This window comes from Arabidopsis lyrata (genome assembly GCF_000004255.2).
Source record: "Arabidopsis lyrata subsp. lyrata unplaced genomic scaffold ARALYscaffold_1, whole genome shotgun sequence".
NCBI lineage: Eukaryota > Viridiplantae > Streptophyta > Magnoliopsida > Brassicales > Brassicaceae > Arabidopsis > Arabidopsis lyrata.
The window spans coordinates 13,614,466-13,671,080 of record NW_003302555.1 but is presented as its reverse complement, the minus strand read 5'-3'; the positions used below and the strand labels follow the sequence as shown (position 1 = coordinate 13,671,080).

Genomic DNA, 56,615 nt, shown 5'->3' with positions numbered 1-56,615 from the left:
ATGCAGACCACAAAAACAACCAATGCCTTGGACAACAAGGGATAATCTCCCACTTCCAGCAAGAAAGTGTTCATATATCGTCAAGAAGACACTTCATTACTGTTCTAAATGTATAATCCCTTCACCTTCCAACATATTCGTGTAAAGAAACAGAGGAAGCTGCCAAAATCCCCAGAAATGAAACCTCAAACAACCCCTAATAGCTAAATCCATCAATAAGAAACGTGTCCAGGATTCAAACAAACAGCGAAAGCTCTCATCTCAATGAAGTGCCTTATCCTCACATATATTTCACACACGATCGTTTAAAGAAAAGGTGAGGGAGAAGAGAAACTCACGGCAGACGCCGTTGACAATCCCGCCATTCGCCAGAACATCTTTGCAGCTCAAAGAAAAAAACGTCGAATTGCCTCCGTCCACAGATTCGGATCTTCGAAACCCTAAGGGAAATTTCGTCCCAGAGATAAAAGAAGAAAACTGGATTGGAAAGAAGCTATCGAAACCCTAGAATCTGTAATCTCTATGGGAAGAAAAAATTCGCAGGAATTGGAATCTGAGATCGAAAGAGATGGGATGTGAGCGACGAAGAGAACCTTCAATTGCGGGAGGGGTAGTGCTTCTTTAGAGATAGAAGGAAGACACAAAAACAAAAATTAAAGAAATATACTCCCTCCGTTTCATAAAGAATGTCGTTTTAAGGTTTTATTTTTGTTTCACGTCGTTTTAGGTTTTCAATGCAAAATTTAATGATTTTTTTTATGTTTTATGACTATTAGTATTCTGCATATTGTTTTACTATTGGGCAGATTATGTTTAGGTATATAGTTAATGATGTTTTTGTTTAGAAAAAACAAAAAATTTAATGTTTTCTTAATATGTGTGCAAAACTCTAAAATGACACTCTTTGTGAAATAGAGGGAGTATAAAATAAATAATAAAAATAAAGATTTTCTTTTAAAAAAAGCCCCAAATTAATTTATTTTTGCGATTTCCGTACCAAGTAGTGGTCGATATTCAACGTGTTAGTTGTGAGAGAAAATATTTATTATACATCCAAATTTGTATTATAAACAGACCACATTACTATCTTGACAAAATAGAAAAAAAGATACCATATTTATTGGCATTTTTATTTTACAACCATTACTAGTTTTACAATATTTTTGTTGATTAAATTGTTGGTGGAATGTTGAATACGAGACATTAAACTAAGAGAGTTAAGTAAATCACAAGTGGTTTGGAGCTTATTTGACAAATGCCGTATTAGTTTGGTACAGGTTGTTAAATACAATTTTTGGGAAAAGGGTATTTTCTTACCTTTATAATCCGCAAAAGTGTTTTTTTTTTTACATGAATAAATACATAGGGTTAATTATACCTAAACTTCAAAAAAATTTAAATTTTATATCTGAATTTTAGTATCTAATTTAGAGTCGTAATTAACGGGTATTAGTCAACCATTACGGCTTGATGTTAAATGATACGTGTTTGATGTTATGGCTTTAAACTAGGCCTGGGCAAAATATCCGGAACCGAATACCCGAACCAAAAAATCCGAACAATACCCGAACCGAACCCGAACCCGATTTTTAAAAATACCCGAATGGGTCCTAACCTCTTACCCGAAAAAAATCCGAACCGAACCCGAACCGAATCCAATACCCGAATGTACCCGAATACAAATATACACCTATAAATATTAGTTATATTTATATTTATAATACCCGAAATACCTAAAATTACAATCATAAATCCGAATATATTAGGTATTTTAGATATTTTTGGTTATATTTGGGTAAAGAGTAACCATTGTATTTTCGATAAATCGAGTATTCGGTTAGATTTGGGTATATATGAGTTAAAATCCCGAACCCGACCCGAACCCGAAAATATTTCGGATATTTTTGGTTATTTTCGGGTATTTTGCTTTTTTTTATTAAAATACCCGAACCGACCCGAACCCGAACCGAACCCGAACCAAATTTTTAGAATACCCGAATGGGTCTTGACCCCCTACCCGAATAGACCCGATACCCGAAAAAAAAGAACCGAACCCGAACGGGTACCCGAATGCCCAGGCCTACTTTAAACGATGTCATTTTAAGCGTTAGAGTTAAAAATTTAAATTTATTTTACAAAAATGGGGTCGCGAACCCACGACGTTCCATTCATTTACGCATCCCATTACCATTTGATCGACAACTATCGTGAAACGTCGTGGGTCTGAGACCTGATTATAACTAAATTTTGATAAAAACTTCAACTCCAACGTTTAAAATGAGGTCGTTTTAAACCACATCATTAAATATGTGTCATTTAATTCAGCAAATGTAACGGTTTACTAACATCTGTTAATTATGATTTCGAATTAGGCAATAAATATAAAGTTTAGGTATGAAATTTTATTTTTTTTAGGGTTTGGATATGAATTAATCCTACATATTTGTTCATGTCGGAAAACACTATGCAGATTGTACGGGTATAAAAATATCTTTTTCCCACAACACTCATGTATCATACATAGGAGTGTCAAAATGGGTAAAGATTCATGAGTCAACTCAACTCAACCCATGAACCCTAATGAGTTGAAACTTATCAATTTTTGTTAAATTAAATCAAACAAACTCAAATCTCTAAACCAAAACCAAAATCTCTAAACCGATTAAATATAATCAATCTCCCGAATATGGCTTCATTGAATTTCTAGAGTTTAATATAATCATGATGCTATCATCATCATAAACCCATGATTTTTACGCCATAAAATGTGAATCCTTAATTTTCTCGCCAAAAATGTGAATACATAATTTTTCCGCCAAAAACTTAAATTCATAATTTTTTCGTCAAAAACATAAATTCGCAATTTTTTCGCTAAAAAAGATTCCCAATTTTTAACCAAAAACGAGAATGTGCAATTTTCCCGCCAAAAACATAGATTCACAATTTTTAACCAAAAAACAACAAATCTGCAATTTTTTCGCCAAAAAATGTAAATCCATAATTTTTCCGCTAAAACGTAAATTCGCAATTTTCCCGCTAAATAATAGTGATGATGATGATTATTATTATTATTATTAATATTAATATTATAATTACTATTTTATGTTAATTATTTATTATATTAATAGGTAAACTTATTTAACCATTTAACCCATCAAATTAAATGAGTTCATGAATTGATTCAATGAGTTGCTAAATGAATCAATTCATGAATTCATTTAACTCTAAATTTATTGGATAATGAGTTGAGTTGAGTTGAGTTAACCATTTTGTCACCCTTTAATCGTATATGCATTTGTGATATGTGATATTTGGTCGTCGATGTCATCTTAAAAAATTTCCGGATCATTATTTCTCCACTTTTGAGATAGTCCATTAGTGAACTCTTTTATAGTCGAGAGTTGAGAGTTGAGACATAGGATAATTACACTGTAGTTGATCTAAACTCATAAATCTTTTGTGTTATCTATACTCATAAAATTTAAACACGTCTTAGTACTAATATAATTTTTATACTGTGATATATTAACTAAAACGTGTTTAAAAACTAGACATTAACCAGACGGACAAGAAGATTTTAAAAGAATAGCGTGAGTGCGTGCGTGACATAAGATTAGGAACCTTGCTCTCTATTTTTTTTTATCTTAATCACAAATGTCATGGTACAAACAACAAAATAAAATTATCTAATAATAGCATATTGCATATTAGTCAATAACTATGATTATGAATACCAAAAAATATTTTAATAGTCTCAATTAAGTATACTAAACTAATGTAATAGTTTTTTTTTTTTTTTGGTGAGAATGTAATAGTTTTAACACAAATAGTGAAATGATATAGTTAAAAAATTGTTTTCAGTAACATATATAATGAAAAAAAAAATTGACCAAAAAAAATAATGAAGAAAATTTAATGACAAATGATCACATTTCTATTATTTGTCTAATTGTACAAATTGGTTAGAAATCAAATTTAAATCAACACTAAAAAGTTTTTAGGTAATGAACTAATTATTAAACTGCAAAATATTATCGTCTTAAAATTATTTTTTAAAAACTAATCAAATAAAATAGGTAAGCTATGATAGCTTAATTAGAAAAAAAACTAATCAAATAATATAGGTAAGCTATAATAGCTTTATTAGAAAAAAAAAACTAATCAAATAACATAGCTTAGCTATGATAGCTTTATTAGAAAAAAAGATCAAATAATATTGCTTTGTTTAGAACATTTGATTGTATATATGCAATCGACCTCTTAAAGGTATATACCGCCATAAAATGATAAGATAAAACACATAGTTTGCACATCATATATATGTTCCCATAGACCTTATGGTCTTCGTTCCATCTTTTCAAGTTTTAATGAAATGTTGGCAAAATAATTTTTTAGCATACAACCTCAAAACTCAACGAAACAAATAAGATTATAACCTATTTTAACAAAGTTATAACTGTTTGATTATGCATTCTCGTTATTTAAATTGAAAAGCAATGGAATCAAATTACAAATGGAGGTATGTTTCATTTGCACATAATTTGTCTGAATTGGATTTGATTGTGATTGTTTCAATATTATCTGCTAGCAAAAGATCTGAGAAATATGACTTGATAGTTATGGACAGTCTAGCCACTAGAGGTATCAAATTTTCAGTATCGAAAATAGAGTTACTAGAAGATTTTCTGAGGTCTTATGTCAACAATGCGAACTTCGAAGGCAATTTGGTTCTTCCGTTCGATCTCTATTAAGAGCTTAAGACTATCCAAAAAATAAAGACCATCGATTTCAGAAGTTCTTTCCACCAATACACTATTGGTACTATGTGACCAGACTTCGATTGAGAAACAATCGCTCGAATAGAGATATACATAATCAGCCCCTTGCAAAATGGAGGTATAAATCCATTAAAAAGTTGATTAGAGGCAATGAGTTGATAAGGCACAAAGAGATTCTCGAACTAGAAACTCCTCAAGGAGTTAATATGGGATGGAAGCAAGAGGTATACTAATAAGAGCCAATATATGGGAGAGAGTTTGTTGGTCAAAAATAAAATAAAAATAATGATATCTACTACTATCATTTTATTCGGAAAATTTCAGCACATATCATTCCTTTTTACATGCACATACTGTTTTCTGGATGCCTGCAACAACAAAAAGAATGTTGGTAGTGTTGGAAAACAAAAAAAAGTAGACAAATAAGTACTAAAATGAAACAATCATTCTGTCTTAATCTATGTGCAAAATTCAGAAAATCAATCTTTGGAAAACAAAGGGAGTATTTATTTTTCACCAAAAAAATTCAACTATTGACATTTAAAAAAAAAAATTAAGTCCCTAAAGTCTTTAAGACCATATTTACCAATTGGTCTCATAATCAAAAAATTTATCAGTAATGAATCCGAAGGATAGCTGCTATAGACGATAAATGAAGAATCAGAATAGAATTTTGAATTTAAAGACCGTTGCGAAGATTCCATAACTTATCATGAAGTCAAGAAGATGATCCATATTTTTTACACAAAAAATGAAAAAAGTATTTGTTTTGTTGGATAAGTGAAGACTATGAAAGAATCAACTTTCAAGTAAGTTGATCAATAACTTGTTTATGCAAAGGGTTTATTTATATTGGTCTTACGCAGTTCATATGACTCGAGAATGTTAATAGTTTAGAGAACAATAAAACAATTTTCTATTAAAAAGAAATTTATGTGATAAGTTATTGGTCATGTGACTTGTAATTTGTAAAATAATTTGATCATAAACATAAGAAAATTTGATCTCTCCAACTGTACTTGTGTATACGAGACGATATGACTTTGGTTAAACACAAATACTAGACAAACAAATAAAAGATCGGGAAAAAACTCGAAAAAACCGCCATCTATTTTTTTTGGCCGTTTAATACGTGTAGTTTTAAATTTGGAATAAAAATACCTAATTTAATTTCGGTTGTCTTTTAAAACCTTCGTTTTTAAAAAATTGGTAAAATCGTACGCCCGAGTTAACGGCGGGTAACGTTGGTAACGGAATGGCTAACTGTAGTTAAAGCTTAACCCATGATGTTAACGTATTTATATACGATGTTAACATATCAACAAAAAAAACTCTCTTTTAATATAAAGAAGAAAATAATTAAATGACATAGTTAAAAAAGTGATTCCAGTTACAAAATGAAAAAAATATGAATCCCCAAATAAAATGACAAATAATTTATTCTTATTATGTGTATAATTGGTTGAAATCAGCTTTTAAATCAATATTTAAAAGTTTTAGAATAATTAACTAATTACTAAATTGCAAAATATTGTTGTTTTTAAAAACAAAATTTGGAAAAAACTAATCAAACGACGTAGTTTTAATTATTTTCTAGAAAAGACAAAACAAAACATACCATTTTGTTTATGGAATTGTTTTAAAAAGTTCATAGTATATAACATAGGAGCCATATATATATATCTTCAGAACGTTGGAACATCATATATCCAATTTTTATCTAATTAGCCGCTTAAAATACAGTATATCACATAATGATACGATAATTTGTAGTACAAAGCTTGAAACACCATATATATGGATGCATCAAATCTTATTCAAGAACAATAGTAATAGAATTTTTTTTCTTTGCTTTTCCTTTTGTTTGTTTAGTGGAGAAAAAATGTTGTCGTATTAGAATGTTAAAATGCAGTTTTAGTACAAGTGACTTGGAGATTTTTTTTTTTTTTTTGCAGAATCCTTTATTGTTAACATATAAGAAATGATAAAAGAACAAATAAAAAAAAAAGGTAAAAGAACAAATCATTTAGAGATCAAAGGTTTACAGAATTGAAATCATTTTTGCTCCATAAAGTCTGTCGCGTGATGTTCAACCCTTTTACATTTTCTAATACAATTTAGAAAGAAAATACATAAGAAAAATTATGCTCAAAGGAATTGTTGACGATGAAGAGTGTAGGCGCCGATACGGACTTGCAGAGGAATGTTGCTTCCACATCTCACCGACAACGTTGGAAGTATTGCCTCTTTATGTTGTGTTTTTCTGTATACCTTGAAGGATCTTAGTATAAGAGTTTGACAAAATCTGGTTTGTTATCTTAGGATCATGTATAGTTTTTAGTGTTGCTCATATTTTGAGTGTTTTTGTTTTCTTGTCTAAATTTTTTGAAAGTAAAGAAATTTTAAAAGTAAAAGAATAACAGTCTAATCAATATTGATTTGTCCACTTGATGTGTTAGTGTATGGTAGTATATGCACTAGATTTCATTGGATGTAATATGATGCAGATAATCGAAAAGCTTTTGGATCCCGTTTGCTAAGTAGATTAGTCGAGTGTTTTTGGCAAGCAATTTATTGATTCTGTGTGCTTCTGGAAAACTAATCCTCAACTACCATTGTCTTAACAAACACTTAGGTATAGTTCTAAAAGACAATGGAAGAGAACGATTAGGTGAAGGTGGTCATGCATATTATATACATTATGCTAATCAAATCCAACAAATTGATTGGCATTTTAAGTTTGGAGATTCCCTTTCGCAGCTTCTTCCAGAGTTATCCTGATATTGAAAAGAGAAATATATTCTCTGGCTGAAACTGATCCTTGAAAATTTATTATATCACCACATCCTATACTATTATTCGGGAGTACATAATAGAAATAAGTCAATAACCTTACTTTTTGTAAGTTATTACATTAGAATGCCATTAGAAATAAAATTTTAAAGAGTAAATTAATTCATCTCATTATGGATAAAGAAGTCAAATACTAATTCGAATGATTTAATTAATTTAATTAAAATAAAAAGGAAAATACATTTTTTTTTAAAATGACCAATCAAAATGAACATATAAGATTTGATATCTAAATTACCATATTAATTTGTTAGCAATCATTATACTTCACCTCTCATCTTTATATGATTCTATTTTTGTGAAACAAATAAATCATCATATCATCCATACAATATTAAAAAGTAGATTTTTTTCCGCATATACCACGATTTGAATTTTTAAAAACGAATATAAATTGTTCAATCTATGAAACGAGTCAAAAATTCAGATTAGAGTAATATATTTCTTTTATAAAAAAATAAATTCAACAAAAATTCTGACTGAGTAACGGGTCAGAATTTGAATATTTATATTCGATTTTATACATTTATTATTTTGAAATAACATTCTATATACTACAATAAAAATTTTAATATTTTAATTTGGAGCATTTAAAATAGTTTTACTTGATATTTTTAAATAATATCATCAATACTTGAATATTTATAATTTGATATAGTACAATAAAATTTTAAATATTTAATTTGGAACATTTTAAAATATTTAATTGTTTTTAATAATATCATAAATATTTAATAGATTAAAAAGATAAAAATTACAAATACTATAATTTGATATTTTAAAACGGATGTATTAAAATATTTATAGCAGACGCCGGTTAAATATAATGTGTTATATTATATTATAGAAAGAGTTATGATCCTTATAAGAAACGACATATTAAGATTATATGATGAGATATCTTAAAAAAGGTTTGACACCTCTAAATATTTGAAAATTTGATTTCTGCAAGTAATTTTAAAAATAACGAATCATGGATTGTGCACGCAATATTTTCATTGGAATTCTAAAATGAAAATATAGACTCCATCGACGGGTTGAATTTGTTCATATTCAATTATGCAAATAATTGTTAAATTCTGTAATTAACTCAAACAAATCTCTATTTCAACAACCAAAGAATTACAAAATGAAAAAGAAAATTCCTAAATTATTTCAAAATAATAGCTAACTTCCTTAACTAATTCAAAATAATCTATGTTTTAGATGCGATTCATTTATGATATTTTAATTTTTCATCTAACTGAATTATATGCAAGCTCATTTTGTGGTGGTTGTTAACATATATTAACTCATTGTTCAAATAATATTAATTTAAAATAAAAGTTTTCTGTTTTATATCTTAAAAAGTTATTCATAATTGAATATTATATAAAAAAAGGAAAATATATTCATTATAATACTCCCTCTGTTCCAAATTAGAGGATGTTTAAGCCTTTTTTTCTTGTTCCACAATATAAGATTTTTTCAGATTTTTATGCATAATTTATGTTTATTTAGTTTATTTATGACCTTTTGAATTCTGCTGTCATTTTTTCTATTGGTTAAATTTTTATAAATAAATAAACATTTATTACTTCTTAATCTTTGTGTTTTTAACAAAAGCATCTTATAATTTGGAACAGAGGGAGTATTATATATATGGACTGAATTTTTTTTAATATTTTTCCACTTATTATTATAATATATCAAAACTTTATTCTAAAATATATATAACTAGTGGTATACCCGGTGCATGCACCGGGAAAACATTTTTTTTCTAGCTTCATTTAATTGTATTTATTAAAGTTGAATCAATCTTTATTAATTTATTAAAATTCAGTTGATGATATAAATTCACTATATTAAAAATGAACACAATTTTACGTACGAAAATAATGTGATAAGTTTTGTTGTGATAAGTTTAGGCACTCAAATAGTTTGGGCCGGCCCTGACCAATATTAACAACATTTAGAAGTAACCAAAATTTATCTGCTATCATTAAATGGAAAATTTGAGTTTCTAGTTGTATTCATATCTGAGTGGAGTAATTTGCAAGAATTATTGTGTGTAACCACTTACTTACATTGCGCATGTGTTTATGTCTATCGCTTTCTTAACACCGGCTCTTTACAATGTCAATGTTGTGCGTTTTATAGCCTCTTCTTATAGAAATATAGAGTGTAAGAACCTTTTTTTATTGATGATCATAAAGTAGGTAAAACTTCTTAAACTTTGAATAAACTACAAGTCTACAATGTAAAATCTAATAATATTTATAAAAAGACATTGTTAAGCAAAACCAAAATCTCTATAATCCTTTCGCACATAGAAATGATAACTTGCTTTTGCACATATTTCATTAACTCAACATTTTCTCCTCATCACGTAACTTATTCTTAATTATCACTCGATTATCTCTCCCTCGGTTGTAGAAACTCTTCTTGAAGCTTGAAGAGAGAAGTAGTAACTATTATTAACTGAAAGAAACTCTTCTTCCTCTCTTCAAAGATAAGTATTCGTTGTTCTTAATCTTCAAGTTTCATCTTTGTCACGATCCAAGCATAGAATGATAATATTACAATATTTCTCTTTGAAGAGCGATCACATTATATCATGGTAGAATAATTTATCTGCACCTTCTTATTGATTGTTGCTTTGTTGAACCTCCACTATAACAAAAAGAGATGCAAAGGGGGACATTTAATAGAGGATAAGTTAAGATAGTGAAATACAAAAGACATAAATTGATCCGAAGAGCAATAGATATAGTACCATTGAAAGATCTTTGTCTTCACCATGTCAACCTTTAATGATTTCGCTGGAACCACCTACCCATTGTGCGCCATATCTAACCATAATCCATATGCCTTGTGGCTCCTGATGAAATTAATCCATTAGAAAAGGTTGAGAATGAAAAAAATCACTCAAATGAATAGAACCGAATCCCACCTTTTTACTTGGAGATTCATGAGAATTGACTGAGAAATAAAAGCCCTAAAGGATTTGGAAATCCATATATCTGTTTTGATCATATTTAAGAACTATAGGATTGTTGTGTATCTCTCGAGAGTTCTATAGTTGAGAAAATAACGTGTTTTTGAGATAGAGGAGAAGTGGGGATCGTGGATTGAAGAGAAAAACTGTTTTTTTTAAAAAAAATTGTGTAAATGGGAATCGTGGATTCTTCAAAAGTTTTTTTTTTTTTTTTAATATAAAACAAAATCTATGTGGCAAAATTTTATTGGTCAAGTGACTTGTGATTTATAATATAAAAGATGTATAATTTTTTTACTAAATGAAATTCACTACGTATTGTAGTACGGGTTATGATTTAGTTTACGATTAAGAGAATATGTGTTTCCCAAAGCACAAATCCATGAAACGCACATTAATAATTACTATAGAAACATGAACTTTATACGTAGGTAGGGAAAACAATACACCAGGTTCTAATTAACAAGAATATCAGCTCATCTTTGTAATGTACATTTCTAATTGCTAATAACAATTAAGATCGCAAGTATCTCTTCAAACCAAGAATGTTCACACGAGAATCGAAACCAAATAATTCCAGCTTGGATTCCTTCTGATGGCCATCGAACTCCATCTTCTGGTCTTCTCCCTTAGCGGCCACCTCTCTTGGTGCCACTACTTTTATAAGTTTTACGGTCTTGTCAAAAACCTACAAATGTGAGACACTCATGATGAAAACTTGAAAAGGTACAAAAGACTGAAACATTCAATAATCTTTGCCACGGTAAAGTTTGGAATATTCTTGCGCCCATGATTCTTTAAACTAGATGTTGATTCTCTTACGGGCGGTAAGAAAGCAACAAAAAAGTAAATGATCTTGTAGACGCAGGCAATCCATTCACCAATGTGACCAAGTTCAGCCACAACTGGTGATTGAAGCAAATGTAAATGAAAAAAAAGAAGGAAAAAAAAAAAAAGATTAGGAGAACTTGATAGAAAAAGCCTGAGCTCTAACACCAAATGTAACACCCGTCCCACAATATCTATCTTTATATCTTTATAATGCCAATCTAATTGACAAACCTATTACATTTTAAGCATGCAGATTCTTCTTCGAGGCTTCTTTCCAAGGTTATTCTGATATTGAGAAGGGAATATATTCTCTGGCTGAAACTGATCCTTGAACTCTCTGGCTCACTGAAGATAGTCCAAGCTACATTTTAAGTAAAGAGAAGGAGAATCTAGGAACCTTGGGCATGATTATGATATGTGGGTGTTTGGTTTCGGGTGCATCACGCAAGAAAATAACTAATTGTTAAAGCTCGATGTCAGCAATCTGCATTCCGAGGAAAGGGATTTTGTTTTCACATGTATGTTTTGTTGCAAGAATCACCCCTATCACCAAAAAATTCCGGGGAAAGAACTCCTATCTACGCCCTGAAGAAGATATGAATTGAGCCGAGCAAAAACACAAGACTTCTCAATCTCTATACTAGTAAAAGAGAAGTACAAATGAAAATGGGTCGGGTAAAAAAAAAAAATTGATCTGAAATTATGAAATCGGATCTTTTAAGATTTCTTAGAAAAATAACCTAAATCTACATATACATTTTTACAGGGGATTTTTGCAAAAAGTCTTTTGGATCCGGGTTTTATCCGGGATTAACTCTATCCGGATCTTGGATAAGGAATTTTAGGAATGTTGTCTTAAAACCACATTAATTCTTAATTAACACCTAAATTGGAAATATATATAATATATCTAAACTAACCATATTTGTTATTTACCTTAACTACTTCTAACCATAATTATTTAACTATTTATTTCTATATAGAAAGAATATGTGATTAAAATAAATATTTTGTAAAATATTTATTTGGGAAAAAATTGTTCATACGAAAATAATTTATTTTGTTATAAAAATTAATATTTGTTATTTGTAATTAAATTACATAAATAATAATAATAATTTGTCTACACCATCAAATGAAAATAGTTAGTTATTTAATTTTTTATTTAATATTACGTAATTTTTAAATAATAAATTTTTAAATAATGTCAATGGGTTTAATTCTAAAGATTTGAAAATATTAAAAAAGATACTAACCAAAAATTATATATCTTAATTTGTTTCTAACAATTTGGACACAAATCTTTCAAATCTTTCGAAAATTTAATGTGATCACATTTTTTACTAAAATCTCGATTATATTCCTAAAAATCTCGAGAAGATCTTCATTTAAATCTGTTATAATTTATGAATTAAATAAACTAACAATACGAATATTCCTAATATATTCGAGTACCATAACAAAATTAATTCTTTAATTATACATATATATTCGAAATTATCTTAAATGCTTATCATTCCAAAAATTAAATTGATTTCGAATATTTTCACAATCTAAATTAATTACTATAACATACTTTATCTCAACTATTGTTCCTAAAATATTGCTTAAATCTCGATTTTAAAGAAACTAATTACTCTATATATATTTCGAAATAATTAAATTTGGATCCTTTCTTTATTTGAACGGTTTATCAAAATTATATTCCTATAATAGATTGTAAAACATTAATGCACTATTACGAGAATATGAATTTAAAGGAAAATCTTTGATATTAATACTCCTAATAAATAGCCTATTTTAATTGCAAAAATCTTTCATATTAATGCTCTGAATAAATATGCAGATTTTAACCGTATATAATAATTGCAATTCACATTTCTTGCCTAAATAAAATGAACTATATTAATTCCGTATTCAATCCACCTAAAAGATTTAGGAAATTTTCTCATGATAAACGATATTTAAAGATATTATCCTAAAATGGTTAGGAATATATGTAGCATATTCTAGATTTGTGATAATTTAAAGATTTTCGAATATATCAACGCCTTGCTAATCAAGATTTTGGATATTCTCTAACACAAAACCCTACTAACCTATCATAACTCTATAAATACTTGATTGTTTCTACTACTTCTGAACACACAAAACATCAGTTGCATTCTTTAACTTTCCAATTTCTAATCTTAATGTGTTGTTTGATTTAATTTCTTGAAATTGGATTCGATTAAACTTTGAATTTTTGTTTATAGGTTTAGAAATAAATCTATTTTGAATTTTCTACGTCAATCATTTTATGAAATTTGAGGAAAAAGATACAATTCTTTTTTTATATTCATCAATTCTTTTGTTCATATACATCGCTAGAGTCTTTGGATATTATTAACTTTTTTTTTGTTCGTGTGCAGATTCTTTGTGGTCGATCATGTTGGTGATGAGTTACGACTACTCTCAATGCTAGATGCTTTGGTAACAAGTTAATTTCTATATAATATGGATTTTCCACTTACAGATTTGGAATGTCAGATTTTGTGAGTTGAAAAACTATTTATGTTTCAAAGTGTATATCTAAGCTATACAAAAGAAGTATATTTGACATCTTTTTCTCTTTTTATATTTGTGACTGTAGCCATTAAGAGTATAAAATATCTGCAAAAGATGAAGACCAACATAGAGACACCAATTTGTATCAAAAACAGGCATTTACTCATTTGACTAACTCTGGTTGTGTTATACGTACGTTTATTATTCTTTCAATTTGCTAACGACCTTATATGTGACTATTTAGTAGAGCTGCTGATTTGTATAGGCAGATTCTTCAGCTAAAGCCGTTGCTGGAGTACTTTATTAAAATTTCTGACTCAAAAAATTTATATGTTTTGTTTTATATACGTTTATTATATTTTCACTTTCACTTTGGCTAATGATCTTATGTTTGACTATTTAGTAGAGCTTAGCCTAAGGTGCATTAAGTGAATGCACCATTTTACTAAAAGCAATAGACACAGTGAACAAGGTATCATCCATCTGTTTTCATATATTATACTTGATTTGACAAAATTCATGTTTGCTTTTTTATTGTATTCAAACCAATAATAATCATATTGAGCTTACATTTCTTGGGTGTGAAAGTAGCTTGATTACATAAAAACTCCAAAATCAGAAACGTATAAGAACGGTTGAAGAAGACGAGAAGGTTCTCAAAAGAGATTTTTATTTTATTTTATAATGCAACATTTTATGTTTTTTCATAGATATTTCAATTAAAAGTCCAAAGGGTAAAATACAGAAAAGACAAGTGAAGCCTAATTAAGGCCCAATACATAATTACACGTCTTTAACATAAATTAGTTTTCTTTTTACGAGTTTTTTTTTTTTTTTTTTTTTCTGTTTTCTTAGGTAAAGCATGAGACATTATTTGACTATTTTTTATACAATTAGAGTAATTTAATTTGTCTTTCGAAATTTTGTCTTTTTGGTTTATTTTAACACATTTATAACACACATATATAACACTATATAGCATTATCAAACAATTATATAATAAAGAAAACTTTATTATATTCAGATTAAATAATAAATTATATAAGTAATGAGTATAAATTTTATCCCACTAATAAAACTTACTTAGTTTTAAACTTTGGGATAGTAATTTAATAACATGTATCTTATTCGTATAAATATTTAGTCATATAAAAGCCAAATAATACTTTAGGAAATGTTTTAATAAAATTATTATTAAAAAGAAAATTACAAAATGATGTTTAATTTCACGGGATGAGATTATATGGTGGGAGGGATTTGGATCAATATTAATACGGGATTGTATACTACGGATAAAATCCTAGAATTAATAATCAAACTATAATTATACAATCTTAAACACTAAACAAAACAAATATAACTTAAAATTTTGATTTTTAGTTATAAAATATCGTTATGCGGTATACTATATATCTATAGATTATCTTAAAAATTTTAATTTTTTTATTTAGTAAAAATATAGGCCCGCGGTGTACCGCGGGTTAACATCTAGTCTACTAAACATTTTTGAAGTACATTTTTGCTCTTCTAATCGGGTCGGGTTTTTTTTTTCTGATTTAGACCCAAAAATCTTCAATCGGATCTTTCCTTAAATTGTGGCAAATTTTAAAAACAAAATTGATTAATAAAATCTAATATATATATATATATATATATATATATTATAGATATATTTTCTCAATTAATTTCTATATCTAAACTCTTTATTTATGGTATATTTTTTACAATTTTTATAGATAAGGAAATCAAATATGATGATTTAATGCTAATATAACAAATTTGAGCTAATTTACTAAAACTTCTCTACCTAATTTAAAAATAAATATATGATTCTTATTTCACTTTTATTTGATCTTATATTTATATTATTTTGAATTATTATAAAATATATATAGTTCATAAATTTTTTTTTTTCAACATATATTATAATTCAAATTTTTTAAAACAGACATATACTCCCTCCGTTTCATAAAGAGTGTCGTTTTAAAGTTTTATTTTTGTTTCACAAAAAGTGTCGTTTTAGGTTTTCAATGCAAAATTTAATGATTTTTTTTATGTTTTATGACTATTAGTATTCTGCATATTGTTTTACTATTGGGCAGATTATGTTTAGGTATATAGTTAATGATGTTTTTGTTTAGAAAAAACAAAAAAATTAATGTTTTCTTAATCTGTGTGCAAAACTCTAAAATGACACTCTTTGTGAAACATATGGAGTATTACTCAATCGATGAAGAAAAATATATGTGTGTAATCTATATTAATATTTTTGAAGAACAAATTGCGAGTTTAATCAAGTCGTTTTTTTTTATTCTGACCCGAAATTAAGTTATTCGGATCTTTTCTTAATTTATACAATTATTTAGGGTGAAATCCTAAAATTAACAAATCAAAATACAATTATTTAGTATTTTAAGATACAATAATAAATTATTTTAAAAGATTAGTCCAAAAACACACACTAATTTAAAAAAACTATATATTATAGAAACTATTTGAAAGCAAACTTTTAAATTGACTCGAACTATATGTCTTTTAAATAAAAGTGTTATTTCAAAAAATAACAAAATAATATTTAATTTTACAGTTAATGATTATATGGTAGGATGGGTTGTGATTGATATTAATATGAGACAATATGGACATTACATTAATTAACATGCAATATCGGATTCACGGATCTCTTTGTCGGTTTCCTTTTCTATACCACAAAATGGAACCAATGCTTTTTGCGACAAGCGGTAGGAGCAACTATGTAAGAAAGCCTAAACCGATTTGAGAACCGAGGCGAGGAAATTCATTTTGTTATCCATACAATATCCCACGAGAGGTTACGCATAAGTTGTTATACGGGAAGTCGGAACGGAAACCAACAAAGGACAACACAAACAGTCTATCGGCAGGAGCAGAGCGACTACGCAAACCGCTTGAGAGGCCAGTATACTTCCTTAGCCATCCTCTTATAGGTTTTGAGCACCCCTTAAAATGATTTCCTGCATTAAGAAAGAGACGTTAAGGTTTCGGTTAGAAGGAATTATTGAGAGGTGAGACCCACAGGCACATGTAATTCAGATCTGGAAGTCCAATCCTCTAGAGAAGGTTCTTTAACAATACAGTTTCAGAAAAAAACAGAGATCACTTCCAATTTATGTGAACCATAAATCCAACTTGCCACATACCAAGAAAACAAAGGACAAAACTAGATATATAATACCTAGTAAGATTGAGCAGTTTCGAGATTGCCAGGTGAGCCTTGTGATCCTGTTAGAGGAGTATCTACATTAAAGCATTGTTGTCTTGATGATTGTATATTAACAAGTAAAAAGTGTAGTGACTAGGAACATAATAAGTAGAGAAAAGGTACCTTTCGAAACAAAGAAATATGCCAAATGTTGGGAACATCATAGAGAGTGAATATATATAGTCAAGCTGAATCAAGAACCGTAAGCTGGTAAAATCAACGGGGTTTCGATAGAGTAGATAACATAACAACAAGGGACAAAAGGCAGCATCTTAGCGGGAAATGCAAGATTAAGCTAGCTTTTCCTTCACATTCTCTTCAAGTGCCAAATGAAGAAAAAGGTTGAGACTTGTGTATAAGAAGAAGAAGATCATACACCAAGAGACTGTAATTTCTAGGTGTCAACATGGAAATGCAAGCAAAAACGAACCTGTGAGCTCTGACAAGCTAAGATATCCGGTGTCAGATGATGCCTGAAAGAACATAACAAAGCAAATGAAGCTGATATATATATAGAATCAGATGATGTCACTTCATAGCTGCTTAAATTCAAGATTGCTTTATATATACCAGTTCACCAACAACATTAAGCACACAGCTTGATTTCATTATATCCGAAATTTCCACACAATTTTGTTTTCCTTCTCTTGCATTTAATTGGTATGAGGAAGTGATGCTCACCTAGACGGTAAGAGAATTGGTTAAGCGCCTGGATAAAAGGAAATTAGGAAGAAGCGAACATACGTAATCTTGTAAATTCCATAAGAAGCTAGAGGAGAATTGCAAATTTATGCATATCATATCCAAAGCTCCATACTTTGGAAATTGAATTCGCAGAAAACTGGGAGATTCAGAGAAAGAGATCCCAAACTTATTAACCAGGACGAGAAAATTCACTCGGCCCCTTGTATTATAATAAAAAAAATTAATAAGGGAAGTTCACCTCAAACTCAAACAAACGGCTTGAAGAGTCAGCCGACAAATAGGTAGGCCCGCCGATCTTTGAAGGTAATTTGAATCGAAATTGATATGTCATGAAAGATTGATTCCATAGGTGTGGATCAATTGTTTTCCTTGAAGACCCACCCCAGACCTGCAATTCTGGTATCTGCATCGGTGTTCCACATCATGTGGTACGAATTGTTGAGGATTCATTCAAGTTTTTAGGTTTCTTCTATAAAAAAAAAAAAAGGAAAGTCCTTGCATAAAGAAAAAGGAAACTCTCCTTTGTGAGTATATAGAATAAACCTAGATCCTTTCCTTTGTGCCTCTTCGCGATTCGAATTCAGAGTTTCCTCGGGAGCCGCCATGAAACGCAGGGACGATAAGAAGGGCAGGTTGTGCAGCATCTCAATCCCAAGTAAGTTAGATCCGATACCTTTTGTTCTGAAGATGGTTTTAGCGACTGCCAAGTTTCTGAACAAGACCCCCCAAAAGAAACATCTTTGCCGCGAGGAGAGAGATATTAACAAGTACGATGAGAAAGACACAAGCCCAAGTAAGGTAGATTCGATCCCTCTTGATTTGGAGGTTGAGATACTGACTAGATTGCCGGCAAAGTCTCTTATCAAGTTCCAATGTGTGTCCAAGACGTGGTCTTCCATCATCCGAAGCCAAAGATTCATCGATTCCTACTACGCTCTGTCCTCCACTATGCGATCGGATCGGTTTATAATCGCTTTCAGTAATGGTGAATCAGCCAAGAGGGAGGACAAGCGTTTGTTCATCTTCTCGTCTTCATACGAGGGACATGAATCTTCTTCTTCTTTGGTAACCAATCTCGATATGACAATACCTTCCGTGACCGTCATTTGCTTCTCCACCTGTGCTTCTGTCCATGGCTTAATCGGGTCTACTAGGAGTGGTCCGTTCCTTGTCTGTAACCCTTGCACAGGGAAAGTCACTATGTTACCCTGTAGCGGAGCACACACATCCTTCGGATACGATCCTGTTGATGGTCAATTCAAAGCATTGACCCAGGTGTCCCCTTATTCTTACCAGGAACCTGATTTTCTAGTGCACGAGGTTTTAACACTTGGAGGAGGAGAATCTTCATGGATAGTCAAAAAGGTTACCACCCCGGTTTACTATACTGCAACCAGAAAACTATGCATCAATGGTTTCGTGTATTTTGGTGCGTGGACCCCAAGAAGTAGAATTGATCCGGTGATTGTGTGTTTTGATGTTAGATATGAGAGGCTAAGTTTTATCAAAGCGCCTATGGATGTTGTTTGCTTGGAGGGTGATTCAATTTTGATAGAATACAAAGGGAAGTTTGCTTCCATTGTAAGACACCCTTATGCTGATTTCCATAGTTTTGATTTATGGATACTAGAGGATGTGAAGACACATGATTGGTCCAAGCAAACATTTCAGCTTCCCTTCTCTTTGGGGTTGGGTACAAAAATGACTTCCCCGGGAATCAACAAAGCTGGTGAAATCATTTTTGCCCCAAAAACTCTGTCGCGAGATGTTCAACCCTTCTACATTTTCTACTACAATGTAGAAAGAAAAGACATGAGAAAAGTTATGCTCAAAGGAATTGCAGACGATGAACAGTTTAGGCGTCGATATGGACTTGCTGGGAACTGTTACGTCCACATCTCACCCGAACATGTTGAAAGTATTGCCTCTTTATAATGTGTTTTATGTATGTCTTGAAGGATCCTAATGTAAGAGCTTGACCAACTTTGCTTTTTCCCTGTTCTTTTAATTAATATTTAAGCGTTGGCTTTTTAGCACTAAGCAAACTAGGTTATGTTAGGACTGATGGTTTGCATTTGCTGACGTGTGTATTTTTAGTGATACTCATATCTTCAGTGTTTTTGTTTTCTTTTCTATATTTTTAGAAAGTTAAAAAATTTCAAAAGCAAAGGAATTCCATACCATACTTTTGGCTTCCCAAAGTGATTATAGTTCAGAGAATATTTAACTGCGTACTTGCTGTGTGTTAGTAGTGTATGCATAAGATTTCATTAAACTGTATTTTGTGGATGTCGTTTGCTGCTATGTAGATTACGCGTTTGTGGAATTTTTTGGCAAACAATGGTAATGATTCTTAACAAACAATAGGTATACATTATAAAAGACAATGGAGAGAAGCGGTGAAAAGACCGATTAGGTGAAGGTGGTCTTGCATATGACATTATGCTAAACTAATCCAACAAAGTGATTGTATATTAAGCTTGCAGATTCCCCTTCACAACTTCTTTCCAAGGTTATTCTGATACTGAGAAGATATAGATCTCTGGCTGAAGCTGATCCTTGAACTTTCTAGGCATCTCGCTCTTCATCACTTCCTCTCCTCTCTAATAGGGACACACTGTACAATGCATTAACTGTTACCCTTAGACAGCTCGTCGTCCTTTCGACTATAAATTCTTGATCTTAAGGAAGAGGTTTGTCCGAAAGATCTCTGTTTCTCCATTGATTGGCTCTGTTTTCTTGTTGATGTTGTCTAACTTGTGTCTCTGCAGCTTTCAATACCTGAGTTCCAAATGGAGAACTTGTCTTACTACCATTTCTCCTATCTCTCTGGTTGAGTCAATGATGTTTGCTTACGACAACCATATATCCTTATATGAATACCCATTCGAGGACAGAGAAGTGTATCGCTTGGACGATGTTGGTGAGGTAAAATAAATAAGACTTCTTAACTCCTATGTTAATCTAAAATGACTTCAACTTTAAATCTTAAGATAAGAACTTTTGAATGATTTTCATGTTCTGACCTTCTTCTTCTTTAATTTTTTTTGTCTTTGTCACAGCATGTTACTGCTAAAGAGAGGAAAGAAGAACTTTGGGGAAGACTGTGCAGGTTATAAACAAGTTTTCCACGTTTCTCTTTCTCATTTGTGTTCTGGTGCTGGTTTCTTTCAACTCTCTTAAGCTTTTTGGTTGTAATGATTTAGGTTGTTCCTCATGTCACTATTGCAATTCAAGAGTGGATCCAGAGAGTTGCGGTTAGTCCTGTTGACGGTGAGGAGGGTCCTGCTGATATTTGCATTACCGAATTAGGGTAAACTACAGGTTACAAAAAGATAAACAAGATTGGATTATTATTTATGTTTCCGTTCTTGCTTCTCCTGTTTAAAGTTTAAACAGAGATTCTTACAATTGTAGAATTGTAGGTTATATTGAATCCGCCTCTTTTATCGATTCTCTTGGCCAGTTCTCTTTCGGTGTAGATAAGAATAATTTCCTCGTGCCTGTGCTTAATGTTGTTAGTGAGTATAAAGTTCCCTGAACGAAGCAGCCATGGTGTGACAGTATTTTGTTCTATAGGTAACAGTCTCTTGGTGTGGTATCTTCTTGTTTCGATGTAAAAGTCAGCTCTTCGTCCTCTACAAACTCTTGATTTTAATTGAGGAAGAGGTTTTTCCAAAAGATCTCTGTTTCTCTACTATGTCTCATTGTCATTCATTGTTTGGTTCTGTTTATTTGTTAATTTTGTTCTTTTTGGCCTTACTTGTGTGTTTTCTGAAGCTTTCTCGTTTTATATGTAATATTCTGATTTTGATGTTTACTTCAAATGTTGTTGTTGTTGATCCCCTGAATTCAATTATGGTTACACTAGTACATCTTTGGATCTTAGATCATCGTTTCTTATCTTTTGGGTTTTCTCAGTTCCATTGGCTCATATGAAAGAAGAAACTTAGCATCCTGAACTTGCTTCGCCTTTTGTTTTTGGGGACTGATTCCAATCCATATGGAAAAACCTCGCTGTTGCTCCATCAGAATCTGGGATCAAAGAGGTTAGTTTTCGATGTTTAATTCGTATTTGAAGGATGATTGATACGATTACTTACATACAAATAACGTTTTAACGTTATATCATCTGACTTATTCAATAGTCTTGTTACTTTAGATTAGCTCTGTCTATGGTTTGGTTTTAGTCATCGTAGAGATTTGTATAGAGTATATTTACTTTGGGATCTCGTTGACTGCAAATAATTATAAATCATAGATCCATTGTCTCTTTTATTTGTTGATGCTGAATTCCATATTGGTTTCGTGCTCATAAATTTTGTTGTTTATTTGAAATCATTGGGCATAATCAAACACAAATCATTTATGCTTTTTGTTTTCTCCTGATATCTTAATTTTTGATGATTACAATTTCATTTCTGCTTTGTCCCCAAGAGTTGATTGCCTATTCTTGTACTTTAGTGTTACTTTTTGGCTATAACGGCATCTTATTCAGATATTAGAGACCTTGTAATTCATGTAGCTATATCTTCTGATATCAATTACAATTTGATCTGTATCATTATCTAAAGAAGAATGGAATACTTCGTACGTTGTCTAGGACTTATTAGGCTTGATGTAATTGATGTATGCTTGGTTATATAGATTCGTGAACTGTGTGATTGTTTTGTTCTTATCCAAAGTCTCTCCAAATCAGTTTTCATTAATTTTTATAAAAAGTTTGTGAAGTTTGAATAACAGTGGATTTGATATGGTTTTACAAAATATTCGACACATTTGTCTATTTGAAGATTTTATTTTCTAATCTTAAGGGAAGCTGCATCCCATGCAGCATCACTGAAGCAACATAGCAAGTGAGATGGCGTAAACAGAACAGAATCTGGGTCGGGGATGATACAAATTTTTGAACAGAGGTATGAGCAGAGGAATCTCCCGGGTGATTAGCTATTGGGATGTCTGAGTGTTACATTTCGATAGGATTTGGTTGTTGGTTTTGTGCTTTTTACCAACATTTTTCTTTTGCATCACTTTTGAGACGGAATGTCTTAATCAGTCATATCAAACATTGAGATTTTTGATAAACTTTTGGTTTAGTATACACATTTATTTTTTCCATAACACTAGTAATAAAATATAGTAATTCAATCAATCATCATTATTTACTACTTTATATGGCTCCCTACTTTATACTAGATTCTTAATAAATCAATTTTTCACCAAACTAGATTTAAAATGTTTCATCATTGTTGAAGATTTAAAATTTAATCACCAAATAAAGAACTGTTTGAAATAATTGATAAAAACAAATTCAATAATAATATCTTGGATTATAGTAATTACTATAATATTAGAAAAACACTCCCTTTGTTTCATTTTATATGTTGTGTTTTTACACATAAATTAAAAATATTTAATTTTCTGTTTTTTTTTTTCTTCTATTTTAAAATATGTTTAGTTATTTATTTTTAAAAAAATCAACCAGTTAAAAAACAAAGTGGAAAATTTCGATAATAAATTTTACATTGAAAAATAATATTATATAAAAAAAAAAAAACTAATGTCTCTCTCTCGAGGCGATTCTTTTGGCGATAAACGCCTGTTCATCATTTTTTCCATTTTTCTCCGCCGGAGTCTTTTTCCGACCATCGTTGATCTCGGGTTTCGATTTGTGATCTTCAATGGCGGTTTTTGTCTGTCAAAAGTCAATGACAGTTGCTTGTCTCCCTCTTTTACGGGAAGTAACCGTCAACCAAAACCGCCATGGCTCTTCCTTTATAACCTCTTCGATCCTTCCTCCTCATTCCTAACATCTTTATCACTTCACTTTCACAATTACTTCACGAAAACCATGAGCGATTTCCTGAGAAAATCAGTCCAAGACCTTGATTTGGGCATTGATGATGTCCCAATCTCGCTTTGCCCAGAATTCGTCTCGCGTGCAGCCGCCGTGAACCGGTTCTCTCTGATTGTTACTACAGTTAATCCGAGAAAGCAAAACCTGAGAGCATTAATTGGCCAGATGCCCAGGGTATGGGGTTTTGCGGATTCATGTGTGGGTCGTATCGTTGGCCAGGGAAGGGTTCAATTCAAGTTTCAATCTGAAGAATCGATGAATCTGGTTCTTCGTCGTGGTCCGTGGTCGTTCAATGATTGGATGCTTTCCATTCATCGCTGGTACCCAAACATCAGTGAGAATGAGATGAAGATAACGGAGGTTGACTTTGATGAAAATGCAAATCAAGTGGGTTATGCGAGAGTCAAACTGGCCTGGAACTTTGATGATCCTCTCCGGTTCCTATTAGAGTATGTATATAGACCGGTTTACTAATCTTGGTTGAGTTAAATAGATTACGGTTTATTGTATATATTGGTTTACTCTTAGATGTATATAAGCTTACATTTGTAACAACTTTACACAAGAGAAATATAGAAAAGCATTCACAGATTCTCTTTGCTCATGATTTCTATCATGGTATCAGAGCATTTTTTGCGTTTTTTCCGTTGATTTCACCGATTATCTTCAGATTCTTCTTCAATTTCTTTGTCTCTTCGTCTCTATCATCTTCGATTGTTCTTCCGCGCACTTGATTTTGACGAAAATGGTAAAGAAGGGAGGAAAACTGAGAAATCAAAGTACTACACCTGACGATGGTGGTTCTGTTGTTAGATCTACTCGTAACTCAGTGATTCTTGAAGATCCGAAGCTTGCGATGCCGAAACAACAGCTCACACAACGATTTGAAGTTTTTGAGGGAAATGGATCAATGTCGAAGAACTCTGACAATCCACTCGTCCTCCATTCTTCAGATCATCCAGGTTTACAGATTGTATCTCATACTCTTGATGGAACTAATTACAACAGTTGGTCGATTGCGATGAAAATTAGCTTAGATGCGAAAAATAAGCTAGGCTTTGTTGATGGATCGTTAGTGAGGCCTTCTGAGGATGATTCTAGTTTCCGAATCTGGAGTAGATGCAATAGTATGGTGAAGTCCTGGATCCTTAATGTCGTGAACAAGGAGATCTATGATAGCATTCTTTATTATCAAGATGCGATGGAAATGTGGGATGATCTGTTTACTAGGTTCAAGGTTAGCAATCTACCGCGGAAATATCAAATTGAACAAGCTGTCATGACACTCAAGCAGGGAGATCTTGATTTATCAACATACTTCACGAAGAAGAAGACATTGTGGGAGCAGTTGTCTAACACAAGGACTCGTACTGTGAAGAAATGTGACTGTTATCAAGTCAAAGAACTGTTAGAGGAAGCAGAGACAAGCCGTGTGATTCAATTTTTGATGGGATTGAATGATAACTTCAACAACATTCGTGGTCAGATACTAAACATGAAACCAAGACCTGGATTAAATGAGATTTATAATATGCTGGATCAGGATGAGAGTCAAAGGATTGTTGGATATTCAAGACCTCTGTCTACTCCTTCAGCTTTTCAAGCTCAGGCTATTCTTCATGAACAGAACTCTATTCTGGCAACACAGGGAAACTTTCAAAAACCTAAGTGTTCTCACTGTTTTCGTGTTGGTCATACTGTGGATAAATGCTACAAAGTACATGGCTATCCACCTGGTCATCCAAGGGCTAAGAAGAACACTTATGTGGGAAGTACTAACTTGACAAGCTCAGATGCAGTTTTGTCTCAGAAAGAAAATTTGCCTGAAGGAAAAAATGAGGATATGTCTACGGATCAACTCCAAATGATGATCTCTTATCTCAGTTCTAAGCTCCAGTCCAGTACCATCTCTCCATCCCCTGATAAAGCTATAGCTTCGACTTCAACTCCTGTACCATCTATCTCACAGATAACTGGTACATTTCTTTCTCTTTATGACTTTACTTATTATGACATATTAACTTCATCTATACCTCATGAAACTGAGTTGTCTCATAGAGCTTGGGTTATAGATTCAGGGGCTAGTCATCATGTCACACATGAAAGGGAAATTTATGTAGAATACAAAGCCTTAGATAGAACCTATGTTAGATTACCTAATGGTCAAACAGTGAAAATAGAGGGCACTGGTTTTATTCAACTCACTGATGCTTTGTCTCTACATAATGTGTTATATATTCCTGAATTCAGATTTAATCTGTTGAGTGTGAGTGTTGTGACTAAAACTTTGAAATCTAAAGTCAGTTTTACTTCTGATGCATGCTTTATTCAGGCACTTACTCAGGAGTTAATGATTGGGCAAGGTAGTCAAGTTGCAAATCTATATGTTCTGAATCTTGATAAGTCTCTTAGTCATGTTTCTGATTCTTCTTTACCAGGTATGTCTGTCTGTGCTAGTGTTCATGTTGATTCTGAATTATGGCATAAAAGATTAGGACATCCTTCTTTAAGTAAAATAGAATCTCTTTCTCCTGTTCTACAGTTGTCTAAACAAAAGATTAATAAATCATCTCATCATTGTCATATCTGTCATCTTGCTAAACAGAAACATTTACCTTTCAAGTTATCTAATAATATGAGAACAAAACCTTTTGAATTAATTCATATTGACACTTGGGGACCTTTTTCTATCCCTACTGTTGATGGTTTTAGATATTTTTTGACTATTGTTGATGATTTTAGTCGTGCAACTTGGATCTATATGCTTAAACAAAAATCTGATGTTTTACATGTTTTTCCTGGTTTTATTCAACTCGTTGAAACTCAATACAATGCTAAAGTTTGCTCTGTTAGATCGGATAATGCTAATGAATTGAAATTTATTGCTTTATACATGGATAAAGGAATTAAAAGTTTTCATTCTTGTCCTGAAACTCCAGAACAAAACTCAACTGTAGAGAGAAAGCATCAGCATTTGTTGAATGTTGCTAGGGCCCTTATGTTTCAATCTGGGATTCCTTTACAGTTTTGGGGGGATTGTGTCTTAACTGCAGCTTTTCTTATCAATAGGTTACCATCTCCAGTATTAGACAACAAAACACCTTTTGAAAAATTGACAAATGAACTCCCGGATTATAACTCTCTTAAGGCTTTTGGTTGTTTGTGCTATAGTTCAACCTCTCCAAAAAACAGAACCAAATTTGATCCTAGAGCTAGAGCCTGTATTTTTCTAGGTTATCCCTCAGGTTTTAAAGGTTATAAGCTACTAGATATTGAGACATACTCAGTTTCTGTTTCTAGGCATGTCATATTTCATGAGGAAATTTTTCCTTTTGCATCATCTAATATCTCAGATGATGTAAAGACCTTCTTTCCTCATTTTTCTCTCCCTGCACCAAATCATGATGAACATTTGCCTCAAGTGCAATCATCTTCTGATGCTCCTCACAATCATGATGAGTCATCTTCCATGGTTTCTATTCCTTCTGAATCTAAACCAACTCGGCAGAGAAAACTGCCTTCCCATTTGCAGGATTTTCATTGTTATAATAATAATACTCCTACTATACCTATTAAAACTTCCCCGTATCCATTAGCAAAATATATTTCTTATTCATACTTATCTGAGCCTTTTGGTGCTTTCATTAATATCATTACAAAAGCAAAATTACCAAAAAGTTTTTCAGAAGCTAAGCATGTCAAGGAATGGTTTGATGCTATGGGAAAGGAGATTGGTGCTTTTATAAGAACTGAAACTTGGAGCATCTGTGATTTACCTTCAGGGAAGACTGTTGTAGGTTGTAAATGGGTATTCACTATCAAATTTCATGCTGATGGAAGCATTGAAAGATACAAGGCTCGGCTTGTAGCCAAAGGGTATACTCAGCAAGAGGGAATAGACTTTATTGACACATTTTCTCCTGTTGCCAAGATGGCCACAGTGAAGCTTATTCTTTCCCTCGCACCTAAGATGCAATGGTCTTTACATCAGTTAGACGTTTCTAATGCATTTCTTAATGGTGACCTTGCTGAGGAACTGTATATGAAATTACCCCTGGTTACAATGAGCTAATGGGAGTAGAAGCTTCTCCCAATGCAGTATGTCGATTACACAAATCCATTTATGGGCTTAAGCAGGCGTCTCGCCAATGGTTCTTAAAATTTTCCAGTACATTGGTGGGTTTTGGTTTTGCTAAATGTCATGGAGATCATACTTTATTTGTGAAGGAAGCTAATGGTCATTTTCTGGTGGTTATTGTGTATGTGGATGACATTTTGATTGCTAGTACTCATGATGCAGCAGTATGTGAGTTGAAAATGCAGTTGAGTTCTGCTTTCCAATTAAGAGATCTTGGTCCTCCTAAATTCTTTCTTGGCATTGAGATTGCCAGAACTGATCAAGGTATTTCTTTAAGTCAAAGGAAGTATGTTCTTGACTTGCTAGAATCTACTGGTTTTTCTGACTGCAAGCCATCCTCTATTCCTATGGAACCTCACCAGAAGCTTTCAACAGAGACTGGTACACCTTTGGCTGACACTAAGCAATATAGAAGACTTATTGGTCGTCTTCAATACTTGTGTATCACACGTCCTGATATTACCTTTGCTGTTTCAAAGCTAGCTCAATATTCATCTGCTCCCAATGATATTCATCTTCAGGCTCTTCATAAAGTTTTAAGATACTTGAAGGGTACTATTGGTCAGGGACTCTTCTATGGTGTTGATGCTAACTTTGATCTGCGAGGATACTCCGATTCTGATTGGGGTACTTGTCCTGATTCTAGACGCTGTGTTACTGGTTTTGCCATTTTTCTTGGTAATTCTTTACTTTCTTGGCGCTCTAAGAAGCAAGATGTGGTCTCTATGAGTTCTGCAGAAGCTGAATATCGTGCAATGAGTGTAGCTACAAAGGAGATTATTTGGCTTGGATACCTTCTTTCGGCTCTTAAGGTTCCATTTCACCCTCCAGCTTATCTTTACTGTGATAATGAAGCTGCTCTGCATATTGCCAGCAATTCTGTTTTCCATGAAAAGACAAAACACATTGAATTTGATTGTCACAAAGTAAGAGAATGCATGGAAGCAGGAATTCTGAAGACTATGTTTGTCAGAACTGATAATCAGTTAGCTGATATTCTGACCAAAACTTTGTATCCAGCTCTATTCAAAGCAAACAACAACAAGCTTGGCATCCTTAACATTTTTGAAGCTCAAGCTTGAGGGGGGCTATTAGAGTATGTATATAGACCGGTTTACTAATCTTGGTTGAGTTAAATAGATTACGGTTTATTGTATATATTGGTTTACTCTTAGATGTATATAAGCTTACATTTGTAACAACTTTACACAAGAGAAATATAGAAAAGCATTCACAGATTCTCTTTGCTCATGATTTCTATCAGTTCCAGAGGAATGTCCAATTTAATGCTGATGAGAACACCATCGTCAAATTCCGATTTGAGAGATTGAGGAATTTCTGTACCAAATGTGGTTCTCTCAAACATGACGCAAAAGAATGTGCTTTGGCTTTTGAAGACATTGATCCTGCCAATCCTGATGAAGGAAACAATGGAGGAAATCAGGGTAATGACCAAGAGGAACACTTGATGTCTGATGATGATTCCCTGCCCAGTTTCGATCCTGCTACTCTGATTCCCGGACTTCAGAGTCACACTGCAGGGGCACAAGACAAGGATTCAGCCTCTGATTCTATCCCATCTCACATTGCAAGTGTCTTTGACAGATTTTTCTCGAAAAATATAAGTCTGACGCCACTAAAACAATAAATCTGCCACACATTTTAATAAATCAGTCAAAATTACGAAAGTCTGTGGTGTCATCATAAAATAAGTCTGTCGTGAGAAAAAAATCTGCTACAAATTAAATATCTGTCGTAACCTATTTTAAGTAAGTCTGTAGGAGAAAAAAAATCTGTCGCAAAAAATCTATCATAGAAAAATAAGTCTGTCATGGTAAATAAACCTGTCACAATTAACCCAGCAGATTTTTCAAATAATTTTTTTTCACCACGTTTTTTAAATATATTTAAAGGTATTTTTGACTTTTTTTTTATTTCTAACAAAGAGAAAAATGGTATTATGGTCATGAAAATAACTCATTTAACTCCTAAATTTTTTGAGACATTCTAGTAATTAAAATCATAATTTGGGTTAATCTAGTAACTTTCCCGAAATAATTCCTTAAAAACAAAAGGTTGCGCAGTATAAGAAACGTATATCAGTATATGCATTGCATTCATCACACCCCTTTTAAAATTTAACCTCAACACATCGTCTTACATAAGTCCACAATTTCATCTGTTTCGATTTCTTTTGGGGTTCTTGTGTGGAACATATGATTCCAATTTTAAATCTCATATGTAGTTCCATACACAGTTTTAGGATCCAAAAACCCTCGATTTTTCACAGGTATTATTGTTTATATCTATGTTTTAAACGCGATTCTGAGGAATCATATATATGTTGAATCATGTTTTTATTCTCATTTAGAGGTATAAAATCCAATATATGAGTTCGGTATGGTAGTGGGGCAGTGGAGAAGTAATCATGGATCCAAGGAGAGGTGAAGCCAGGCAAATCATCCAGTGAGTGGTATAATTGGATATGAGTGTTAAGCTTATTCATAAGAACGATATATTGTTGATCCAAACTTCAAATGCAAAGAGAGGACGGTGAATTCATATGGATATATTTGTCTTTGGTTATGATAATATCGCTTTACTCTACCAAAACCATTTTAAAGCTATAATGTCAAACCGCCTCCTCTGTCACATCAGGTTTCTTACTTATTATCTCCAAGGCTAGCTTTGAAGGAGCATGATGAAGGGATCACAGACAACTCCAAGAAAAAAAGAGGATAGATTGGCAAGATGCGAATGAATTAAGTAAGCATCAAATATTTCAAATTTGTTATATTAATCGTCCTCTCTTTCACACATTTCAAAACAAATGTATGCCATCTTTGTTGATTTTTCGTATGAATTTACTGAAGATCATGATTCATGACCATGTCTCATTCTTTAGTTATCACTTTTCTGCACCAAATTTTATCACTCTTTGCTATTATGGTCTAATAGACGACCAAGTTTTCAAATATTTCGCATGTCTACGATTGAGATATTGATTTTTCCATCAAATTATTGTGAAGAGGCAAAGTTTTCATTTAAATTCATGTGAACCAATGTTAATGTTTCTTCAGGTTAGTAGAAAGAACATATATCGGTGGATTTATCTTTGTTTTCTGCATTTTCCATTCTGACCCCCCTACTAACACCCTACCTCTGCCACTAATATTATCAGAGGTATGGTGTAGGTACAAAAATAAAATCACTAAGTTTTCAATCTGAAGACAAGCTCAAAAACATCCTGAGGTACGTGAAACCCGAGGTTGATGAGACAAAGTATGCTTTTGGGAACTGATATGAGGTCAAATGCAAGACAAACGAACACGGGCTTGTCAAGACAATGATCAAAGAATTTCTTACATCAAACAAAATTTCAGTTATCGATTATGAAGGACGGTGAAAGATAACAGATTATGTGTACACAGATTATTATCTCTTCTCAATCTAAGCATCTAGAAGAAATTTCAATAAGCCTCTTTATGCAATCGACGAGGAGGTTTATTATACAAGATCAAGTTTTTTTTTTAATCTTATATGAAACTAAGGAATTAGCTTCTAAAACATATATATTACCTAAATAAATTAATAAATCATCCATCCGTTAAGTTTAATACGTTTACTACATATATCCCAACTAATCGACCAAACGCAACATAAAAAAACAAAATAAAACAATAATTATTCAAAAATAAATCTTTAAAAAATAAAACCTCAAAGGAAATAACAAAAAAAAAACAAATTGAAAGAGTGAAAAAAATCTAAAGTTAATTTTGGGTTGATAAAAAATAATTCTATTTATGTTTATGCATAGTAAATTCTAAAAATAAAAATAAGAAACATAAATAAATTTAAAAAATATCAATAGTTAGAGATATTTTTCGTTTAGTTTGAGTTGAAAGTCTATAATATTGGAGTTGGTTCAGTGGGAGGGAACGTGGTTTCTTTTCCTTAACCTCGTGGCGATGTTTAAACGGTTGATGTGTTTGGAAGATATAATTGAAGCTGAGATTTTTTTTTTTGAAGACTGAGAATTTAGTGAAAAAATCGAAAGGCTTTCCACAAGGGCTGATTCCTTCAGGGTTTTTTTTTTTACTATGAAGAATACAAACATCATTATATTATAATTGAACTCTTTTATCTAATAATGTAATAATATACATATACAATATTAACACCATTTTACTTTCAAAACTGCTAATTTACAATAATCATATTTCACATATACATTAACATCATTTTACTTTCACAACTCCTACTTTACAATAATCAAATTTCACATACTAAAGATGCAAATAGGACAAACAAAACAACATGTCTATAACACTCCAACTAATTATTTTATCATACAAACAAACAAACAATATACTATAATCATTTAAATTTGCTAACAATTGAAACTTTTCAAATAAACTATCACTAAATATAAAATAAAATAAAAATTTGCCCCGTGTGAAATCCTAGTTAAGAACATAAGACCAAGATAGAGTTTATCGACTGCACATAACAATTCACAGCAATTGATAGTTGCCTTTCTTTAATCTTTATTGTAAATCTATGTTTGGCTATCAGTTTTGATGATTATTACAGACAAGAAGTTCATTTCCGTTTCTTATTTGTTCCCAATAGTTTTGTATTAATCGAATGCGGAATTGCGGATATGATAGAAAAACAATAGGGCCATAGTTTGGATAGAGGCCCGTTTGGTTAGATAAAAGCCCATTTGGTTTACATGTGACCCAAAAACACTAATTAGTGATGCGGGACTAATCTGGTACGGTACGAAGTTGGAATCTTACCATAGACATTAGACACGCTGGACAGAGAGAATCTCCGGTGTTGTTGTCGCCGATCTTCATCTTCTTCTTCTTCGTCGACGAATCATACCAAAATTTCGTCGACATCGGACCAAGAGAATCACCAAACTTCCGAATAACTTCTGCAGAGATCTAAACTTCCGGTCAATCGTCAGATCATCGATTCTCGGAGGAACTTCCAAAATTTTAGGTCATTGTGTGATTTTCTAGGTGACGATTTTAAGGTTTCATTTGATTTTCAGACTTGAAAGCTTTAGATTTAGGATGAGGTTGATTGAAATCAGTATAGATTTAGGATGAGATTGATTGAAATCAGTATAGATTTAGGATGAGGTTTCATGGTGTTAGGTTATTGTGTGATTTTTAAGATTGCATTGGTTTTTACAGACTTGAACTATGGAAAGACAAGTTCCACTTCCAAGAGGAGTTCGATTCTCTGTTAAAGATATTGACCTGATCGATGATTTCCTGAGACCCCATGTAAACGAAGAGATCATTCAAGACAACGTAATTGAGTCTAAAGACATTTATGAAAAGGAACCGGGAGAGCTAGAACATCGATTTAATCAGTACTAGAAGCTTCCGCTCCATAGAGAGATCTATGGTGATCCAATCTATGACATCTACGAAGATGTCGTACAAGAAGATATTCGTGCGAATTTCGTGCAACATACAAGTGGTGCAAAATTCGGTTCAGATATGGTTCGTGCAAATTTTGGGCAGAATCAAAAGTTGGAGATAAAGACAGATATTCGAAGATCTCCATTGCTGAAAACCCTGATGAAGATTCGAGGGCGAATCTTTCTTGGCCGGCGAGACCTGATGCAGCGTATATTTGAATAATTCCAAATATCTTTATTATTTCCTAATATCTCTATTTAGTTATTTAGATAATTTCTATTTATTGTTTTATGAATATTCTAGGGTTTTTAGATTTATTATAAATAAGGCTTTTAGGCCTAGAATTGTATGCAGTTGATTGATTAATAAAATTAAAGAGCTTTTAGCTTTTCAGAAAAGAGTATTTTCTAATCTTTGTTTTCGGTAGATCTCGAGAGATCTCAACGATTATAAGAAGACGTAGGATTCGGTATTCGCGGAGAATCAACGAATTCCTAACGTTCTTTCGTTTCTGGTATTCTGAGGAATCAACAGATCCGAGAAACTCTAATTTTCCGGTATTCCGAGGAATCAACAGATCTCTAGTTCTATCCTTAGAAGCTTCCGCTCCATCAGTACTTCCCTGACAATAACTACTGGTATTATGTTACAAGGACTTTGCTGATGAGGGATAGGCCTTACAGAGCCGTCCTAGACAACAGAAATGGTGGAAGATGGAAGTATAGGGAAACCAAGAAGATAATAAGAAGAGACAGGATTCTAGGGCATAAGGAAACAGTGGATTTTGTTACAAACCAAGGAGTTACCACGGGGTGGAGACAACATGAGTACCGGTTGGCCAGCGATGATTTTCAAACTAAAGTGTTAGTACATCTCTATTATGATGTGGCCTTTGACAAGACAAGGCAGCTTCCAATCCCTCATGAACAGCAGAGACAACCAAGACGTGCAAGACAAGAGGGGATTGTGGCACCGGCGATTTGTGAGAATGTGGTGGCAGAGAGGGTAGAAATGGATGCTCGCCCTTGGTATATGAAGTGTTTCTGTTGCCTCATATGAAGGTACTAGTTAAGATTCTAGGATAGAAAGAGAAGAAAATAGATTATGATGGATATAGTTACTCACATACTAATTCTTCTTCCTTTTGTTTCAGCCTTATAACCTGAGTAGGAGAAAGCAAGTGTTGGTTCAGCTTCTGTGGTCACCTGTAAAGAAGAAGATGAATTAGATCTCTAGCATATATGATGGATATAGATACTTCCAATCTCACATACTGATTCTTCTTCCCTTTGTCTGAGTCTTATAACCTGAGGATGAGAAGTAAGTGTTGGTTATAATCGTTGTAGTAAGTGGACTATATAGCAAAGACTACTATAGCAAAACAATAGAGAAAGTAAACAGATAATAATCGTTGTAGTTACTCAGACTCTTCTTACTTTTGCTTCTGTCTTACAACTTGAGGCTGAGAAAGTAAACGTTTCTTTATGCTTTGATGTTAAAGCAAAGCGTCGTCTGGTTTTAAGTTCATTTTTAGAATTTCGAGAATTCTCCATATATTTAAAAACATTAACATGGAAAAAATTCAGATCTATTTTCGAGAATTTCCCATATATATAAACTTGTCATTAAAGAATTACAATTATCATCAAATCAGATATGAAAACACCTTTTTACGGCGTGAGTAATAGAAACTGCCCATGAGTGACACATGTCATAACTTTGACCTCTTTCTCTATTGCAAAATTGTCGATAGTTTTTCGGTAAAAAATAAACAAATGTGCAAATCAGCAGATGGTTATCCACTAAAACTGAAAATTAACTTATAACTTTTTTTTTTCTTCTCTAAATACCATTAGTAGTATATTCTGTATTTGAAGTTATCACATAATTGTAATGATGCGCCCTAAAAAAAAAAAGAAGACAGTTTACATACATGGATCAAAAATAAGTCTCTCATCGAATCTATCGATCCAAAACTTCAAAATGTTAATATTTTCGTTTTGTGTGTCAGTGTTTGATATACTAACCAGGTGTTAACATTAATCAATCCTTGAAAATATCTTAATGATCCACTTATATTTATATATCAGTGAAAGAATCCAAATTTTACTTTAACAAAAAAAAGAATCCAAATTTTAGAGACACGCACACACCCTCTCTCTCTTTATTGGAAAATGTAGCATTTTGCATGACAATCGAAAGCTATCTATTTTGCATGACACGCAGAGACTACTAGTATTTCTCTTCTTCTTTTTTCTAGGAGAGGGAATTTGAATATTCTTGCGATTACTACTAAGCCCACATCGATATACACTAATACACAAACTTCAATAACTCAATTTTTTGTGTGAAATAATATATGGCATTAATTATAATCCTTGAAACTTTGGGATAATTCCACATTCAGAGGCATAATGAATTAATGACAATGGAACGCATGAGCGACACGTAGAGACACAAATTTACCTCTCTCTCTTTTTTGGAAAATGAAGCATTTCGCATGCCTTGCATGCAGACAATAGTTACTCTCTTTTTCTCATTCGTTTTCGAAAAAGAAAGAAAGTTCAACTCTCGAATTGATCATCAACTTAAAATTACAATGTGACAGATAAATAACCATGTTCCCCATGCCATCTCTCAGTTTATCAATGAATTATTACATTATACTATATTTTTCTTTCTCTTTTATTGGGAGAAGAAATTTGAATATTCTTTCCATATATTGGCTATAATTGGGAACCGCAAAATGGCGGAATTATATTTTCATTGTGATTATACAAAAATTTTGCCAATCAAAATTTTTTTTATCATCCAATTAGAAAACACAAAAACATACGATTTACGTTTTCACCTAAAAACATAAGTAAAATCTCATTATGCAAATAAGTGTGTATATAATTGTTTATTTGGGTAATATTTTTATTATTATTTTAGCCACACAAAATATTAGTAACTAAAAATGGAAGAAAATAATTTTTTACTATGAAACTTATACTATTTTCGAATAATATTTAAAAATTTCACAATGTTTTAACAATTTTTAATTTTAACAATTTTTCTTATCAAATATTACTTAAATAAATTATTTTATTTATTAAATATAAGTAAGTATTGGTGAAATAAATTTTCTGTCATTACGCAAAATATATCCAATCAACATATTTTTTTAAGTAATTTTATTCTGCAAGTTTTAATTCTGCTAATTTTATTATGTAACTTATATTATTATGCGATGCAATGTTACCAATCGGAGCCGAAGTCAAATTCGTAAGATACTTAAGTAAAAAGTTCATGACTCATACATAAATTTCTGTTGGAATTATTGACACAAAACTTCAATATTAAATTATTAATTGATCTTTGAAACTTACTTAAGGAATATACAGAGGATTCAACCATGTTTATCAGTTTATGGGAATTGCTCGATCGGAGCCATATAGTGACTTAGTAATCTCTACAATAATTATTTGAGAAGTAGAAACGCACCATATTGAAAGTTAGGGCATTGGAGGCCTGTGGTTAAAAGTTGGAATGATTTGTCCTAAACACCCTTAATGAATTGTTCTTCTCGAAATTTCTTCTTCTTCGTAATTAGGGGTATATAAGTCTAATCGTGTGTTGATCTCTATACTAATGTCCTAAACACCCTCGATTTCGAAATTTTTTGTTCTTAATTGTTAGGGGTGTATAAGTCTAATCGTGTTTTGAGATGATTAGTCTTAATTACCCTTAATTTTTTTTTTAATATAGTGTAATCGTTGGGGATACGAATGTCATAATGTCTCGACTTTAAGGATTATGGAATCTTAGCTTAAATTTATTTGTTAATTTTTTGGATAATTCTATATCTTAGTAGTTAATATTCGTTTTTGTTAGTTTTCTGATTTAGTTTCTAATTAAAAAAGTTAAATTTAGCTTTAATGAATTTGTATATTATATTGCGAATATTTGTTTCGAGAATATTTCTATTTTTTAAAAGTAAAATTTTGTAGATAATTATGATGGTAAACCCTAGATTTTCAACTATAAATATAGAGTCTTGGTCATAACATTAGCATTCACATTCGTTACCCTAGGTTTTTAGTTTTTGTACTATATCTCACGCTTGCTAATGATTTCGTGATTAATTATTTTGTAATTTGTTTTAGGTTTACTGGGCATGGGAGTTTTGATCCTGAATCATGGGAGTTCGTGATGTGTGTGAGAAGAAATCCACCACGTATGGGTGATAGAAATACCGAAATTCAATGAATGAGGAGATAAGTTTTTTTTTCCAAGTATAATTAGTAGTCATGCTCATGTTTTGATCTCTGCTTTTTATGTTTTTATATTTTATTTTATTTTGGATTCAAAGTAATAACGTGTTTGATGAGGTGCTTCGTAGATGGGACAATCAATTGTTTAAAAATCGGCATATATTAAACTCTTCTCGGCGGACAAACATAAAGAAACCCTAATTTTTTTGTTTTATATCGATTAACTTCCTCTCTTTCAATTAGGTTTCCTTGACTCTTAGCAATCCATCGACGATGTATCGTCACTGGTGACACCAACTCCGTGTCGGTTTGTGACCTCCCATGCGATGGTTAAGGTACGCTATTTAATCAATTCTAATCTATTGTTTTTGTTCGATATTATTTTGATAAATCTTTTGCAATATCTAAATTTCAACTAAGATGCACGTGAAACAGAGTAAGTTATTCTATGCGGCTTTGATATTTGCACAACCGAACAATTCGTGTTTCAAAGTTTTTTTTTCTGTGAATTACAAGTTCTTTCTTCTTCTTTTTTTTTTGGTTTTAATTGATTTTGTTTAAGGGGGTTTGATTCGTATTTTTTTTTTGTTTTTGTAGTGCTTTGCATAATTTGATAAGCATGAAATTGTTGCGATCAGTTGTAGTTTATTGCTTGTGTTTTTCTGTTTTGTTTGATTTCTTTCTTATTTTGTTTTTCTTTCGAACCCAAGAGAGATCATAGGCAGACACTCAATTATTAGTGTTTTGTTAGAATCTTTCTTTGGCACATTGTCCCGTCGAGTTTGGACCCATGGCTTATGGGAAATTTTGACTTGAGACTGAAAACCGATCCTTTATCCACGGCTTATTATTTCGACATATGTACTTGGGATTGGTTTCAGTTTACTGGTCAAAGATCAAGTTACCCATTGCTTAAAACATCATCGGTCTTTAGACAGAGACCGAGATTCGGAAAAACCAATTCTTTAGACAAAAGATTGGATTGGGTTATGTTTGGTGGAAGGAAAATGGTACCCACGGCTTCTAACATTAGTCTTTAGACTGAGGCTGATTCGAACATTGATCCTTCATGGTACCCACGGCTTGAAAATCTCTAGACATGGATCATGTTCGTTTTGTTCTTTCAGTCTTTAGACAACGAAACAGTACCCACGGCTTAAACATCACCAGTCTTTAGACCAGAGACTGAGATTGGCTTATGTTTGGTAGAAGGAAAATGGTATCCACGGCTCAAAACATTAGTCCCCACGACTTGAAAATCTCTAGACATTGATCATGTTCGGTTTGGTTTTTCAGTTTTTAGACAAAGAAACAGTTACCCACGGCTTTAAACACCATAAGTCTTTAGACAAAGACTTGAGATTCGGAAAAAAAACAATCCTTAAGAGAAAAGATTGGATTGGCTTATGTTTTGGTGGAAGGAAAATGGTACCCACGGCTTAAAACATCATATGTCTTTAGATAGAGACTTGAGATTCAAAAAAACCAATCCTTAAGACAAAAGATCGGATTGGCTTATGTTTTGGTGGAAGGAAAATGGTACCCACGGCTTAAAACATCATATGTCTTTAGATAGAGACTTGAGATTCGAAAAAACCAATCCTTAAGACAAAAGATCGGATTGGCTTATGTTTTGGTGGAAGGAAAATGGTACCCACGGCTTAAAACATCATATGTCTTTAGATAGAGACTTGAGATTCGAAAAAACCAATCCTTAAGACAAAAGATCGGATTGGGTCATGTTTGGTTGAAGGATAATGGTACCCATGACTTTAAACGTTGTCTTTAGACTGAGAGTGATTCGAACATTGATCCTTCTTGGTACCCACGGCTTGGAAATCTCTAGACATGGATCATGTTCGATGTGTTGTTTCAGTCTTTAGACAAAAATAACCCACAAATTAAAACATTACCAGTCTTTAGACAGAGACTTGAGATTCAGAAAACCAATCATTTACTCACGGCAAAGACATTAGCAAAGAAACAGATAATTTTGGATTGGGCTTCGTATAAATAATTTTGTGGTGTACTTATTTATATGAGATATTTGATATATTATTGCTAGGTTTACATCGATCCAATATAAACATGTAGTTTCTTGTATATTAATATCTCTTATTTTATGAGTTTTTTTTTGGTTAGATGACTACAAGAAGGTAGTCTCTAATCTAATTATATATATTTGTATTTTATTAAAAATTATTTATATGCCTTCCTTTTTGGCTGTTAGAAACCCTAACATTAATTTGGTTTCTAAAACACATTGAATATCTTTTGAAGCTCGGGAAAAATAGAGTTCTCTAAAAAACGAAATCGATGTCGAGATTGCAGAGGTATGTCTATCTTGATGAAATTGTTAAATAGATATTGGGCTCTTAAACAATTCAATCACCTTAATTTTTTCTTACAATCGTGAGAGGAGACTTTAGGGTTTGATTGTTTTAGTTTTGATTGGTGAATTGAAAGATGCATCAATCTCGACATGTGGTTTCAATGGTTCTTCCTTCAATTCCGCCCACCAACATCACTACCGAATATATCCATGGCTAGAAACGACGAAGATGGAACCGAATGAATGATCATTGACTCAAGCACGATCATCATTTAGCTCGAGGAGACTGCATATAAGGTATTGAAGGAGGAGTTTACCAGTTGATGACTATGGGAAGTTCTAATGGGATGTCTATTTTCGGAAATGTTGAGCAGCAGAATTTTAATGTACTTCATGATCCTAAGAAAGAAACAGTACTGAGTATAGAGAGAGGGAGCAGGAATCCAGTGGGCAGGAAGATTCGTAGTGATCGTTTTGCTTACCGTAATGATCCTTATCGAGGAGATTCACTTCTAGGTTTTAGTTTTCTCATTTCTCTTCTTAAAGTCTCAAATTTGATAAATTCTCATCAAAAGGGTATTTCATATATACTAAGGAGTTCTTTAATTGTGGAGTAGGCTAAACTAATTTGCTTCTTTGTTGCTACATTTAATTCTCTCTTGCAGCCAAAGTAATACGTGCAGCAAGCGACCTGGTCATTTTGCTCGCAATTGTCCTAATGTCTCAATCTGGCACAATCATGGCCTTCTTGGGTAAAACTATTCATAGTATTCTTGCCTTTCTTTCCAAATAATCGTTAGGTCTACATATACGTATCGCGCATTTATTTCTCATTGGATTGTTTAGCCAAGTAATCTTTTGGTATGGGTTCTACAATGATACCTTTTACCTCTGATTCATGTGATGCTGGTTATTTTGATATTGCGTCTCTTAACCCTAACATGGGTGAGTGGTCTGTTTCGGTGAAGATTTTGAATTGTTGGTCTGTTTCGCGTGGCTCGGATAGAGAGCTCAATATGATTTTGGGTGACAAGCATGTTAGTTTTTTAATAACTTACCTTCTATACATGTTTTCGATATTAAATTGAATTGATTTTTTCTTTAACATTTAATTTGCAGTTCACCCAAATTCAAGCCGTTGTTCGTGATGAATTAATTGATAATTATTTTTCAAGATTGATAGTCGATGAGTGGGTGAGTATTAAAAATTTTGATGTATCACGGGTTAACAGCATCTTGAGACCAGTACCGCATAGATTCAAGATTGTGTTTCGTTTGGACACATTAGTGCAAAGTATTAATATGTGCTCCAGTAGAACCTATTTCAATCTAACTGAGTTTGTGAGTATATTGAGTGGTATTGTTAACCCGAATATTTGCGTTGGTAAGCCTAATTTATGTATTTATTTGTGCTTTTGGAGTTTATTTACGATTCATGTTCTGACTATATTATTCATGTGTGTGTTTCATAGATGTTGTTGGCAAAGTTGTCAACGTGAGAGAGTTGGTTTTTGTTCCTTCCGTGGAACATTCTCACGGAGGATATTTTGAGTTGTACTTTGGTTTACGTGATACTGAGTAAGTCACTATTTTTTAAAGATTTAAACCAGAATATAAAGTCTTACGACTTCTTCAAATCTTAAAATTAGGTGTATCCATCTAGAGTATAGTTTGACGGGTGACCTTGCAGTCGAGTTCTATGACTTATGGAAGCGTCGTTCACGTAACACAGTGATATGTATTATCAGGTTTGTGAAATTAGAGCTATCACAGGAACGTAGGTGGAGATGTACCAACGTTTCAGGATGTACGAGGATTATGTTGAATCCGAATCTCAGTATTACCGACGAAATGCTTTGTTGGTAAGTATTTTTTGTTTTTTCCCCGTTTACAATCAAAACTCTAAAGTTGGCGACTGAACATTTACTGTTTATGGTGTTCTAAATTGGATGTCAGGAATCCTGAAAACGACCAAGTACCTATCATCACACGCAAGAAGAATGCCATGGAGTGATGATGTTCGTTGATTTCTTATTTTCTTGCAATTTTGTTTAGAAGATGATTTATTATTATTTTCTTAGCATTTATAATTTTATTGAATTTTTTAATTTCAACATTTACCATATTTTATTACACTAAAACCTAAACAATTTACCATATTTTCTTACACTAGCACCTAAACAATCCCTTATCTCACATGATTTATTAATTTGATTAATAAAAACGCCCACACACGCGTAATTAAGTTGTAGTGACATATTATATTTTCCGTTGTGATTAATATATATTCATAATTTCTAGGCATGGAGTCGATTAATCGAACACGTGTTATCGCGGCATATGAAAACATGATATCTGATGAATTACGTGCGTTATTGAATTCACGACCTCCTAAGGATGTTTGTTGTCGTGCGAGAGCGCGCCGTGTAGCAATACTTAAATCAAGACGGATAAAAGCGAGGACAAGACCACCAGAAACCGGTACGATAGCCTTTTATATTAAGTTTTTATTCTCGAAATTGTACGTGTGATTAACAAATAAAAAAATGTTATATATAAGGGTTGGTGTTGCCGATTTACGAAGATGATTACGTGCATTTCCTCGCAACCGATTCGGATTCTGATCATGGTGATAGGGAGGACCAAACAGACGACGATAATGCAATGGATTATGATTTTGTTGAACATCTCGATAACGCCGATGAGTGTATTATGGAACAGGAAGGGTTTGGATCCATACCGATCATAAATGTGAAACCTGGATTAACAGAAAACGGTACTTACTATGGTTGTTTTTTTTATAATTTTTTAAAAAATATAATTGATATTATTATGTACATGAGTGCTTCTTGTGTCAGGTTATTTTGATGATGGAGATCCGTTTTATACCTGTCAAAATTGTGGTGCTTATATGTGGTTTGGCGAGCGTATTAACAAACGTGGAGCTAAAAATAGGCCTATATTTTCTACGTGTTGCATGAAGGGTAAAGTGGAGCTGCCTAAACTAAAAAATCCTCCACCGGTGCTTATGTCGATGTTGTATGGCAAGGATGAGACAAGCAAAAATTTCCGTGCTTTAATTAGAGCATACAATATGATGTTCTCATTCACGTCGCTTGGTGGTCAAATTGATAATTCCGTGAACCATGGGAATGCACCGTATGTGTTTTGCATGCAGGGTCAAAATTATCATCGCATCGGTGAACTTTTGCCTGGCCCTTCCAAAAGTCCTGCTTTCTCGCAGCTCTATATTCATGATACCGTAAACGAAGTCTCGAATAGGATGGGTGTTATGGGGTGAGTTGTTTATTGTAATATATTTTTTATATTATGTCCACGAATTAATTTCCATTTTTTGTTGTTTTTAATTGTTTTAGCGAGAAAGGACCGGGTAAGCAAATAAAGAAGAGTATCGTTAAGACTTTGAAGGATATGTTAGATGCTAACAACCAACACGTCATCGCGTTTAGATCAGCTAGAGATAGATTAGCACAATGTGAAGATACCAGCGGCTTTAAGTTGATTTTGAAAAATCATCGAGATAGTGACGGTAGAGTCCAAAATATACCTACGACTGACGAGGTTGCTGGGCTTATCGTGGGAGATATAAACCCTAAACCGCGTGATGTAGTGCTTCAGACTAATTCTGGAGGGTTTCAGCGTATAAGTGAGCTGCACCCATCCTACCTCCCTCTACAGTATCCTTTGCTTTTTCCTTACGGCGAGGATGGATTTAGGTTAGGTATCGACATTGGATTCATCGATAAAGGCGGTCTAAAAAGAACAAAGGTGACGATGAGAGAATTCTTTGCGTATCGCATTCAATCGAGACGAGGTGAATCTCCTACTATTGTTATGTCCAGGTGATTATATCAGGAGATTATATCAGCAGTTCCTGGTTGATGCGTATACGATGATCGAAAGCAACAGTCTCCGCTGTGAAAGCTATTCGCATATTCTTAAAGTTTCTAAGAAAGGAAATAAAAATCTTTCCAGAGAAGGTAATAAAGTTATGATACCATCTTCTTTCACCGGAGGGCCTAGGTACAAGACGCAGCATTATCTTGATGCGATGGCTACTTGCAAGTATTATGGCTTTCTTGATCTATTTATCACTATAACTTGTAATCCTGCGTGGCCCGAGATTACTAGGTATCTGGAAAAATACAACTTAAAACCCGAGGATAGGCCCGACATCTGTTGTAGGCTTTTTAAGCTGAAACTCGATAATCTCATTCATGATCTTACCCATAATAAGAAGCTGGGAACTGTCTCTTCTGGTAAGATTGACCAAACTTTTATAGCGATATTTGTGTCTCGCATAAATTATGTGTTATTATTATATATATAGAATTTTAGAATCTTAAAATTTTAACCTCTTATTCTGTAATTTCTTGTATATTTTACAGTTTTATACACGATTGAGTTCCAGAAAAGGGGTCTACCACACGCCCATATGGTCCTGTTCCTAGCTCCAGGATCAAAACTTCCAACTACTGATGATATTGATAAACATATTAGTGCAGAAATTCCTGAGCCAGAGTTAGAGCCGTTTTTGTATGAAGTTGTAGCAGATATGATGGTGCATGGTCCGTGCAGAGTTGTTAATCCCGGCTGTCCGTGTATGCAAAAAGGCAGATGCACCAAATACTACCCTAGGCCTTACAGTGATCAGACTAAGGTTGATGACGAGGGGTATCCTATTTATAGACGGCGAGCGGATGGCAAATTCATTGTGAAGCAAAAATTTAATGTCGATAATAGGTACATCGTTCCATATAACGCTTATTTATCGAAAAGGTATCGTGCTCATATTAATGTCGAGTGGTGCAATCAATTACGATCTATCAAATATCTCTTCAAGTATATCCACAAAGGACCCGATTATATCAGAGCAAAAATACAAAAGGATGGTCAAGAAGATGAAGTCCATGACGAAATAAAGCAGTATTATACATGCAGGTGCCAAATGAGACTAATTGTTTATAAAATGTTATGTTATTGTCTTAGACTAAATACTGTTGTTGGGAGTTTTGAAATTATTGCTTCATTCTCATTATTTTTTATGTCGTTTCGTTTATAGGTATATATCTGCATGCGAGGCCACTTGGAGAATATTAGCTTTTGCTACACATTATCGGTCTACACCAGTAGAAAAACTTACATTTCATCTTCCTGGTGAAGAGGTTATTGTTTTCGATCCGAATGATCCTGTTGATGAGGTTATAAGTCGTAAATCTATCGGTCGTACAAAGTTCTTGGCTTGGATGGAATGTAACAAAGAGTATCCAGAAGCCAGAGAATTGACATATGCGGATTTTCCAACTAAGTTTGTTTGGAAAAGCAGAGAGCGTGTCTGGAAACCCCGAGTAAAAGGATTCTCGATAGGAAGGATTATGTATGTCTCTCCTTCCCTTGGAGCCAAGTATTATCTAAGGCTCCTGTTAAATTCTGTGACAGGTCCTACATCTTACGATGACATCAAAACGGTAAATGGCATTATATATCCTGAGTTTGTTGATGCTTGCAATGCACTGGGGTTGCTCGCAGACGACCGAATATTTATAGATGCTATAAAAGAAGCGAGTTATTTCGTGAAAGGTTTACCCTTGCGAAAATTATTTGTGATGATGATCGTCGCCGGAGATATAGTAAATCCTTTGCGAGTTTGGGAGGAGACTTGTGATCTACTGTCGGAAGGTATCTTATTCGAACGTAGAAAAGTGTCGAGGAATCCGGGTAGGTGGATCATCTCTATTGTTTATGAAATATATATAGCTGTCTTATTAATTGAATAGTAATAATAGCATGTTTCGTGTGGTTTGCAGCTTTGACGCTTTCTGATAAACAAATAAAAAATTTCACGTTGGCGTCTATTGAACTCTTGCTGCGGGATAACGGGAAGACTCTGTCTACTATCGAAGGATTTCCGCAGCCGGATGATATATCTCTTGATACGAGTACAAATCGGCTGTTGTTGGATGAGCTTGGTTATAACCACGAAAAAGAAGCGAAAGAACACGTGAGACTCCTAGCCACGATAACAGATGAACAAAAAATAGTTTACGATGAAGTGATGCAGGCAGTTTTAGATAAAAAAGGCGGTGTCTTTTTTCTATATGGATACGGGGGCACAGGCAAACGTACGTCTGGAGTATTTTATCGGCTGCTTTAAGGTCTATGGGACTTATTGTTCTTAATGTAGCATCGAGCGGGATAGCCTCTTTGCTGATGCCTGGAGGTAGAACTGCACATTCAAGATTTTCGATACCTCTAACGGCTGATGAATTTAGTATGTGTGCGATGAAACCATCATCCCATCTCGGTGAGTTGGTAAAACAGGCTAGCTTAATTGTATGGGATGAGGCTCCTATGATGAGCAGACATTGTTTTGAGACGTTGGATCGTAGTATTCGGGATGTTATGAGATGTAATACTGATCGGCCGTTCGGCGGTAAAACAATTGTCTTTGGAGGAGATTTTAGACAAATATTGCCAGTAATCAGTGGTGCAGATAGAGAGGAAACCGTTTTGGCCACTATTAATTCGTCGTATATCTGGGAAAGTTGCAGACTGTTGAGGCTAACCAAGAACATGAGACTTTTAGATGGTAATTCGGATGATGCTGCACAGGAACTCAGAGATTTTGCAAAATGGATTCTTGACATAGGAGATGGTACAATCAACGTTACAGACGATGGCGATGCTGATGTGGAGATTCCTGATGATTTGCTGATTTCTAAATGTGGTGATCCTATCAAAGCCATCGTACATAATGTTTATGGGTCAACGTTGGTCAAGGATAAGGAACTTTCTTTTTTCCAAGAAAGGGCTATTCTTACTCCGAGAAATAATGACGTGTGCGTGATCAACGACTATGCGCTATCACACATGGAAGGTAAAAAATTAATGTTAAAACTTTTATATATTGATCTAGAGTATGTTTACTGTTGTTTATTATTTTAGTTTGATAGTGGATTTAATGTTGTTTATTATTTTAATTTTCATTCATGTTGACGCCCCGGGGTTGTTAGGTGAAGAGAGAGTCTATCTTAGTTGCGATAGTATTGAATTATCGGATGCGGACAAAAGAGATAATATGGTTTATACACCCGAGTTTTTAAACAGCATCAAAGTCTCGGGGTTGCCAAATCACAGGCTGGTATTGAAAGTCGAAGTTCCAATCATGGTTCTACGGAATATTGATCCTAAGAATGGACTTTGTAATGGTACAAGATTACAAGTGACTCAGTTAGCGAATCAGGTTATAGAAGCTAGAATTATTACTGGTACGAGAGTTGGAGACATAGTTGTGATTCCTAAAATGTACTTGAGTCCCACCGAGACGAGGTTCCCATTTAGAATGAAACGTTGTCAGTTCCCGATTGCGGTTGCTTTCGCAATGACGATTAATAAAAGTCAAGGTCAGACTTTGACTAATGTAGGTTTGTATCTACCTAAGCCTGTCTTTTCGCACGGGCAATTGTACGTTGCACTTTCGAGAGTCACATCCAGGAGAGGCCTCAAGATACTGATAACCGATGATAGGGGACAGCCTCAAAAGACTACTAAAAATGTTGTTTATCACGAAGTATTACAGAACATTCGTTAGTTTGATTCTAGGATTTTTCTCTCCTTTTACTACCTGTTTTGGGCTTTCAGCTTACGACAATTTTTTTGTTTTAATTATATTTTTTATAATACATTTTGGGTTTTAAATAAAAGGAAATTCCATCGGATATTGCCATCTTTAAATAAAAATGCTAAGAAAATAGAATGGAAAATGTCACGCAAAATGTTATTAAACAAAAAAAGGGTTGCGACGGTACGTGTCGTGACAAAGGAAGGAAAATCGAACATAAAAACAAAAGGGCTGCAACGTTTCCTTGTCTAGGTTAGTTCCCTATATATACTTAGTTGTTAAGCGTTCTTGTGGGCAGACCATTATCTTACTCCGCATAACGAATTTTCGCATAGAATCAGATATGTCTTCTCGGTTCACATCGTCTTCTATTGAACGTTACAACGATTTCTCTCGGTTGAACCCTGCAATAGTTGGATGGCATGTTCACGTTAAGGTTTTGCGTCGCTTCCACACCGATGACTATATATCAAAGGGTGGGCTAGGGTTACTTCTGGTTGATGATAAGGTATTGGTTCGAAATAAGATTTGGCTTTTCTTTAGATATGTATTAGCCTTTGTTGTTATGGATGTTTGCGGTTTCCCGACTTTTGTGATTTTGGTTTTGTGATGCAGGGTAATCAGATCGAAGCACTTATTTGTTCGCTGTTAACTTCTCATTATTCAACGTTTATTGAAGAAGATGAATTCTACACTATTATGAATTTCAGAGTTGTGGAGAATTCGGGATTCACTAAACTAACAAGGAGTGACTTTAAGATAATGTTTTATGATGGTACTATCGTTAAAGAAGCGTCTTCGTTTTCTCAAGATGACTATATTGTCGCTACACCTTTTGGTGCTATTTTCAATGGATATCATGATACTTCTTATCTCATAAGTAAGTTTTGTTTGTTATGCTTTACAGAACGTTCAGCGGTTTTAGTTATTTATTTTGCTTATGTAGAAATCTTGATATTTGCTTGTAGCTTTGATTGGGCGGGTCGTCGAGTCGAGTGATCTTACGAACGTGACCGATGAACCATCTGTCATAGGGGGATACAGATACTCATTCACCATTGAAGATCAAGAGTACGATTTCTTTCATCGTTGGTTATTTGAAATTACAATATAATATATTTATTGAAATCATGATATAATATGTTTATCGATTCACATACATTTTTATTTTGATTAATAAATAGGAATAAGACCCTCAAGTGTTGTGCATATGGAGGAGTGGCGATAGAGTGCCATGATCGGTTTAGAAATGTGATTGGTACGGATGTTACGTGTGTTCTTCGCTGGTGGAAAGTTTATCAACTCCTTGATGGATGGAGGCACGTTCGTATCTACAGCCATCCCCCCTACTCGAATATTCTGGTCCAGAGCGATGCCGATAACGTCGAGCACTCTTGATAAATTAGTATTTATCATATTTAATATGTGCTTTATTTGTTTCCTTAGATTATGCAATCTTGCGTTTGGTTTTAAATTATGACATATTACTTATTTTTTTATTATTATTAATAGAAACTATCTTATTATGAAAGATGCACTTTGTTATGTACCGATACAGTGATATATTTGGTAAATATTCACTTCTTATACTTTATGCAAAAAATCCCCCCCAAAAATAGTAAATATGTTAGATTTAGCTAAAATTGAAAAATCTGCAAAATATTTTCGAATCTCTGTTTAAGACTTATTACTTTTTTTATACTTCTGATAATTCCGAATCTAATGTTAAATAATTGGAAAATTCGGATCTATATATATATATATATATATATATATCGATTTATACTTGGCTTCGGTGTTTATAACCACCAGGATCGATGGAATCGTTTAGATGCCATGGGTGGCCTTTTGACGTTATGACCTATAACAGAAATATGTTCACTATATCATCTCTGAATCCGTTGATCCATGACTGGAGTACTTGTGTTAAGATTTTGCATGTTTGGCACGAACTCGACGATGTTAGTAATGCACTAAACCTTATTTTGATGGATAATCAGGTTGGTAATTCTTCAAAATAAACTGTAATCAGTATTTGTGTTAAGATTTTGTATTGAGATGTTTTCATGTTTTGTAATTAAATCAGGGTACGAAAATCCGAGCCGTCATTCGCGAAAGTTTGGTAACTAGGTTTTCGCCATTACTGATTGAGGGTCTCTAGATGATATTAAGAAAATTTTCGTTAATCCCTGATGTCGACTTAGTCAGAACTACTCCACATAGATTCAAGATTCAGTTCTCTCCTGATACATGTGTCGAATATCTTAATTACCTCGCATGTGATTATGATTACTTTAACTTTGCGAGATTTCGTGATATTCGTACGGGTATAAGTAACCCGTATATCTGTGTAGGTGAGATTATATTCGTTTCTCTTCTGGTTAGATTTTTCCCATAACTACTCTAATCATTACGTTGTATTGTTTTCTTTAGATTTGGTCGGGAAGGTTGATAATGTGAATGACATACAACTCGTGCAGATGGTGGGCTATTCGAAAGATATTTCTGTGGTTTATTTTGACCTAATTGATACAGAGTATTGATTCTTAGTCTTATACAGATATATAATTTTGTTTTCTCTCAACGAATTTGTCATAATAATGTCAACTGTGATATAAATTTGTAGGCATACGCGTTTGAGTATCAGACTGACCGGTGAAACCGCCGTTAGATTTCATAGACAGTGGAAAGTTAACACCGACGATGTCGTGATTTGTAACATCAGATTTGCCAAGATAGTGGCTACGTCTAATCGTATGTGGCATTGCACAAACATTGGTTGCTCTAAAATTATGGTGGATGCTCCGCTGCCTGGTGTTGTAGAACTAAAAGAATGGTGGGCTGATTACTGCGGGAGTCCGAGGACGGGGGTCAAAGAAGCTCGATTGGCCTAATTTTGTATGATTCTGTATTTTTCGTTTGGGTGGTTTATTTTCAATTTACGGATTACAGAGTCGGCATTTGTCATCGGTTTTAACATTTCGAAAGATTGTTAGACATTTCGCTTTTAGTGAGTTTTGGTAATTTAATCTAAACTTAATTTATTAATCTTATGGATAAATTCTATATCGTTTAATCAATATTCGTTTTTGTTAATTTTCTGATTTAGTTTTTAATATACGAATTTTCCATTTTGTATTTCGGACCGTTAGATCGAGCTAAAAACAACCAGATAAAAACTGCAACCATCCGATCTTAACTTTGACACTTACCTCTGCCTTCCCTATTATAATAATCAACTTTATTTACGAGCGTCAAATTAACATCTTATTAGACGCGAGTAATATTGGTCGTCCGATCAACACGTTTCTATAAAAAACATGGGCGAGTCCATTAATCTCTTTGAAATCATGGTCCATTCGTTTATATAGTCGGGCTTTGGGATCAATTAGTTCGGGCTTTGATACATTTGATCCCCGTCGCCGTCCGATTGAGATCTCCTCTCATTCTCTACCGTCTGATTTGGTTACTAACATGGTCAAACCTTATTAAAGAATGTACTACTTTCCAAAATACAAAATAAGATAATAAGTATATTTCTATATCTCTACAATAATTATTTGAGAAGTAGAAACGCACCATATTGAAAGTTAGGGCATTGGAGGCCTGTGGTTAAAAGTTAGAATGATTTGTCCTAAACACCCTTAATGAATTGTTCTTCTCGAAATTTCTTCTTCTTCGTAATTAGGGGTATATAAGTCTAATCGTGTGTTGATCTCTATAATAATGTCCTAAACACCCTCGACTTCGAAATTTTTTGTTCTTAATTGTTAGGGGTATATAAGTCTAATCGTGTTTCGTGATGATTAGTCTTAATCACCCTTAATTTTTTTTTTAATATAGTGTAATCGTTGGGGATACGAATGTCATAATGTCTCGACTTTAAGAATTATGGAATCTTAGCTTAAATTTATTTGTTAATTTTTTGGATAATTCTATATCTTAGTAGTTAATATTCGTTTTTGTTAGTTTTCTGATTTAGTTTCTAATTAAAAAAGTTAAATTTCTTAAGATAATATGGGAGGTTTGCCCTAAGTTTGAGGCTATAAATACAGAGTTTCTGCCCCACAGTTACGAACCAGATTTTTATGTTCAATAAATAGTTTTGATATTAGGGTTTTTTATATTTCTTATCGAATTTCTTATCATGCGATTATGCTTTTTGTTATATGAATTTGTTGGTTGTTCTACGAATTATTATTATTTTTTTTACTGATTTTGTATCTTTTGATTTCTGTTTTAGATATACCGATCGTGAAGCTTCGATAAAAACGAGTTTAGACAAACGAGTTGCTGAAGTAAAAAAGAAAGTATGATAAGGTATTATTAGTGTTTGTTTTAATTTCAGTGCGTTTGTATTTTTATTTTTTGGTTTGATCGATTATTGTGAATTAATCTCTATTTCCTATGTATACATTATGGTACATCCTGCATCCCTGGTTGGTCATCAAGAACAATAGATCTTTTTGCTGTAAATGATTTTCCAAAATTATACGTATAATAAACCGTAATTCGCTTTGTTTTAAGGAAGTTTTTACCTGTAAAGCTGTCAGGTGAAGGTAATGGACTATTAACAGAAGCAACAATGAAACATGCCTTTGACTTGCCATCTGTGACGAGGTACCCCAGAGAATTTCACCACTTTTATTATGTTTTATTTCCACTATTTGTATGGTTGAAGAACTTATGGGCAGCTTAGTGGTGTTGGACTTCTATGAAAAAGTTTAATAGTGGTTATAGGAAATTAGATACACTAATTTCTCCTCAAAAACTTTTTGTTTTGGTGTGTTTATACTTTTAGTAATCCATCTGGTGACTCTAACTCTGTGTCGGTTTGTGACTTCACATTTGATGGTAAAGGTACGCTATTTAATCAATTCTAATATGTTGTTTTTGGAATCGATATTATTTTTATAAATCTTTGCAATATCTAAATTTCAACTACGATGCACGTGGAACTTATGGAGTTTGATCTCATACAAGGCAATAATGATTTGCTTTTATTTTGGGAGTTGGATCATCGTTCTCTGCACTGGTAAATAACTTACTCATTTTCTTTTATTTCCATCGTTTCGTCCTTGCCCATCAAGTACCCACATATTAATTAGGTCTTTTACTTTACTCACCAAAATATCAGTTTTGTTACGTCTTGGTATTGATTTGGTAGTTTTACAAGTTGTTATAACAGTAGAATTTCATGTGTTGGTAGGTTGGTGATTATGACATAGCAAAGAAGGAAGACAACATTGGGTTGAGAACGGTACTTGTATTTACTCCTGTTTTTTTTCTTTTTCTCAAATGAAAGCTTATAACAAGTTTGGTGGATTGTATATTTGTCTGTGTTTGTAAATCTATAGATAGGAAACATCCTGGTTGTGATGAACAAAGATCAGCAGTCTCTGAATACTTCCGTGTTTATAAAGGTAGTGTTCTGAAGAGCTAATTATGGTGTATTTTGGTGGTTTCTGGCATTGCGAAATTCTCTTGAGTTTAATTATAAACATGTGACACAGGGAAATGAGAACAGTGCCAAAAATGTCGATCTGATGGGTCATTCTCATCAACCGTTTCTCGCGTACGGGTTTCTCCATCACCTCTGCCTTTCCGATTTCAAAAACACTGTCTTTGCTACTAATTTCTTCAGGGCTTTCAGGAGATCATGTGTGGACTTTTTAAAGAATTTCTTTGAGGATGAGTTACATGCAACTCAAAGTATATTCTCAAGCAAAGAAAAATATGAGAAGATACTTGGCATGATAACAGATGAAGGTATGAAAGAGTGTTGATGTATATAAGCGACGTCCTAATCTCAGTTTGGTCATTTACAATGATTTACATCTTCATGACAAATATTCAATCAGAGCTGAGAGGGGAGTGGGAGAATTCTGCGAGATCATCTCCATCATAAGAAGCCACCAGCCTTTTAAGGTGGGAGCAGCTTAAAACGCTTCAATCAAAGAACAACAAGGTGTGTGATGTTTTATACGAACTGAAAACATGTATGTTAGTGTTGTGAAAAGCCGAGACTTCTTTCACTCAGCTATTAGCTTGATGAACTTGAATCCTAGATTTGTTCATCTTCAATTCTGTATCCAATTTTGTAGGCTCTATCACTGCGGACATGCGTAGAAGAAATTGTCTTCAACTTTATATATCCTCGAATTGATTTGGAGATTAGTTCTACTCTATGCTACAATTCCTTTTCTTAAACCCACGGTGCTATTATGGTAAATATTTTTCCTGGCTATACAAGATCATGGAGACCTGACAAGTTTAGTGACAGTTAAGTTGTATGGTTCCTTCTTTTATTTCAGGTCTCCAAAAAAATGAACCATTTGCTTAAGGCACCCTTCTGTGTCCATCCAAACACAGGTCCCTTTCATTGTTTCTTGAATATATCATACCAGTTGATTAGACTCATGTTCATACTTAGTTCGATATATGTCTGTGAGGTCAAATTCTTAATATAGGTCTTCTGGCTTTCAGGTCGTGTCTGTGTTCCTATTGATCCGAATAACTGCGATGAGTTTGATCCATTATTGGAAGTTCCAACACTTTCACAGGTAATATAATAGATAATCTGATACGTATGGATTTTTCCTTATGCTACATAATTCATTTTCAAACTATTTTCAGATCATAGAAGAGATCAACTCAGCAGGCCTCAATATGGATGTGGATGATGATAGTACGTTCTCTAATCCTATCAGTGTTGAATTATTTTGGGTTAGACTTTACTAGCATAAATCATTACAGTTATTTAACACCTGCAGATTCAGATAGTAGTTTACTTGGGAAATCAATCAACTTCTCCAGATCCTCTTTCCTAAAACGGTTACTAAAATCCTGCAAGGTAAATCTCTCATTGCTCTACTTTTACCCACGGTTTTGGATTGGTGCTTGATCATATTGAAAACTATGTAAAACGGTTGTGATGTAGTTGTTGGAAGAGTGATAATATGTTAATGCAATAGTCTACATGAAGAAATTGAGAGTTCATACAAAAACAAAATTGCTAAGACTAAGGATTCATTCAGCTGGTGACTAAGGTATTGAGTGTAATGCGGTTTATAGTCTGCTTCTTTCAGTCTTAATTTTGATTTAAGTTTGGTTAAGTTTGTAATGTACGAGCTTCACTAAGCTTTACAATTGATTACGAGCATATTGTTAGAGTAAAATTCTTTTAGAGGTAATGGAGAAAGTGTTTAAGTATTTGAGAGAGAGTTTTAGAAAATAGAACTTTTATTACTTTGATTTTAACTTGAAGACAACTTCATAACCTTACAACAAATGAGAGAGGGAGGAGGTATTTATAGCCAAAATATCTAAAATATTTTAATCCTAAATCTAGATTATTCTATCATAATATCTAGATTATAATAATACAATTATCTCGATTTTTATGTTTAAGGAGGTGGAGATGGTTCTAGAGAATTTCTAGAATTTTTAAGGAGGTGAGATGATGATATTTCTAGAGAAAACTCTAGAACTTGGATTTGGCCCATCAAATGATTATTGGGTAATTGACCTAATAATCTCTACAATAATTAATTGAGAAGTAGAAACGCACCATATTCAAAGTTAGGGCATTGGAGGCCTGTGGTTAAAAGTTGGAATGATTTGTCCTAAACACCCTTAATGAATTGTTCTTCTCGAAATTTCTTCTTCTTCGTAATTAGGGGTATATAAGTCTAATCGTGTGTTGATCTCTATACTAATGTCCTAAACACCCTCGATACGAAATTTTTTGTTCTTAATTATTAGGGGTATATAAGTCTAATCGTGTTTTGAGATGATTAGTCTTAATCACCCTTAATGAATACACTATCAAATCCAGTTTTCTATTTTTTGGTGAGGGTAAAACAATAAAATCGTGTGAATTTTATTAAAATATGGAATATTTCGTTTTTTAATATTAAAATATAGAATATTTCGTTTTTAAATATTAAAATATAGAATATTTCGTTTTTTAATTTTTATAAAAATTTAAGATAGATACTAAAATATATTACGAATATTTTTATCAAGAAATTTTCCAATTTTAAAAAATAAATTTTTAGAGATAATTATGACGGTGTGCCCTAGATATTAACTTATAAATATAGAGCCGCAACCACACCATTAGAACTCAGATTCGTTAGCCTAAACATATCGTTTTGATATTATAGCTTTTTTTTTGTTGCTTTGGTTCTTTTATGGATCGATTTATTTTGCGTTATTATTTTTTACCTTTTCTTGAGGTTATATTTGTATTGTTATTATCTTGGTCTATGAATTATCAAGATTGTTATTGTTTTGCTGATTTGTATCGTGTGAATTATGTTTTAGGTAACCGCTCATGGGAGTTTCTATCAAGAGATTGAATGAACGAGTTGATGAAGACATGCCTCTTCATTAAATTCATTAACAAACTTTTTACATCAATCGTGAGTCCTCTTTAATTTTAGTTAGCGCTTCTCTTATGTCTCTTTGTAAATTACTTACAATTTTATAATTTGTGTTGGTTTAATTATTGATAGTTGTCTCTCATCGGATCTGATGTAAAATAATTTTTTACCATGCACTACATAACGAAATAATTTTTTTTTTGTCAATGTTACTCATAATTTTTGTGTTTTTGAAGGCGGAGCATTGCGCTGATGCGAAAGTGATTTACAAGTTTTTGGAGGTCAATGAGATTGATAAGACACATGCTGTCTACTACATAGCTTATGCTTTGCACATGGGAGTTTAAGAATAAGGTGAAAACTGCTAAGGAGATCTTCAATCTCGGAATCTCTAGGTAATATTTATTACGAATGAATAGACATGTAATCATATATACTTTCATGTTTCTGCTCCTTACATTATAGACCCTTATAAATTTACTGATTTTCTTTGCTTCCATCTACACAGCTTACCAGAGAGACTCATAATTTTCTCAGATTTTGTTTTGCTTCTTCTTTTTCTAATTAGCATATTTCTCTCGATCGATATTTTATGACGGAAGATGATTTGAAGCAATAATTTTCCAATTC

The 56,615-nt window shown here is 32.9% G+C and overlaps 4 protein-coding genes, 5 long non-coding RNA genes and 1 pseudogene across 15 annotated transcripts in view; 6 read left to right on the top strand and 4 right to left on the bottom strand.

The window, feature by feature from the left end:
- Nucleotides 1-638, bottom strand: part of LOC9329687 (serine/threonine-protein phosphatase 6 regulatory subunit 2) — a 7,295-nt gene extending 6,657 nt beyond the window's left edge. The window contains exons 1-2 of one of the 2 annotated variants that reach the window (XM_021011184.1): nucleotides 594-638; nucleotides 339-440 (exon numbers count right to left, since the gene is read on the bottom strand). In XM_021011184.1, coding sequence (XP_020866843.1) covers nucleotides 339-377 — 39 coding nt within the window. In that variant the 5' untranslated portion in view covers nucleotides 378-440; nucleotides 594-638. Of the gene's footprint in view, nucleotides 1-338 lie in introns of both variants that reach the window. The other variant, XM_002890826.2, reaches the window with a different exon arrangement.
- Nucleotides 639-9,946: 9,308 nt separating this feature from the next.
- On the bottom strand, nucleotides 9,947-10,641 carry LOC110224679. Its single transcript, XR_002329175.1, has 3 exons — nucleotides 10,564-10,641; nucleotides 10,387-10,491; nucleotides 9,947-10,283 (listed from the first exon to the last, which is right to left on the bottom strand). It is a non-coding gene; the product is annotated as an uncharacterized LOC110224679 (long non-coding RNA).
- A 5,943-nt stretch (nucleotides 10,642-16,584) lies between these two features.
- LOC110225151 lies at nucleotides 16,585-18,360 on the bottom strand. 6 transcript variants are annotated; one of them, XM_021014095.1, is made up of 6 exons: nucleotides 18,171-18,257; nucleotides 17,798-18,068; nucleotides 17,658-17,700; nucleotides 17,351-17,415; nucleotides 17,201-17,262; nucleotides 16,585-16,979 (listed from the first exon to the last, which is right to left on the bottom strand). In XM_021014095.1, exons 2-6 carry the CDS (start codon nucleotides 17,812-17,814, stop codon nucleotides 16,792-16,794), a joined length of 375 nt encoding a protein of 124 aa, XP_020869754.1. In that variant the 5' UTR covers nucleotides 17,815-18,068; nucleotides 18,171-18,257; the 3' UTR covers nucleotides 16,585-16,791. The 6 variants fall into 6 exon arrangements, with proteins under 6 accessions (XP_020869754.1, XP_020869756.1, XP_020869755.1 ...); XM_021014097.1 differs by having other exon boundaries at nucleotides 17,798-17,908; nucleotides 18,171-18,251; XM_021014096.1 differs by lacking the exon at nucleotides 18,171-18,257 and having other exon boundaries at nucleotides 17,798-17,908; nucleotides 18,045-18,109.
- LOC9329686 (F-box protein At1g30790) lies at nucleotides 18,260-20,065 on the top strand. Its single transcript, XM_021014092.1, has one exon. It carries the CDS (start codon nucleotides 18,536-18,538, stop codon nucleotides 19,865-19,867), a length of 1,332 nt encoding a protein of 443 aa, XP_020869751.1. The 5' UTR covers nucleotides 18,260-18,535; the 3' UTR covers nucleotides 19,868-20,065.
- A 12,290-nt stretch (nucleotides 20,066-32,355) lies between these two features.
- LOC110224615 lies at nucleotides 32,356-33,647 on the top strand. Its single transcript, XR_002329106.1, has 2 exons — nucleotides 32,356-32,957; nucleotides 33,135-33,647. It is a non-coding gene; the product is annotated as an uncharacterized LOC110224615 (long non-coding RNA).
- Nucleotides 33,648-33,926: 279 nt separating this feature from the next.
- On the bottom strand, nucleotides 33,927-34,953 carry LOC110224614. The gene is made up of 4 exons (XM_021010936.1): nucleotides 34,805-34,953; nucleotides 34,643-34,675; nucleotides 34,494-34,573; nucleotides 33,927-34,411 (listed from the first exon to the last, which is right to left on the bottom strand). Exons 1-4 carry the CDS (start codon nucleotides 34,919-34,921, stop codon nucleotides 34,225-34,227), a joined length of 417 nt encoding a protein of 138 aa, XP_020866595.1. The 5' UTR covers nucleotides 34,922-34,953; the 3' UTR covers nucleotides 33,927-34,224.
- On the top strand, nucleotides 34,350-34,788 carry LOC110224616. Its single transcript, XR_002329107.1, has 2 exons — nucleotides 34,350-34,429; nucleotides 34,522-34,788. It is a non-coding gene; the product is annotated as an uncharacterized LOC110224616 (long non-coding RNA).
- Nucleotides 34,954-38,723: 3,770 nt separating the features above from the next.
- On the top strand, nucleotides 38,724-39,739 carry LOC110224391 (annotated as a pseudogene).
- A 12,649-nt stretch (nucleotides 39,740-52,388) lies between these two features.
- LOC9329682 lies at nucleotides 52,389-54,155 on the top strand. The gene is made up of 9 exons (XR_002329542.1): nucleotides 52,389-52,633; nucleotides 52,808-52,858; nucleotides 52,956-53,021; nucleotides 53,112-53,173; nucleotides 53,252-53,367; nucleotides 53,460-53,566; nucleotides 53,703-53,825; nucleotides 53,913-53,970; nucleotides 54,085-54,155. It is a non-coding gene; the product is annotated as an uncharacterized LOC9329682 (long non-coding RNA).
- A 93-nt stretch (nucleotides 54,156-54,248) lies between these two features.
- Nucleotides 54,249-56,184, top strand: LOC110225129. The gene is made up of 4 exons (XR_002329543.1): nucleotides 54,249-54,286; nucleotides 54,372-54,451; nucleotides 54,539-54,647; nucleotides 55,927-56,184. It is a non-coding gene; the product is annotated as an uncharacterized LOC110225129 (long non-coding RNA).
- The last annotated feature ends 431 nt before the right edge of the window (nucleotides 56,185-56,615 follow it).

Excerpts from the sequence above, each read along its gene's own strand:
- LOC110224614 (XM_021010936.1), bottom strand. The coding sequence starts at position 34,921 with ATGGAGAATTCTCGAAATTCTAAAAATGAACTTAAAACCAGACGACGC. Across the intron at positions 34,676-34,804 it reads GTTGTAAGACAGAAGCAAAA|GTTATAAGACTCAGACAAAG; the intron begins GTAAGAAGAGTC and ends TCTCATCCTCAG. Across the intron at positions 34,574-34,642 it reads GACAAAGGGAAGAAGAATCA|GTGACCACAGAAGCTGAACC; the intron begins GTATGTGAGATT and ends TCTTCTTTACAG.
- LOC110225151 (XM_021014093.1), bottom strand. The coding sequence starts at position 18,341 with ATGCAGATACCAGAATTGCAGGTCTGGGGTGGGTCTTCAAGGAAAACA. Across the intron at positions 17,909-18,044 it reads CTGCGAATTCAATTTCCAAA|GTGAGCATCACTTCCTCATA; the intron begins GTATGGAGCTTT and ends CTTACCGTCTAG. Across the intron at positions 17,701-17,797 it reads TTAATGTTGTTGGTGAACTG|GCATCATCTGACACCGGATA; the intron begins GTATATATAAAG and ends ATGTTCTTTCAG.
- LOC9329686 (XM_021014092.1), top strand. The coding sequence starts at position 18,536 with ATGAAACGCAGGGACGATAAGAAGGGCAGGTTGTGCAGCATCTCAATC.